The sequence below is a fragment of the Lotus japonicus genome, chromosome 2 (assembly GCF_012489685.1).
Source record: "Lotus japonicus ecotype B-129 chromosome 2, LjGifu_v1.2".
Taxonomy (NCBI): Eukaryota; Viridiplantae; Streptophyta; class Magnoliopsida; order Fabales; family Fabaceae; genus Lotus; species Lotus japonicus.
The window spans coordinates 73,327,878-73,398,654 of record NC_080042.1 but is presented as its reverse complement, the minus strand read 5'-3'; the positions used below and the strand labels follow the sequence as shown (position 1 = coordinate 73,398,654).

Below are 70,777 nucleotides of genomic sequence, written 5' to 3'. Positions count from 1 at the left end.
AACGAAAACACAATGGCAGCAAGTTCTAAGTCATGAGTCGGATAGTTCTTCTCAGGAGTCTTCAGTTGTCGTGAAGCATAAGCCACCACTTTCCGATGCTGCATCAGCACACATCCCAAACCTTGATGCGAAGCATCACAGTACACTTCATACGGTTCCTCTGGTTGCGGTAAGACGAGTACAGGTGACGTCGTCAAACGTTCCTTCATTGTCTGAAAGCTAGTTTCGCACGCTTCGGTCCATGCAAAAGGTTGATCCTTTCTCGTAAGTTGAGTCAAGGGTCCAACGATCTTGGCGAAATTCTCAATGAAACGACGATAGTACCCCGCCAAACCGACAAAACTCCTGATCTCAGTCACGGTCTTTGGCCGTTCCCATGACAACACCGTCTCTACCTTTGCTGGATCCACAGCTATACCTTCTTTAGAAATCACATGGCCCAAGAATTTTACCTCTTCGAGCCAAAATTCACACTTAGAAGGGTTGGCGTACAACTTTGTCTCTCTCAACACTTGTAAAACCTGACGCAAGTGCCCTTCATGATCTTCAGCGTTCTTTGAGTAGATCAGAATGTCGTCGATAAACACCACGACGAATCGATCCAAGAACGGATGGAATGTCCTGTTCATGTAATCCATGAAGATAGCAGGTGCGTTTGTCACCCCAAATGGCATCACTAGATACTCATAGTGTCCATAACGAGTCCGGAATGCCGTCTTCTGGATATCCTCAGTCTTTACTCTGATCTGATGGTAACCCGACTTCAGGTCTATCTTTGAGAATATCGCAGCTCCTCGTAGTTGATCCATCAAATCATCAATTCTGGGTAGCGGATACCTATTCTTGACGGTTACTTTGTTCAGTTGTCGATAGTCGACACAAAGTCTAGATTTCCCATCCTTCTTTTTCACCAATAAGACGGGTGCTCCCCAAGGTGAAACGCTTGGTCGGATGAATCCTTTCGACAAAAGATCCTCAAGTTGAGACTTCAACTCCACCAATTCCGCAGGTGCCATCCGATATGGTGCAATCGAAATCGGTCCTGTTCCCGGTACGATGTCAATAGCAAACTCAATGTCGCGTACAGGCGGCAAACCAGGTACATCGCCAGGAAAAACATCCGCGAAGTCCCTCACAACTGGAATATTACTCACTTCCGAATTTCCTTTACTCTCCAAGCTCAACAAAACTGAATACTCTTGAGATCCTTCATTCAGAGAGACATTAATATGATTGGCGGATAGATACTCGGAAAGGTCCGAGTCAGGAAATACCACTCTCTTTCGGCTACAGTCCAGAAGACAATGGTAGTGGGACAACCAGTCCATCCCTAGGATAACATCTAGGTTCTTGAGAGTTAGGCACACTAGGTTAGCATGGTAAACTTTATCCCTATAGGTTACTGGGCAATACATGCATGCAGTATTGGCAAGCAGAGTTTTGGCAGGTGTGGTAACTATAAGATCGAAACTCAAAGCAGTAACGGGAAGTTTTAATCTAGTAGCACATTCCCTAGAGATAAAAGAGTGCGTTGCTCCGGAATCAAAAAGTACAGTTAGGAGATTACCGTCAATCTCGCAATCTCCCCTGATCAGACCATCAACCCCTTCAGCTTCTTCACCATCCATGGTGTAGACTCTTGCCTTGGCAGCAGGACGCTTCCCACGAGCAGTGTTAACAGCTGGTTCTGTCTTGGGTGCTCTGCATTGAGCAGCAGTATGCCCCAACTTGTTACAGTTAAAGCATTTGGGCCTCATGTCAGTACAAGCATTGGCATAGTGCCCAGGCTGCCCACATCTGTAACAGGTCATCTCCCTGTTCACAGTCTGACCTCCAGAACCTCCAGCAGTACCCACCATGGGCCTATAAGATCCTGAAGCAATTCCTCTACCTGCAGGACGTTGATACGGCTTCCTACTCTGAAATCTCCCTCTGCCTTGAAAATTTTGAGAGCCCGACTTCATCGGCCCTCCTGTCCCAACACGGTTCAGTCTCCTGTTCTTCATTATCTCCACCTCAGTGGCTTTCTCAACCAAAGTCTGAAAACGAGTGATCCCCAACGGTTTCACCGAGTCTTCAATATCGGGCCTCAGCCCATTCACAAAGCGCTTGCACATGTAGGGTTCATCGACCCCATTGCGGAAGAATCGAAAGTGCTTGGCCAACGATTCCAGCTTGGCAGCATATTCCGGGATGGACATGCTACCCTGACGAAGTGTCAGGAATTGCGACTCACGCTCGTCCCGCGCACTATCTGGAAAATACTTTTCCAGAAAAGCAGCACGAAACGAAACCCAGTTCACTTCCAAGTTGTTTGCTTCCATCATTCCTCTGGCGCCTCTCCACCAGTACTCAGCATCACCCAACAGTAGAAAGGTTGCCATTCCCACCTTGGCCCCCTCAGCAGTCTGCAATACACCGAAGATCTTTTCAATCTCCTGGATCCAGAGATCCGCTTTGTCCGGGTCCGTACCCCCCGAGAACTTAGGTGGATCCTGTCTCCTAAAATCATTCAGGCCTCTGTTCTGATCCATTGTCACTTCCCTCTGGCGTTGGTGCTGATCACGTGCCTCCTCAGCAGCACGCCTCATAGCATTATCGTTTGCCTGTGCAGTCACAGCTTGGGCCATAGTGGCCATCATCTCAGCTAGTTGGTTAGCGTTCACCATGTTCTGCTAAATTAACAAACAGTTAGTGCTCATCATAAGATAGCATCCAATATAACTATACAATATGATTAAGCAATAACTTCAAACAATTCTAAGCGAAAAATCGCTTGGCAGACATTCAATTTTTACTCTTTACAGAGTCACACAACCTAGCACAGAAGACCTATTCCCCAAAGACTCCCGAAGGACTCGACAAGCTCTGATACCACAAATGTAACACCCCGATTTCGGTGGCGTCACTTTAGTAACCAAAAGAAAATACTTTAAGCGGAAAAACGTGAATTATTTTTTTTCGACAATATAACTAAAGACAGAAAGCAATAAAACTCCCCAACAAAAGATAAAAGGAACTACTATACAACTATATATACATGCCTCGCTAAATACTACCACGTCACGAGTAACCTCCAGTGACGGGTGACAGAAGAGAGTAACGCCCGAAGGCAATATGTACAGTCCAGGATAAAGATACTGTGTCCGCAACACTAACCTACAAAATCTGAGAGCAAGTTGGCCCAGCGGCCTAAGAAAAGACCCCCTAAATCCAACCAGCTCTCTGTGATCTCCATAGGAAACCACACAAAAGCTACCGGTAGGAAAACTACCCTGTCCCCAAAAACGGAAGCATGACGGTCAGAGCATCGACACTACTCCTACACTATCCCTACCCGAGGAGCCCACACTAGCACTCGATCCTACACGCTAGCGCGGTCGTCATCCGAATCTGCATCCAGGACGACTAGGTCGACGTACTCAACACTGCCCTCTCTGTCCACCCTAATGCGCTCCCGCACTGGACTCTCGGGCTCGGGGCCCGGAACGAGATCCGCAACGACAGCAGCAGCAGTAGACGGACTAGACTCCGTCGAAGCCCCACCTACTGGCAACTCCTCAGAAGGGTCCTCATCATCTGAAGGAGATGGTGGCGGTGGAGGTACTCCCAAGCCGGGTCCACAGTGTACTCCTGGAGGCAGGTTGAAGCTCACTATGTGCCTCCTCATTACTCCCTCCGTCAAGCGTCCAAATCGATCGACACGGTCCTCCATGATCCGACCGGTGTAGGTCGCACGGTGGCCCTCGGGATCGACCACCCATGCACCTGGGTCGTCTTGGTCAAGCATCTCGTACCTGGTCCCCCCTGATGGGCTGACCATGGTAAACCAATCCCCCATACTCATCTGACAAATGGCGTAGTCCGCCCAAACACACACAGCAGACGCGAGGGTCAACTCCAAAGAATTATATAATTAATAAAACCAGATATAATTATAGGATAATAAATACTCGCCTCTCAGGCTTATAAGTTTTGGGATAGCTTCCTAGGGTTGCATGTATCACAATAAATATAAAGAGCCATAAAAACAAGTAGCATGCCTCAAAAATAGGATAAACAGTTACCAATCACACTCAGCAACTAAGTTAGCATGTATGTTGCATGAAATGCAATGCTGGGTAACAAAATGCATTCCGGAAGAAGGATGGACATCAACGAGACGGCCCTAACACCAGCCACGGTGGGTACCTTCCTGCTCGCGTGTCTCTTACACCACACAAAAGTAGTCAGATCAGCAGTGAACCCGTAGGTCTGCCATTCCGTCTGCTACTGAGGACCACCGTAGTGTCCTAAATATGGAAATCCGGGTCTTATGACCATTTTGGAATCCACCGAGGTCCGGTATCACGCCGTGTATTAACCTCAAAATGAGTGCATGAATGCAAGTGATTAGCCAAACAACGTCTCCGACCTCACCCGACACGTCGCCACGTGTTCTAGATAACTTAAAGTCTCTAAAAGAATACCCTAAGGTAAATGTCGATTCTGCGACAAAATACAATTAATCATAAACAAAAGAGTGCAACCACTCACGACAACTCTTCGAGTCATCAATGCTCTCACGAAGTCTCACGCTTCTGTGGAGTCTCACACATTCACAAAGTCTCACGCTTCAGTGAAGTTTTATGCTTTCACAAGGTCTCACGCCTCAGTGAATTTACACACTTGCACGAAGTCTCACGCTTCAATGAAGTTTCATGCTGTTCACGAGGTCTCACGCCTCAGTGAAGATCCATGCTTTCCACAAGGTCTCACGCCTCAGTGGAGTATCACGCATTCACAAGGTCTCACACCTCCGTGAAGCTTCTCGGCTCATCCCTTGGATGGCTAAACAAACTGCTCCCAGAGCGAATGAGTATCAACATACCCAAAACTCGAAATCTTCCCAACACTTGGATCCGACGACACTTCTCGTTTTCCAAAACTAAACTTCAATCCAAAGCTTGCATCCGAGATTGTTATCTTTATTTAAAGGTTTAGAGGTTGTTTAATATCTTATGAATTTCTTTATAAAAATAGCTCTTTTTAGTCTTATCGTATTCCCTATGAGTTTCAAAGTTCCCATAAACCCAAGTAATTCCCTGAGAAGGTCTCGATCCATTGGAGCATGACAAGGTCCGAACTCCGTTCGTCCTTTTAAAACTCTCTCAAAATCTCATAAAAATTCGGCATGACCTGCCCGTAATCCTCACTTTCCAGAAACATAGGCACGAGTGGAATAGCATCATTGAAACAGCTCAACCAAAAGACATAAACAGCATATTCCAACACATCCTAAGTTAACCATGTAGCACATAGCATGTGAATCATTTAGCACACAATATCATGGCATCAAGTACTCAACAAGTTCGGCCGAAGCCTCAGAAATCATTTCAGACATTTAGCAATTAAGTGCATAACACATAAATCAAGTCGAATTTCATCGACACCTAAAGCATTATCTAGTAATTCAGAGAGTAGCCCTCACCGGTGGGTCTTCCAGCTTCCTCCTCAAAATGTTCTTCAAGCTCTTCTCCTTGATTTCTTGGAATCTCCTCAAACGAACCTTAAGCAAAAATCACAGAAATCAACACCAAGAGTCAGAAACTCAGCAATCAAAGAGTCCTAGGGTTACACAGTACACTACTACCTCCTTGGTACGACAATCTAACGCGTTAAGACAAGTTTTCGAAAAATCGGATTCTCCTCCCCCCTTGATATAGCTCTCGGCCACTTTCCTTAATTGGGAGGGTCGATTTTTCTTCGATCAAACTTGGTTCCTAGGTTAACATAAGCCGTAACTAAGACGGTTCTAGGCTCGGAAAAATTTTCGGATCGAAAACTGATATAGGGGCAGTTTGGTCATTATTTTTAGCTCAGAATTTCAAAATCGGATTTTTGAAAAACAAATTGGATGGGGACGTCCACAACGACGTTTATGACGACAAATCCTACTAGCACTAAGCCAAGTCGATAGATTAGAGCGTAAAGGTTGCGACTTTGCCGAAAAATGGGTATTTAGGGTAGAAATTGATCCCGGCGGCATTTCGTCGACATTTGACAAAATCTAATCCGCAGAACACGCTCAGGAGCATGCAGGGAAGAAGTTTAGACGCTGAAATCAACTGATTTGAACAGTTTTTCAAAAACCTCAAAATTTTGAACTCAGAAAGTCGCAGGAGAAATGGACAGAAACGACGATTCGAAGGAGAGTATAGATTACCTACCTCGAGGTCTTCGATTAGTGACGAACGGTGAAGCAAACGGGCAAGAAACGACGAAGATCCGGATCTCTCTCTCTCTCTAGGAACTCGCGGTTTTGGGGGGTGGGGAAAATGGGTTTTTGTAAAAAATCTAATTTTTCAAGCTATTTATAGGTTTTGGAAAAAACGGAAAAATGATTTTTTTGCGATTCCGATTTTTCCTGCGCGTTCCTCTGCGCATTCTAAGATAGGTTCTGGCGACAGAATTCCAGAACTCAAAATAGAATTCTTGGAATTAAACCAAAAGATCCAAAATCGGCATAAGTCGGTGTAAGTCGGTTTATCCCGAAAAACTACTTTTTGCAGTGATCGTCGGACGAGAAAACTTCCTTCTGAAGAAAGATTAGGAATGATGAGAGAAGTAGGTGAACGCGGGTGGAATCTTCATTTGAGTTTCCGGATAGAAAAAGTCTTCATCGTCTGTCGATCTTAGGTTTTTCGAACTATCAGGGATTCCGTTTCGGCAAACTTCCGAGAATTGGAATTTGACGTTCGTACTTTCCAGGATTTCGCATCGAAATGGTTGTTTAAGGACGGAAAAGAGAAGTTCTAACGTTTCTCTGAGGATTTTTGGAATTAGTTTCCATCGTGTCCTAAAGCGTAAATTAACTATTCACTAATACCTTCGACCTAGGATTAAGCGTATGTTAGTCGTGCTATAACTCTTTCGGTTTTTCGATACATTCTTGGACTTTTCCTGAACCTCTTTCGTTCCCAAATTTATCTTAATCAAATAACTCTTTTATTTTATTCACTTATCCAAAGCGTTAAAACTTGGGCCTTACATTATCGAACCTATATATCTATCCCCTTATACTTTATATGTTGTTTGTATTATATACTCTATTCTGTGAGTTGATCCTCGCGCCTTGCTTTGTGTGTATGTTTGTGTTTGGGTGATCGTACGCCTGCTGTCAGACGACGATAGGTGGCGATGTGAGCAGATGCTACTCCAAGTGGAAGAACTATAGAAGACTCAAAGAATAGAGTCGGGTGTAAGGCTAGAGCCTTTTGGGTAAAGAGCTTACCATTGTTGGTTTAAGCTTACATAATTATTTTAAAAGTATTGTTTGAGGTTTTGGGTAAGTTCCGGTGCATTGCTCTCTTGCGATTCTCCAATGTGGAAATCGTAAGGAGTATATCGGATTGATGATGTCATTGCATAATAGATTCCTTGTTAAATCTAATTCTATTTGTTAGGTTTGTAAGTTGAGTTCATTTGTTGTTACCTTCGGGTACTTGCCTTGTTTAAGGCTGGAGGTAAATTTAGATACAATTGAGAGTATGCATGACATGTTTTAGAAATAGTTTGAAAAGGAAAAAAATTCTCGCATTTATAAATCTCTTTTTGAAAATATTGCATATTTAATTTAACTGGTTATTAAAGTGACCCCCAAAAATCTGGATGTTACATTAGACCCTATCACGGTTTTTGTGTATTAGCGATGATTTTTACCGCTGCACGCTATTTATTATTTGTTTAAGTGGCGGTTTAAACCGCTACAAAATGAACCGATGATCAATTTCACCAATTTCATTAATGTTGAGGACTAAAATCTATGAAATTTTTTTAAAGGGATTAAATTCAGTTCATTCCTATTTCACAGGAACTAAAAACAAATATATAACCCTTAAACAAATCTCTCTAAATAGCCAATAAAAAAGAAACTAATAGAGTATTAAATGTTATGTGTTATGACATAATTGGTCACACCTCAGGTGAGGTGTTGTTACAAGCGGAAAAAGGAAAAATATGGATTAATATTTACTCTTTCCATTTGAATTTCTCTTAAATATATAGAAAGTTGTTATTTAATCTGGGGTTGTCTAAATGATCCATGAGAAAGTTTGGGTTAAATAACTCATCATCCAATCACATTGAAGATAAGTGTGTTTGGGGGAGGGAGGGAGGGAGAGGAGGGGGGGGGTTCAGAAGTTTGAAAAAGTTGGAGAAGTGGGAGGGGGGGGGGGGGGGGGGAAGTTAGTGTGGAAAGTGAGAATTTTTTTTTAATAGAGGCATTTTGGATAATTCGCCAATTTCGAGAGGTCTGAATAGGGTCGGAGGGTCTGAATAACAATTCCCTTCCTTCAAATGCGCGTAATTATTTTTAGTGTTTGAGAAAATGCACGTATATATGGAGGTTACAAACCTCAATACAAACACACTTAGTAGAGCTATGTTAGCAAGTTTATTTATTTTCATCAAACTATCATTCTTTTTTGTTCCTCCTTATTATTTAGGTTGAATCTAAACTTAAAGGTTTCCCCTTCTACATACGTATCATGATGAGGAAGAAGCTAACCATTTTCTCTATCTTTCTAGACTAGGGAGCGCACCCACTTCAGTATTTTTCATACTTGGGCTAATTTGATATGTTTAAACTTTAAAGTAAACCATCTTCAGCTCGTCCACTTCTTAAAATCTTTGCCAAACTATGTGGCCTTTGCAGCTATAATGTTTTATGTTTATTGCATGTATGATGTATCCGAGATTTAGTTAATAGACTTATTGCTAAAATTTCAACCTAATTGAGTAAAGAAAAAATTCTTGATAAGAAAAGAGAAAAAATGTTTGAAAAATTAAACTGTATCGGAGGCTAGGTGATTTGAAACATGTGTATATATATGTATAGGTGATTTGAGGAAGAGTAAAAAAAGCAATGTGGCTTACTGGCTTAGGCTTTAGGCCAGTTCGAAGCCAAACCTTGCTATAGAGCTCACAAGATAAGGATTAAAGGACTCTTGCTCAAATACATAGATGGTCTCAAAAACCAAAGTCCAAGTTGCTCGAACCAAGCCAAGACAAGTAGACAACAATATCTAAAAGTTGTTCGAAAATATACCCAATTCGAAATACTGATGATCAAAGACACGATGCCACGTCCAAGAACACTCACCAACGACCAAAGAACACTCACCTATGTCCAGAGCAATTATGGAACTCGAGGATACAACCAATTCAATAAGATCGAAACATTCCTGAAGGCCTCAAAGAACAAATGCCCAATTCGAGCTTCACACTGAAGGCAAATGAATGACATAGATTATGCATTCTTTCCTTGCTTTATTTAATTCTATAGGATTAGAGATTTAGAGTAGTAGTTGTCTTATAAATACTATAAATATAGAAGTTTGTAATTCTGAACAAGAGTTGAATATTTTACTACTTAACACTTTGAAACGCCTACGTATACTGTTACGACACACAACTATTAAGAGCGCTCTACAAATAAATCTCATTTTGTTTTCCTATTTCTATTTAATCAATTGCTGTTTACTTCTTCATTTTTCCTTTGCAAAGTGAACTTTAATTACTCAATGGGTACATTTATTTATTTGCAACCTTCTGCTACTCTGGTTTATCTTTGCTGACACAAGAAAAGACTTTTGATAAGGTAGCTCCACCATTTTATGTTTGCTGGATGGATGTAGTAGAGTTTATTCCAAAAATCTCACTCCATCTTTTTACTTCAACCTTTCTAATTTAACCATGCCCCACAATATTCCTTTACCATACAAGCTTTTCCTCATAAAACAAAACTTCATATAAGTTTGGCATGAGTCACTACCATGTACAAGAGTTTCAGTCAGAAAATAGCACACTCCCTCTGATATTTAAATCTTCCCAAAGTTACCTCAACACCACTTTTTCCCACCTAATAACACTGTATTTATATATATATATATACTCTCTCCCTAACACAAAGACAAGAGAGATTAACTAAAATTAACCACCACTCTCTCATAAGCCATAATGCTATCCACATAATCCTTTAAGACTTGTCCATAAACATAGGATTAGGACCCCACCTAAAATTAACTTAAAAAACTATGTCCATAGTCCCTAAACTCAAGGTCAAACACCCACCCCACATTTCTCTCTCTCCTCTCACTCTCTCTCTCTAAGCCAACACGGTTTTGACTCACAAAAGGTTTTTTCATAATTTTCTTTCTTTTTTTTTTCATAATTTTTCCTGAAATAGAAAATAATCTTTCTCTCTCTTCTCTCTCTCTCTCTTCTCTTGATCCATGGGAGAGGAACTATTCCATCGAAACCCAGAAGCAAGTTGATTCCTTTTGGCGAAAATCGGATACCCATTTGGTTGAAACCTCCAATGCGGTCTTCTAGAAGACCCGGGAAAGATTCAGATTCAAAGGGTCATCGTCATCGTTATCGTGAGTGTGGATCTGATGGTGGGGTTTCTGAAGCCATCGGCGATTGTTGTTTCAGGTGTAACTGCTAGGGTTGTTGTTATCGGCGGCAACGACCCGGTGGTGGTGCTGCAGCAGCATAGACGACGACGATGCAGCTTCACTTCTCGCCTAGCATGAGAAGCATCACGATATCGAGCAACAATGGCTTTATTGACTTGATGAAGATCAAGGTCGCAGCTTGCCACATTTCCTATCGAACCGTCTTCCACACCATTCTCATCCTCGCTTTTCTATTGCCCTTTGTCTTCATTCTCACTGCTGTTGTTACCCTTGAAGGTGTCAACAAGTGTTCTTCATTTGGTACTCTATTTTTTTCTGATCCTTTTGTTTTTGGTATGCCATGTGGATTAGCATGTGTTGTTATTCGTTATTTGTTTGTTCTAAGATAGATCTTGATTTGAATAATGAATCAAAAGTTTTTGTTCCTATTTTAGGGCCTGTTGGAATTGTTTTAATGCAATCATAAATTGTTTCTCTTGTGATTATGGAAGTTTTCTAGCTAGCATTTGCCTTTAGTTTCAGGATCTCAAGTATGATTGTGTAATTTAAGTATTCCATTTGCAATAAGTTTGATTGCACTTGATCTCAGTATTAGTGATGATGAATTGATGATGATGTTCTCCTTAAATGTATTGCTGAAAGTTGTACATGTGACATTAGAACTGGAGAAATATCTTGTATTCCGGTAAATTAATTAAATCTGGGACAATGATTGTTGTTTTCGAGTTCCCTGTCTTTACAAAGCTGGGTTCTGCTGTTCATGAAAGTTTTGATTTATCTCTTTCTATTTCGAAGTTCGATACATCAGCTGGTGTTTGTATCTTTAATCTGTTAATACCTAACCCGTATTTGGTTCTTCAAGTTCATCATTTTGTACATATCATGTCTCACATTATTTTCCATTTCTGACCTTTGATTGGTTCCTTGGATTTTTGCTCCAGATTGTTTAGGTAGGCGTTTGGGACCAAAGTTTCTTGGTAGGGTTGATGATTCACCGGTAAATAAATCTTGTGTCACTTCAAATAAATTTCCGAATAGATGACCATATTTAGTAAAGTTTTGGTTAAAACACTGTTATCTGAAACACTTCTTGTGATAATGGCTATGATGCAGCAGAGACTAGTTAGAGATTTTTACAAGATCCTTAACGAAGTGAAGACTGGAGAAGTTCCACCTGATCTAAAGCTGCCAGATTCATTTGATCAACTGGTTTCTGATATGAAGAACAATCACTATGATGCAAAAACGTTTGCATTCGTGGTAAAGGGAATGGTAAGTTGCTTGAAACGTTTATGTTAAGTAACATGTATTTCTTGGTTAATTGGTCTAAACTCTAAAGTAGGGAAAGGGTTGTCTGACATGAATTATTTTGATGTTTTCAATTCTAGTAAGTTATGTAATAAAGGGCTTAAAAATGGAAACCCATATCGGCACTTGTTGCTTCTGAAATTTGACAATTAGAAGGTTTGAGGTTGGGATAACCTAACTGATGCATTATTTATTGGCTAAGAATTTTTTTACAACAAGGATGCAATATTCTGTTGGCTGATACAATGAGCCAGATTATGCCGTTTCCTACAAGCCTATGGCTAAGTCTGGTTTATTCAATCAGATCAAACATGAATGTCACTGCAAAGGTTGATACTGTGTTTAGTAACTGACTTTGTTGCATGATGCATCAATGACCTTCTGCTTGGTTAATTAATATAATGTATTCGGTTTAACTGTTATTCTTTTCATTTGCTGCTAAGATTTATGACATTAGAAAATCTCAAGCAAAAGTTCATTTTATGTGTGGATTTGAAAGAATTTTTAAAATTATTTAGTCATTATAGTGCACCCTATTTACATGTCCAAGAAGAAAAGGTTATGCTCTGTTGCTAATTATTATGATGCAATCGCATGTGAAGTCCATTAAGAGCACTCTAAGATGTGTAGATTGCTTTTACCAAGATACATAAGACCACCTTCGTTGCAGTTATACAGATTATTATGGTTGCACTTACTTCCAGCCTTCCATTATCGGAATTTAAGGATACTAGAGACGGTTTCATACAATGTTTTAACTTTTAAAATTTGGATTGGGCATTGAACCATGTAGGTGTAATACAATTTTATGGTTTATCGGTTCAGCCATGGTTAAATTGTGGTGTAACCAGTAATAAATATATATTTTAAATAATAAGGTAACATTAAAAGTTAAAAAACCAAGTCAAATCTGATAGCTCTCGGGATAGGCATCCTATAAAAAAGGTCTATCAGAGGAGGGGGAAAAAGAGCTTGTAAGTCAGTTAGTGGTTAGTGTCAATTAGAATAACTGACTGTTGTTGGAGGGAAAAGCGGTTGTAATCAATTGTGTAAATAGGGGAAGTGTCCACTGACTTAGTCTAATTCTGGTAGTACTTGGTCATCATCACCATTTTGATTTTGGTTTAGAACCCTAATTATTGATGGCCATATTTATTTTCAGAAACTTTTGGACGTATGCAAAACTAGAGTTTAGCATAAGCATGTTCATATCCTTAGTTATTATTATCCAATAGCTTAGTCACATTTATTATAACAAATACTGCATTTGTTGTATTAAACTATTAATACCGGTGGCAAATGATAATTGTATTGATCTTTTTTACTATGTGATGCTTCTTTGGACAGATGGACAAATTTGAGAGGGAAATTAGAGAATCTAAATTTGCAGAGCTGATGAATAAACACTTTGCAGCAAGTTCTATCCCTAAAGGGATTCATTGTCTGTCTTTGCGTTTGACTGATGAATATTCGTCAAATGCCCTTGCACGCAGACAACTTCCGCCTCCGGAGTTACTACCCACGCTGTCTGACAACTCTTACCATCATTTTATACTGTCAACTGATAACATCTTAGCTGCTTCAGTAGTTGTTACTTCAACTGTGCAGTCATCTCTGAAACCTGAGAAAATAGTGTTCCATGTCATCACTGACAAAAAAACTTATGCGGGTATGCACTCATGGTTTGCACTAAATCCTGTCTCCCCTGCTATAGTTGAAGTAAGAGGCATTCACCAGTTTGACTGGTTAACTAGAGAAAATGTTCCAGTACTTGAAGCGGTAGAAAATCAAAATGGGATCAGGAATTACTACCATGGGAATCATATTTTGGGAGCCAATCTTAGTGATACCAATCCTCTTAAATTTGCATCGAAACTGCAGGCAAGAAGTCCAAAGTACATATCTTTACTCAACCATCTCCGCATATACATACCTGAGGTAAGTTGGATTCCGCGTTGATCACTCTTCCAGTATTCTTTCTCCTTTTGTCCCCCCCCCCCCCTGAGTATTATTGAAACTTTTCAAACCAAAATTCATGAAAGCTGGGAATGTTGTTTTTCATTAGGTTGTGTATAGAATCTATTTTCTGTGAATTTTATGATTGACGTTAGAAACTAGAACATGGCATCTATACTGGGTCACTCCAACGCCAAGCTGAATATCTATTTTTAAAATAAATTTCTGCATTTTAACCTTATAAATACTAATGAACTGAATTTTTGTAGTGGCAAAGTGGCTTATGGGTACTCAAATTACGATATTTGAAGTGAGCATAAAAACCTTGTGCTTAAAGATGCTATGTTATGTTGAACTATTTCAAGTTAAATGCTTGTCTACTGAACAAATAGGGTTAATATATAGATCAGAGTGGAACATAAATCATGAAATATGGAGGATGTCCCGCCACCCTTCCCATGTATTTTTGCTTTGCAAGTAGATAACTGTAACTTGTGGTGTATTTGCGTTGCTTTTGTTAGCATTTAGCACTTAGCACTTAGCACTTATTTAGCAATTTAGTGGGAGCCAGAGACATTTTACTTTGGATAAGATTTTCCTAATCTTATTTGTGCTGATTGTGTTCATTGTGTTGTTGAGCAGCTTTTCCCCAACCTTGACAAGGTGGTTTTTTTGGATGATGATGTGGTGGTTCAACGTGACTTGTCTCCCCTTTGGGAAATTGATCTGAATGGAAAAGTTAATGGAGCTGTGGAAACTTGCAGAGGTGAAGATGGGTGGGTAATGTCTAAGCATTTGAAGAACTACTTCAATTTTTCCCATCCACTCATTGCAAATCATTTGGACCCTGATGAGTGTGCTTGGGCTTATGGGATGAATGTCTTTGATCTGCGTGCTTGGAGAGCTACAAATATAAGAGAGACATATCACTCCTGGCTGAAAGAGGTATTAAGTCCATATATCCTCAAACTAATAAAATTTAATCATTCAAAACTTTTCCTTTTTTATTACTTCTCAATAATTTGAAAATAAAGCATATTCTGATTTTTAAAGTAATGCTGCTGTACTGGCTTAAACATTTTTTATATATTAATTTAGTAGGTAGTAGTGTGAGAAACGCTCAACCTTTAGGTGGAGTTTGGTAGACAAATTAGAACAAGATGGAACATTACGTATTTGTTTTGTACTATGTTTAGTGCATTTTAAGAATAGAACAGAACAAGAAAAGGGATACAAAAATGGCACATTTTGGTTTCACTAAGCAGTAGGAAACATGGGGAACAGAACCACAAGTCTATTTCATTCTGTTTTGTTCATGTAACAAATGCTACCTTAGTTTCCTGTTTGTCTTTTCAATGGAAACTGGTCCCTTTTGACTTTCATTTTTCTTTTGTTAAGAAGTTAGGCTTAATTGCAACCTTGGTCCCCGACGTTTACCAATACCACGATTTTGGTCCCCCACCTAATTTATTTACATGGATGGTCCCCGACGTTGTAGGTCGTGTGCAACGTTAGTCCTACCATTTATTTCTTAATGGAGGAGACTTACGTGGACGTCTAGTTGGAGAGAAAAAAGAGGTATGAGGAGAGAGGGAAGCACGTGAGTATCACGTGAACTCACGTGAACCTTATATGAACCCATTATACCCAAATCTGAAACCCTAGGGATCTAAATCGTGTTACCTTCTTCGTTCTAGGGAGGTCAGGGGTTTGGGTATAATGGGTTCAGATAAGGGTCACGTGATACTCACGTGCTTCCCTCTCTCCTCATACCTCATTTCTCTCTCCAATTGGACGTCTACGTAAGCCTCCTCCATTAAGAAATAAACGGTAGGACTAACGTTGCACACGGCCTACAACGTCGGGGACCATCCATGTAATTAAATTAGGTGGGGGACCAAAATCGTGGTATTGGTAAACGTCGGGGACCAAAGTTGCAATTAAGCCAAGAAGTTATAATTGACAACTTCTGTTCTATATGGCAGAATCTGCAGTCGAACCTGACGATGTGGAAGCTTGGAACCCTACCCCCTGCTTTGATAGCATTTAAAGGTCATGTTCACCCAATTGACCCGTCTTGGCACATGCTTGGCTTGGGGTATCAGAACAAAACCAACGTTGAGAACGTGAAGATGGCTGCTGTCATTCATTACAATGGCCAGTCAAAACCCTGGTTGCAAATTGGCTTTGAAAATCTTAGGCCATTTTGGACCAAGTATGTCAATTATTCAAATGATTTTGTTAGGAACTGTCATATTTTGGATTCATAGCCATGCCAATGAGAAGCACTATGGTTCGAACAACAGTGCATACTACTCTACAAAAGGGACAAGTAAATACAGGTTTCATATAAATTTTTGCGGCTTGAGATTTTCTTCAAGATGAATTTGAGAAGGCAAGTAGAAAATTGGTTGAGGGCAGAGTCATCAAGACATGGTGGGTGGATTTTCTGCCACCCCCTACATTTTTGCAGATACGGTGGCCGGCATGGCCTTGAGAATCATCTTGTGATATAGAAACGCGTCCTCTATTTTTGGTCGGCGAAAGGATACTACTATTTCGTCTTACGTGGGGCTACTGCATCAAAAGATTCCTTATTGAATATTGAAGAATAAACTGAATTCTGAAGATAAAAAGGTCACACGCCTGTGTCATCAATCTAGTTTGGTGTTGAGAACGCAAGTGCTAGGACAGGTTCCCCCACTAGTGCAGTCCATCATTTTTTTTAGTTTGTTAATTTTTGTTAGCACCAATTTTTACCTTCACCCTGTTTGATCTGATATCATGATGATGGTGAATTTTAGGAGTAGTTCATGAGATCGCTTTGTTACAGGTCCATTGAATTGGGGAACTCTGTAGTAGGATATATATATTGCTATTGTTGTGTACGATTACTAGACATTGGAAATGTGCAGATAATTCTTTTTTCCTCATCTTCATCCTTGCGATTCCTGATATTGATTGTTAACATCTTCAACCACTGAATTCAAGTATTCAACTTCAGTTTTTGTTGCAGTAGGTGGAAACTTTAGGTGCAAATTTTTGCAAGGCATGTCATTTGAGAGGAAAACAACTTATAACATCCATCGAATTTTGCATCATTTATCAAACAAGTAAACCTCTCTATGAGGGAGGATAAAATTATTTTGAAGAAAAGATATAATAAATTGTGTTGAAGAGTTTGGAGTGCAATGTCTATTATGAATTTTAAGCTAAGTTTTGATCAGGTACTTCAATTATTCATGAGTCTACTACTCCTACGTTAAGAGTGACTATTCTATGTGCTTGGCAGGCATGAATATAACACTATAAAAATCAAGATATCTAAGTGTGTTGATATTTTCACTAGCAATGCTTAAAAGAACTTCCAATGTAAATTCATATCTCACAGTGAATTGAAAAAAGAGGTGATTTTTTTTATCACTATAATGAAAATCAAACACACACTAAGATAGTCTAGAGAACTGTTAATGCACAAAATTATGGAAGCGATACAAAAATACAAAGCTGAGAGAGTCATGATTGTCTTGTATTATTCTGTGGCTTTGTTCAACATGCCTAATCAAAGTTGAGTACCACATTCTACCAAAAAATTCAAGTACCATCATCATGCATGCCAATTTTTAACTCCCCTTCCAAGCAAGAGTCAAGCATGAAGAATAGTATTGTACATTTACCTTGAAAAAAATTGCTTTGAAAGTTTGTACTTAGCTTTCTGTAGCATGTTCGACTCTGTTGGAATGTAGCATGCAGCCCTAGTGGTAGATTGAGACTGGTTGTAGGTCCTCGCATATAGTTTCACTTCCACATATATGGTTATCAATTTATCATAACTTGTTGAGAGTGGGTCATGAGTACTGACTAAGGCCAAGAGATTATGTATTCTGACAAGTTTGATACCTATATGGATTTTAGTGGTTATACAATTATTCCCTTGTACTAACCCATTTCTATTGATTGGACTTTGTGTATAGTAGTCCTGAATATTTCATACACACTTTTCACATTAATTTTTTTTCTTGCATACGCAAAGCAGATCGAAAGAAGCATAGGTACACTATACACTAACTCAATCCAGATGAAACTACTATTATCGGAACCCAACTTCTCTTTTTTTTAGCGAATAAAGAGTTAACGGTTGTGATTTATCCCGAATTTTTGTTTTTGTGAGGGATTGAAATGAAGTTGTACGTTTATTTTTTCTATTTTTTTTTATCGTTTTGGCGGCACCAACTGTGAATCATATCATACACCAATTTTTGCGGCGGTTTTTTTTTTTCTTTTATTTTTTACTCTACCTTTGAGGACCATAAGTTACAAAGTTATAAAAATGATAAACACAATTATGACGGTAAAAAACCGCCACAAATTACGTGTATATAAAAACCAGAATTGTGCTTATAACTTTTTTAAACTCCGTAACTTATGATAGTAAAAAATTGCCACAAATAAGATTGGATTGAGTGTTCCAAGAATAGGATGCTAAAATAGCGCGTTGGATATCTGAAGAGAGACCTAATTTGCAGAAAGAACGAAACTTTGAGATGAAAACACTCAACTTGAATATGGCAATTTGAGATATATCCATTCATTTTCTCTTTAATTTCGTTTTCTTATACTTTTTTTTTTTGTAAAAGAATATTTATGTCTGTTAGCTTATACTTGTGTTAAGCCAAAATTACAAGTACTACAATTCTCGACACCATGGTGCAAAAGTGGTTTCTCGACAGAAAGGGTTGGGCGAAGCCGGCAACTCAGCACACGATGTCCCTCAAAGACAAGTTAGTAAAAGCCATAACTCGACACACTCAGAAGATGAAGAAATCTCGATCATCTTAATGGAAGAGGCAGTTACCGAATAACAAGCAACTACAAGCACGTGCGTACACCCACGATGCCACGAATAGCAACGGTTGCCCACGACTCAGAACCATCCACGTGGCAATAGAGTCACGTGCGCGAAGACCATCGGCTAAACGTGGGGTATGGCGCCAAAATTCAAAACCCACGAAGCCATCGTGCATCCAAGGAAAACCGCCAAGAACATGGGCAGAAAGAACAATATAAATAGAGGAAGCAGCAGCAGAAGAGGGGGTTCCCAACAAAAAACTCCGAAAATTCACCAAAAGCTCTAAACGTCCGCATCAATGAGACTTCGAGAGCAGAACGTGATGATGGAGGAGTATGTTGCAGAACCAACGCTTTAGTTTCCCTGCATTTCAGTTTGTTGATTTCCAGTTCTTGTGTGTAACTTGTTTTGTCGAAATTTGCTTTCATGTTATTTTAGTTTGCTTGACTGTTTTGTAATCGACTCATATTCAATAAAGTCCAGTTTCGTTTGAGTTGTTTATTGTTGTCGAGAATACACTCATTCACACACTACACTTTGGCAAAGCGTTTTCTCAAAAGGACCCCGAATCTAAACTTCCTTTAGTCGAACTAAGAGGATATTTGTTTACCAAAAATCCGTGTAAACAAATTGGCACACCCAGTGGGACCGTTTTTGTGAAAACTAAGTTTTACAGAAGCATTTTGTGTGTTTGGGTTTATTGCATGCTATTTGGTATTTGCTACTTGCCTTGATTGTGATTTATATGCACCTGAGAAGTGGTAAGACTTTGAGTATGGCAAGTAGTCGAGGAAGAACCTCCCCTCAAGGATCTAACGTGGGTAATCAGAGTAGCCATGGGGGAAGTAGCGGTAACAATAATGAAGAAGTTTCTACTGGAATGGGGCATGGCACCAGTATGCCAACCCAGAACGTGGCAGTTTCTGCAGTTGCAGAAATGCCTGTATCTACATCAGTACAGGCACAAATCGTTCCAACGATTACGAGGGACATGCCTTATGGTATGCCTACATCTATGATGCAAGGCATACAAGGCACGTATTCGACGTTCCCTGAAAATGTTCCCCCATTCAGCATACCCCCTTTTGGGGCAAATGGAACAATGCTAAACTTGGGAAGTCGAGTTAGTTCCCCTATTCCTGGATCTAGTTCACAAATTTATTTATCTACAGGTATGAATACTGGTTCACTTCAAGCCATTAGGCAGCAAGTAGATGATAGTAACCATGAAATGGTTAACATGTTATCTCGACAGATAGGTGAGCTAATCAACCCTGTGCTCCAAAATAATAATGCCAATAATCAGCATTTGGCACGACAGATGGATCGTTTGGCGACAGCCTTGGGGGCACCAGTCGAAGTCCAACCGGCACCAGGGATTAACCAAATCCCGTTGCCTAACCATGTCCCTGCCCCGGTGCGCTATCAGGCGCCGCAACACCAAGAGATGAGGGCAAACCCTTTGTACGAGGCAGTGCAGCCACCATTGCAAAATGTGTATATGATAAACAGGGAAGAACACGCTGATGGTGTGCTAGAAAGAATTCGACACCAGAACGCTGGGGGGCAACAAATGTCGAAATTTGCTTTCATGTTATTTTAGTTTGCTTGACTGTTTTGTAATCGACTCATATTCAATAAAGTCCAGTTTCGTTTGAGTTGTTTATTGTTGTCGAGAATACACTCATTCACACACTACACTTTGGCAAAGCGTTTTCTCAAAAGGACCCCGAATCTAAACTTCCTTTAGTCGAACTAAGAGGATATTTGTTTACCAAAAATCCGTGTAAACAAATTGGCACACCCAGTGGGACCGTTTTTGTGAAAACTAAGTTTTACAGAAGCATTTTGTGTGTTTGGGTTTATTGCATGCTATTTGGTATTTGCTACTTGCCTTGATTGTGATTTATATGCACCTGAGAAGTGGTAAGACTTTGAGTATGGCAAGTAGTCGAGGAAGAACCTCCCCTCAAGGATCTAACGTGGGTAATCAGAGTAGCCATGGGGGAAGTAGCGGTAACAATAATGAAGAAGTTTCTACTGGAATGGGGCATGGCACCAGTATGCCAACCCAGAACGTGGCAGTTTCTGCAGTTGCAGAAATGCCTGTATCTACATCAGTACAGGCACAAATCGTTCCAACGATTACGAGGGACATGCCTTATGGTATGCCTACATCTATGATGCAAGGCATACAAGGCACGTATTCGACGTTCCCTGAAAATGTTCCCCCATTCAGCATACCCCCTTTTGGGGCAAATGGAACAATGCTAAACTTGGGAAGTCGAGTTAGTCCCCCTATTCCTGGATCTAGTTCACAAATTTATTTATCTACAGGTATGAATACTGGTTCACTTCAAGCCATTAGGCAGCAAGTAGATGATAGTAACCATGAAATGGTTAACATGTTATCTCGACAGATAGGTGAGCTAATCAACCCTGTGCTCCAAAATAATAATGCCAATAATCAGCATTTGGCACGACAGATGGATCGTTTGGCGACAGCCTTGGGGGCACCAGTCGAAGTCCAACCGGCACCAGGGATTAACCAAATCCCGTTGCCTAACCATGTCCCTGCCCCGGTGCGCTATCAGGCGCCGCAACACCAAGAGATGAGGGCAAACCCTTTGTACGAGGCAGTGCAGCCACCATTGCAAAATGTGTATATGATAAACAGGGAAGAACACGTTGATGGTGTGCTAGAAAGAATTCGACACCAGAACGCTGGGGGGCAACAAAATGTTGCTGCTGTGGTGGAGCAATTGTTGAACCAACATGGTTTCAACGTGGGTTTCGCGAATAGACCCCATTTTGTGTCAGCCTTTACAGAGGAGGTTCTCGAATCAGAACTCCCTCGAGGCTGGAAGGTCCCCAAATTCACTAAGTTCTCGGGGGATTCAGGAGAGTCCACGGTAGAACACATAGCCAGGTACCAAATCGAAGCAGGAGACTTAGCCATCAATGAAAATTTAAAAATGAAGTACTTCCCGAGTTCTTTAACCAAAAATGCATTTACCTGGTTCACCACCCTCGCTCCTAGGTCAGTCCATACATGGGCCCAGTTGGAAAGAATTTTCCATGAACAGTTCTTTAGGGGAGAGTGCAAAGTAAGTTTGAAGGATCTGGCTAGTGTTAAAAGAAAGCCAGCAGAGTCTATTGATGACTACCTAAACAGGTTTAGGATGCTTAAATCTCGATGTTTCACCCATGTCCCTGAACACGAGCTAGTTGTCTTAGCCGCTGATGGTCTAGAGTATTCTATTAGAAAGAAGATCGACACTCAGTATATTCGAGATATGTCTTTGCTCGCAGATAGAGTGAGGCACATCGAATTGCTAAAGGCCGAAAAGTCAGAGGAAAGGGCCAAGACTACTAAGTGGCCAAAGAAGGAGAAGGTAGCGTACATAGATGCGGATTCAGTAGGTCAGAGTCCATGTGTCTATCGAGAAGTCCCTGCGGACGTCGATTTGAATGACGTCAATCTGGCTGAACTTCAGCCAGGGGATCCTTATGTGTGCAAAGCATTGAAACCACGTGAAAACAAACTTGGGGAGGAAAACCCCAAGAACACGATTCCTGCTGTAAAAACTTATACTTTTGATGTGGCCAAATGCGATGCAATCTATGATATACTTGTGTCTGATGGTTTGCTTGTGGTCCCTAAAGACCAAAAACTTCCTTCTCCTGAACAAAGGAAAGGGAAGAAATATTGCAAATATCACAACTTTTTTGGTCATTGGACCTCACAATGTGTTCGTTTCAGGGACCTTGTGCAGGGGGCATTGGACTCAGGAAGACTCAAGTATGATGAAAAAGTCAAAAGTCAAATGAAGATCGACTCTGATCCACTGCAGATAGCTGAGGCCAACTATGTAGAGCCTTTCTACATTGGCATGGTCGACATTTCCGAAAAGCTGGGTCTGGGTTTGACGCTGGGAGAAGTAAGAGAAGAAAACATAGCTGTCGAAGAACCAGAGGTTGAGAAAGAAGTGAACTTGGAAGAGGTTTACCCCAAGGCTGGAGAAACCCTTGTCGAGTTTCTATCCCGCAGCAAAGATGGCGAGAAAGAGGTTATGCTGTGCCCTCGATGCAGCGCTGTTTTCGACAAATCCGCAGCCAAGGCCTATCAAGATTCAGAAATGAAAAGGAATTATCAGAGGAAGGCTCCTGTATCCAGGAGACTGAAGTACCCTCACGAGGAGTGGGTCGAGAGAGACCAGGAACTCGATGGCCATAAAGGCCAGAAAGCAAGCAATAAAGACAAAACTTACCTCCCCAATGCTGGATTGCCAAGAAACCAATGGTTCGGGCCAGCGCCCCCAAGGCCAAAATCATACCCTAAGTGGCAGAAAATCGACTTAGGCCAGGGATCCTCTTACATCAACAATTCCCGTGTGTCACGAAGCTACTCCTATGGCTCTGGGAACTACTATGCTCCTGAACAAATGACCAGGACTCAGTTCAGGCGTTTTTTGAGGAAAAGGAAAGCTGAGAGGGAAAGAGGTGGCAAGTTCCGTTCACTATGGGACATAAAGCCAGAAGACAACTCTCGCAATGAACCTAGTGTGGCGTCGATTATCAACCAGCTGGACCACGCCATCAAACAGGGAACAACCGTACCACCAAATCCAGCTAAGGAAAAAGGGAAGGATGTTGTCGAGGATGAGGATGAAGACATGCTCGAAGATTTCGACGACAGTGATGGAGAAGAGCTCAACATCATCTGCATCGTGTCCATCCTACCTGCAGAATTCGATAGAATCTCAGAGGTCACTGAAAGCGAGGAAGACTACTATGTCGACGACGAACCAGATGACAATCCTTTGTGTTATTATGTGATGCAGAGAGGATCTGTCGAAGATGAAAGAGCTATCTTCCAAAGGCCAACCGAGCAAATGAAGAGCCATTTGAAACCGTTATTTGTTTGGGCCAAAGTCGAGGAGAAGGGTGTTAACAAAGTCCTTGTCGACGGGGGAGCTGCAATCAACCTCATGCCCGGATTTATGCTCAGGAAGTTAGGTAAAACTGAAGCGGATCTAATCTCACATGACATGGTGCTTTCTGATTATGAAGGAAAGACAGGTTCTTCCCTAGGGGCAATCATGTTGAACATAACCGTAGGAACAGTAGCCCGTTCCACATTGTTCATTGTGGTCCCTTCAAAGGCCAATTACAATTTGCTGCTGGGAAGAGAATGGATTCATGGCGTGGGGGCAGTGCCTTCTGTTGTTCCTTTTTTTTATGTTGTCTGCATTTTAGCTAATGTATGTGTGTGCCAAGATGTGGGACCAGATGTTGTAACATCGTGCTGTGACATTTGTCCCTGCGGATCTGCTGTGTGTTTGGCTGATTTTTCTAGAAGCTTTGGATGGATTTCGTGATAATCAAGTTAGGGTTATTGAAGAAGCTTCTCTATGCTATCTGGAATATATTATAGTGGAATCAAATCTGTTGAAGAGGATTTGATTTGGTTTAAATTGTGAAAGTTGTTATCTTTTGTTCAAATCTTATTTGATAAGATTTGTTACTGGTTTAAAAGATTTGTTCCAGATCTGTTTTATGGACTCTATTTTCGTGCAAGCCCATTGAAGATCAAGACCAGAAGAACGACTATTTAAGGAGGCTTAACCCTAGTTGCAAAGTGTGCCTTGGGCACCCAAGGATTGGGTTTTTAGGGTTTTGTTTTGTGAGTCCTTGTTCTGTTATTTTGTACACCTCTCTACTGCCTCCATTGATAATCATATGGCTTAGAGTTGGTTTGTTTAGTTGAGTTGTAATCTCTTCAAATTGTTGTTTGATCATGAGATCTATCTTTCAATCTCTTGTAAGGGATCGGTCACTGTGGCAGTGATCATTAGGAGTTAGGGGAAGTTTCCTCATAGCTTAGAGGAGAAGGGCTAAGCTAGATTCACTTAAGTAATAGTGGTAGACATTGAAGAGGCTCTATACTAAGGGGGAGTACTTAGGTATAGGAGGGACTTTCATGTGACCTGAGAGCTATTATTTGATAGTGAATTGACTCCTGGATTGGTATCCTCCAGATGTAGGTGATGTTGCACCGAACTGGGTTAACAATTCCCTGTGTTTTTTTTCGTTGATTTAATTTATGTACTGTTGTGCAATTGTCGAACCGATTGTCCCAACATCGCGTTCGACATCTGTCCTGTGCGAGAACCAGAATTTCACCTTCGACCTTACACCAACGTATATCCATTTGGAAAGCTGATGGAGTTGTCGAAAATGTACAAGCAAATCAAAGCTACTATTTAGCAGAAACAAGCTACGTTGATAAGAGGAATTTCGAGAAGAGTTTAGCCACAATTGCTCCTTTAGACACAGTGGCTAACCAATACTTCAACCCCTACTCAGAGTACTCAGTAACGTTGGATCCCATCCGGGGCCTAAACCTCAATGAAGCATGCAAACCTGATGCCATGAGTGGATGGCACAGTGATGAAGAGAACGATGCCACTGTTGGGTGGCAAGCCAATGATAAAGATGATTAATTCGAGCATGGCTCGAATTTCGGCTTACGCAGCCGAAAACAAAATAAGAACGGCCTTGGAGGCCGAAAGGATGGCCAAGGAAATGGCTATAGATGAAGCTAGTGTCTCAATCCTGCCCGTCGAATTGACACCCCAGGAGGAGGCAACAACAAATAAGGATGACACGTGCATAGAAGAAAACGAGCAGAGTGCCGAGGAATGCGGATTCGAGGACCTTTGCAATCTGAGGCTAGATTGTATCTATGATGACGGCCCATTGGGCTTCGAGAAGCCAGTGGTCGATTTTTCCAAGAAAATGGAAGCGCAAGACCCTCTAGAAGAAGTGGACCTGGGAGATGGCTTAGAAAAGAGGCCAACGTACATCAGTGCTCTCATTGACCCGGAGCTAAAAGACAGGATGGTGAAATTACTCAAGGAATTCAGAGACTGTTTCGCTTGGGATTACGATGAGATGCCTGGCCTCAGTCGAGAAGTGGTGGAATTGAAGTTACCCATCAAAGAAGACAAGAAATCAGTCAAGCAATTGCCCAGGAGGTTCCATCCAGATGTGTTGGTGAAAATCAAGGAAGAAATCGAAAGACTCCTCAGGTGTAAATTTATCAGAACAGCTCGATATGTGGACTGGTTAGCCAACGTGGTTCCAGTAATCAAGAAGAATGGAAAGATGAGAGTTTGCATAGATTTCCGAGATCTTAACGCTGCCACTCCAAAAGACGAGTATCACATGCCTATTGCTGAGATGATGGTGGATTCAGCTGCTGGTCACGAATACTTGAGCTTGTTGGATGGTTACTCAGGCTACAACCAAATCTTCATAGCAGAAGAGGACGTGTCGAAAACAGCTTTTCGATGTCCTGGTGCCTTGGGGACATACGAGTGGGTGGTCATGCCATTTGGGTTGAAAAACGCTGGCGCGACCTACCAAAGGGTAATGAATACCATTTTTCATGATTTTATAGAAACCTTCATGCAGGTTTATATTGATGACATTGTGGTGAAATCCCCATCAAGGGATGACCATTTGTTGCATCTAAGGAAATCCTTTGAGAGGATGAGAAAATATGGCTTGAAGATGAATCCCCTTAAGTGTGCCTTTGGTGTTATTGCAGGTGATTTTTTGGGTTTTGTGGTGCATAAAAAGGGCATCGAGATCAACAAGAGCAAAGCTAAAGCCATTCTCGACACTAGTCCACCAACCAGCAAGAAACAACTGCAATCACTATTGGGAAAGATTAACTTCCTAAGGAGATTCATTGCTAACCTCAGTGAGAAGACCAAGTCATTTTCCCCACTTCTTCGACTTAAAAAGGAAGATGCGTTCCGCTGGGAAGCAGAGCATCAAAAAGCGTTCGATGAACTCAAAGTGTACTTGTCTAGCCCACCTATAATGGCACCACCTATAAGAGGAAAGCCAATGAAGCTGTACATCTCTGCCACGGATGGAACCATCGGAAGCATGTTGGCTCAAGAAGATGAAGATAGCAAAGAAAGAGCCATATTTTACTTAAGCAGGGTGTTAAATGATGCAGAAACTCGATACACCATGATCGAGAAATTGTGTTTATGCTTGTACTTCTCTTGTGTAAAGCTGAAATATTATATAAAGCCAATCGATGTAATGGTTTTTTCTCATTATGATATAATAAAGCACATGTTATCCAAACCTATCTTGCATAGTCGAATTGGTAAATGGGCTTTAGCCCTAACCGAGTATTCACTAACTTATGCCCCACTAAAGGCAGTTAAGGGACAAGCAATTGCTGACTTCCTGGCAGACCATACTTTGCCTCAAGAAATCATAACTTACGTAGGCATCCAACCTTGGAAGCTATTTTTCGACGGTTCTAGCCATAAGAATGGCACTGGGATCGGGATGTTCATAGTATCCCCAAGAGGCATCCCCACGAAATTCAAGTTTAGGATTAAGAGTAACTGCTCAAACAATGAGGCTGAGTATGAGGCATTAACATCAGGCCTCGAGATCCTGATAGCCCTTGGGGCAAAGAATGTCGTCGTAAAAGGGGACTCTGAGTTGGTAATAAAGCAACTTACCAAGGAATACAAGTGCATCAGTGAAAATCTAGCTAGGTATTACACGAAAGCTAACAATTTGTTGGCCAAATTCGACGAAGCTAGGCTAGGTCACGTTTCCAGAGTGGACAATCAAGAAGCCAATGAATTGGCACAAATCGCGTCAGGATATATGGTCGATAAATGTAAGTTAAAAGAGCTTATCGAGGTCAAAGAAAAACTAAACCCCTCTAACCTCGACATCCTGGTCATTGACAATATGGCACCTAATGATTGGAGAAAGCCAATTGTCGATTACTTGCAAAATCCTGTGGGTACTACAGATAGAAAGACAAAATACAGGGCAATGAGCTATGTCATCATGGGAAACGAGCTGTTCAAGAAAAACGTCGACGGAACACTACTGAAGTGTTTAAGTGAAGACGACGCGTTCATAGCGATCTCGGCCGTTCACGACGGGCTATGTGGTGCCCACCAGGCAGGAATCAAGATGAAATGGATCCTATTTCGACAAGGGATGTATTGGCCTTCTATTATGAAAGATTGTATGGAGTATGCCAAGAGGTGCCAAGATTGTCAGAGACACGCGGGGATACAACATGTGCCAGCAAGTGAATTACACTCGATCATTAAGCCTTGGCCATTCAGGGGTTGGGCTTTAGACCTAATTGGCGAAATTAATCCATGTTCTTCTAGGCAGCATAAGTACATCATAGTGGCTATAGATTACTTTACCAAGTGGGTAGAGGCAATTCCTCTACAAAATGTAACCCAGGACACGGTGATCGAGTTCATTCAGAATCACATAGTGTACCGCTTTGGGCTACCTGAGTCACTTACTACAGACCAAGGCACAGTGTTTGTAGGCCAAAAGGTGGCATCATTCGCAGAATCTTGGGGTATAAAACTCCTAACCTCGACCCCCTATTATGCTCAAGCGAATGGTCAAGTCGAAGCGGCCAACAAAACGTTGATCTCCTTGATTAAAAAACATGTTGGTCGAAAACCTAAAAACTGGCATCAAACGTTAGGCCAAGTGCTTTGGGCTTACAGGAATTCACCTAAGGAATCTACCGGAGCAACGCCTTTTCGACTAGCATATGGTCAAGAAGCAGTATTACCAGTAGAAGTATATTTACAGTCGTGCAGAATTCAAAGGCAAGAGGAAATTCCAAGTGAAGATTATTGGAGTATGATGCTTGACGAATTAGTCAATCTCGACGAAGAAAGACTATTGGTGTTGGATACCTTAACCAGGCAAAAGGATCGCATTGCTAAAGCTTATAACAAAAAGGTTAGAGCTAAGTCTTTTATGCTTGGTGATTACGTATGGAAGGTCGTCTTACCAATTGATAAAAAAGATAAACGTTATGGAAAGTGGGCCCCAAACTGGGAAGGCCCTTTTACAGTCGAGAAAGTACTTTTAAACAACGCTTATTCGATTAAGGAATTAGGAGGTAATCGACAAATGACGATAAATGGCAAATATTTAAAAACGTATAAGCCAACATTGCATGAGATAAACATCGAATAAGGAAGTAAAAGAAAATAAATTGCCAAACGCGAATGTTTTATTGAGTAGAATAGAGCATTACAACTATGGCAAAGAAATTTTAAAAGGGAGGGTTGGCCCTACAACTATTGTATCTGGCCCTAAGAGGCTCTATGCGCCTCAAGACATCCTCTTGTTGGGATTCCAGTCGCGATTTCTCCTGTCGAATATCCAGCTCTTCACGGGCAGTAGAAGAAAGCTTGTCCACCAAGGTTTTCAGAGCTCCCACACTCCCCTCGGGGTCCGCCTGGCTAAGAGCAGCTTTAAACTCTTCAAATTCCTCCATCTTCTCGTCAATCTGGTGTTCAGCAAAGAACACTCGAGCAGTAAGCTCCCGGTGTTCTTCATATAGAGGTACAGCTTCATGCAGGAGGCTCAAGAACTCCTGAAGAGGAATTCTTACCGAGGCAATAATATTCCTCGAAAGAAGTTGGTCAATGAGCCCCGTAAGCTCTTCAGCCAAAGGAAGGAAAGAGTGCAACTCCCAGAATAAGTCTTGATCAAAAGCCAAGTTCCGGATCTGGTTGAGAACACGACGGCTAGCCATGGCTGAAGGGATTTATGAAAGCAGGAAAAGAAACAAGGGAGAGTTTGGAGAAGTTACTGAAAAGAAGTAACCAAAAACGCTCTATTTATAGGGTAACAACCAAGGAATGCATTAATGGCAATCAGTTGCCAACTCTTCATCTTATGGTTATAGGCCATGCAGATTACCACCACCATCGTGAATAGCTTTGGCTTTTAATGAGCAAAGACTTGCATTGAATCAAGAAAACGTGGTATAAGATTGCAATAAATTGGTTCATTCCCCAGAAACAAAGCGACGACTATGTGAGGGGGTGCAAGGAAGTTGGAACGATGCAACAGTAAATGAATAGCCGTCAAAATAAATGCGTAGTGGAAACTGAAAAGACTTGGAAAATTAAACGTCAAATTATATGGCTTAGGTACCAAAACCATTGTCGAAATATTACACGCAATTGGCATCGAAAGCCATGGTTAGAATAGTGCCATCATTACATATTAATAAAAAAAAAAGAGTCCTACAGCAGGGTTTTAAAAGAGTTCAAACAATCAGCAAAGGTGGCAATCTTGGCATCGAGACCCTTCTTCACAGCCTGATCAATCTCCAATTCCTTGATAACCTCTTTTGTCGAGATGATCAGAGCCTTGGAGTCTTTAGTAAGCACATCCAACTGATCCTTCACAGCAGGGCCTTCCTCGACCAAATCAGCTCGCTTTTTCTCCAGTTTGGTAATCTCTCGATGCAGCTCTTCAAGTTTGATGTCGACTTCAGAGATTTCATCTGCGATCAAAACCTTCCTAGCAGTGAACTTCTTGAAGTCCTCTTTCATTGCTGCAACTTGAGCCTTACCAGCAGAGACTTTTGCTTCCTTAAAGCTGACAGCTTGACCAACGTCCTTGACTTGATGAAAGGTGGCTGAAGCATCCACTAAAAAAGATTGAAGGTTAGCCAAAGCAGCAGCCTGTTGAGAATCGAGTTTTTGGCCAAGAAGGAAGACAAGCAATTCCTTAGCAGCATAGCTCGCTTGAGGATCAGCTTGGATCTGGTCGAGAAACCCATTGGCGAAGACAATAGCCTTCAGCCGACCCATACTCTCCTCGATCTGCTGAGAATTGGCTACCCCACTAGATTGAGCAGTCTCAGTAGTGGCATCAGCCTGACGGGGTGGAGAGTCCCATTCCAAGGTGCCATCGAGGAAGCTATCCAAAGCTGCCAGCGGGTCCTCCTCAAATAAAGTGTCGAGCTTTTCACTAGACACATGAGATGAAGAGCCACCCTTGGTTTGAGGCGAAACAGTGGCAGTCGATTTTGGAGGAGGCATAGGGTTGTCATCCTTGCCTGGAAGAGGCTCTGTTTCGCGGATGGGAGAAGTTGCACCCTGAGTTTCCTGCAAGAAAAACCTCTTTAATGCCCTTTCGATAAAGTAAAACGCATATTAGAGGAGTCAACAAAACATGAAAAGTATAAAGATACCTGGCAAGCAGAGTCCTTAGAAGGGCTCGAGTTGGTGGAGCTTCTGGAACGGCGAGGAGACTTATGATGAGATTTGCTCCTGACCTTCCTCTTTCCCTCAGATGTGGAGGTCTTTTTAGCTGAGGATGCGGCCTTGGGAGGTTTCTCGACACCTTCAGTTTTGGATTTTGCAGGAATGGGAGCTGGGGAATTCTCACGGGATGGAGGATTGGAAGTAGAGTGCTCATGAACATCAGTCTAAAGGAAACAAAACAAACAAGAGATGACTCAGATTAGGAAACCACGGGTTAAAAATGTCACAAGGTACCCTCGAGAATGGAGAACATACCTGAATGGCGGCGCCGCCACCATCCTCTTTGTCATCGACTTCTGTTTGAGCATCAGATGCCAACTTAGAAGCCCTACTAGGGGTGGAAACACCAACCCCCTTGGCCCTCTTCTGACTGGCCGAAGCAACAGGCTTAGGTTTCCGTTTTCGACTCTGTCGAAAAATACGTCAGCCCATAATCCAAGGAAATCGAAAAGGAAAAGGTAAAAGCATGAGGAAAGTACCTTGAGCTTGTCAGCAAGACTGACATTATCATCCTCATCATCATCATCATCATCCTCAATCACGACTGGCTTGTCCTTGGAGGAATGAGCCACTGGGGAAATAACTTGAGGAGCTGGTCGAATAATGACTTCAGCTGCAAACAAAAGAAAAATTAAGAAGTAAAACAGGAAAACCAAGGCCAAGTCGAAGTATTACCTTGACCAATACGCATGTTCAGCGATATGTGGTTGAAGATTTCGACGGGCACATGATACGGAAAGTTCCATAGGTGGTACTTAGTCCAAGTCACTCGCTTTCGAGGAGGTAGAGCTTGATTGGCCAACACATTTATGTTTACATGGTCAACCCATTTAGGCAAGACCGGTGGAAAAGCCAATGCAAACTTACTCGTAGGCAAAGACGGGAACCTAAAGCCAGTTTTTCGAATAACAAAAGATAGACCTTCCTCACCAGGAGGAACCACTAACTTGGATTTCTTGGCTTTAAGTTCCCATTTTTGCCTTAATACTTGGGCTGCTTTCGCAACTGTATCTCGAAGGCGAAGAGTTGGGTAATATACCACACCAAAGAACTCTTGAAAAGATCGAATTTCTGCCAGGTGCATACCTTTGGTCTTCTTCGGATCCTGCTTCTGCAAAAGAAAAGCATCTGTCATGCATTGCAGACAATCGACGAGGGGCTTCGAAATTTGAGCCCAATACTCAGACCACCAGGCTTTGAAAGCATTAGTGGCATAATATGAAGGAGCGTAAGTGAAGGGGCTCAGGTTGAGGAGTCTCTTGTTATAAAACTGAACAGTCGTGTCGAAAACAGAAGCCCTCTTAATAGTTCCGGGGTACAGGACTAGACTCTTGTCAAATAAAGTGTTGGGTAGAACTTGGCTAAGCCCAAACTGTCGAGAAACCAATTGAGGGTTGTAGCCACATAGAGTGTAGTCACTGCTAGCAAAGCCCACAGTTAAAACCCTAGGAGATAAGAGGGTCCTACAAAGTATGATGTGGTGCTCCTTGGGCAACGCAGAATCAGAGGCATTAGGATAAGAATTCCTCAGCCAGAAAGGGCCACGAATAGCCTTGCTGTAAGGAGAGAAACTGGAACGGTAGTGCTTCAGCTCGAGAAACATGGTAAAGTACTTCCTGAAATCAGCTTCGAAACTCGACGCATCATAAGCAGGGGTCAGGGTCTCGAGCCTATGGGCATCGATCCTAGTGTTAGAAACAGTTAGAGAATTATCTTGTACCGACAGAAGAGATTCGAAGACTGCATTCAACCAAAGTTGAAACAGCCAAAGTGGTCCAGCCGCATTCAGAGAGACGGTCTTAGTATTCCGGATATCCTCGACAGCTTCATTCAGCATTTGATACAGGTTGCCAAGGACGAGCCTAGCCATAGCAAGTTGTCGACCCTCGTGAAGCAGATTGGCTAAAGGCAAAAGCTTGGCAGGTATGCGCAAAGATTTGGTGCAAAAGACATAAGCAGACAGCCAATACAGCAAGAAAGCGACATGTTCAGCATCAGACACCTCACCACTCTCGACATAATGGTCCTTAATGAATCGACTAAAAGAAACGTTGTCAGTAGGGATCGAGATGGGTTTAACAGGAGCAGGTGCAGAGTGATAATCATCACCAATGGGCCACAACCCGGTGATAGCAGCAACATCCAAGAGGGTGGGGGTGATCATACCAAAGGGAACATGAAGGCAATTAGTGGACCTCTCCCAGAAATAAAGTGCACTCAGCAGCATAGCAGGGTTATACGAGATTGGAGATCTCGACAGCTGAATCAAGTCGAGAATCCCTACATCCTTCCAGTGTTGTCTCTTATCTCCCTCAACCCTATCTAACCATTTCAGGTAGGCCTTGTCGTTAGCAGAAGGGTTAGGAAGGGCTGAACGAAAGGCTCGTTTTGGGTCAGAAAGAAATGGCATACGGTAAGAGGGTTGAAATGCCAAAATGAGCTCCTCTCCCCTAACGCTAGGGTGAAATGATTCATGTTCTTCAGGGAGACTATTGGGCCTATCATGCTTCACTACTTTCAAAGGGCCCAAAATGGCGCGTAAAGTACCATTAACAGAGAAAGGAATGAGTACCTGGGATTTCCAGATAGCTCTCTTCTCTGCTTCGTTGGGAGGCTCTGGGATTGGCACGCGCTTGGACTCATCCAGCTTAAGCTCAGTGGCCAACGGAATGGTTTGCTCAGGATTGGAAGCCATTGAAAGACGCAATAAGTATTTCAGAGAAGACGGAAGAAGATGAAGTGATGAAGTCTGGAAGAAGAAGTTGCAGGTTGGAGGAAAGAGTAAAGCTTGAACAAGGAATACCAAGAGGGTATTTATAAACGGAAGGGAAAACGGAACCCAAGCCGCATTGAGCAGCAATTTATAAAAATTTGGGGTCCAAGCGATTATTTTATTAGTTAATTCATGTCACCTCTCAGCTTTTTGGCATAGGTGAAATCATGGCCCTAAAAAGGCTATAACTGTCAGCTAGTGGAGAAGTCATCAGACGTTATGGCTGCCGATTGGACTTGAAGATCGAATGGTCGAGAGCACAAAGCATTTGAATCGTTGGAATCGAACGGCTGCGATAAAAAAAAAATGCTTGGTGTCTTTGAGCTAAAGCAGTCGACAACCAACATTTTTGGGGGGCAACTGTTAAGCCAAAATTACAAGTACTACAATTCTCGACACCATGGTGCAAAAGTGGTTTCTCGACAGAAAGGGTTGGGCGAAGCCGGCAACTCAGCACACGATGTCCCTCAAAGACAAGTTAGTAAAAGCCATAACTCGACACACTCAGAAGATGAAGAAATCTCGATCATCTTAATGGAAGAGGCAGTTACCGAATAACAAGCAACTACAAGCACGTGCGTACACCCACGATGCCACGAATAGCAATGGTTGCCCACGACTCAGAACCATCCACGTGGCAATAGAGTCACGTGCGCGAAGACCATCGGCTAAACGTGGGGTATGGCGCCAAAATTCAAAACCCACGAAGCCATCGTGCATCCAAGGAAAACCGCCAAGAACATGGGCAGAAAGAACAATATAAATAGAGGAAGCAGCAGCAGAAGAGGGGGTTCCCAACAAAAAACTCCGAAAATTCACCAAAAGCTCTAAACGTCCGCATCAATGAGACTTCGAGAGCAGAACGTGATGATGGAGGAGTATGTTGCAGAACCAACGCTTTAGTTTCCCTGCATTTCAGTTTGTTGATTTCCAGTTCTTGTGTGTAACTTGTTTTGTCGAAATTTGCTTTCATGTTATTTTAGTTTGCTTGACTGTTTTGTAATCGACTCATATTCAATAAAGTCCAGTTTCGTTTGAGTTGTTTATTGTTGTCGAGAATACACTCATTCACACACTACACTTTGGCAAAGCGTTTTCTCAAAAGGACCCCGAATCTAAACTTCCTTTAGTCGAACTAAGAGGATATTTGTTTACCAAAAATCCGTGTAAACAACTTGATACTTGTGTTAGGTAATTTATTTGACCACATATTTTTGAAAAGTAAATTGATAACATGATTCATTGTGAAAGATTTTGAAGCGATAGATCGAGTTATTCCTTTCCCCTTGCTCACTCTAAAACGTCAAAAAGTGCGTTATTGTCTATTGATATATAATATTCATATTTGGCAAAACAGCCACATATATCGTTTATAAATTTAGCACGAAGTGGTTGATTTAAGTATAACATGTTCCATTTCATAAAAAAAGTGTTATATGTTTAATTTTTCTTAAGCAATGTTTTATGTTCAAAATTTGTGGATATAAAAACAATCATTACAGTCGGCATCCCTAGTCAATATGGTAATTGTAACATAACAATACCTTGATGACCGGGTTCAAATGCTGAAAAGAACAAGAGGAAAAAAAAAACAATCATCAGGAGAACTGGTCTTATCAGGATTTGATTGGAAGTTTCTACTTAATTAAAATGGTCTCCCATGAATAATACACGTATTTAAAAAAATAGTGAGTGATTTTAACATTTTTTTCTAAAGGGATTTTATCAATCTTTAACGTACATATTGTACAGAAAAATAAATTATAAAATATAGAAAAGTAGAACCTCAAGAATGAATTTGCAAAGTTAGTTGGTTTTTTTTTTTGATAGACATGCAAAGTTAGTTGGTAATGACACGAATTCCATTTACAACTATTCCACCTTAATGATCATTTCAAAGTGCATGGAGGATCTTATTCTCTAAAGACGTTTAAAATCAAGGTATGACCCACCATTTGATTTTTACCCTTTTTTACACATTTTCTTTGTTGATCATTCAGTAGATGACAAGTAATTTGATTCTATTGTGATTAAACTTTAATATGTGTCACATTGTTATGCAGTAAAATAGGCTCAGGAGTTTCTTTTTCTTTTTCTTTCTGCTGATTTAAAAGTAACCCTTGGAACTATATATTTATGTTTGGAGATTTTCAAACAAATAAGTCATCAGGAACCGACAAATATGTTGAAGAGTTGAATCTTCTAAATATTATGTAAAAGAATCTCCGAATCCTCACTCCACAAGAATGGTTAAACTAGCAAAACCTATAAATAAGAATCCTAAAAAATTAATAGTATTTGACTGTGAATAATGAAATGTTCAATGATTATTATACACACTTAGATAACTTGTACAACCATTATCTTATTCTTTTAAATTCAATTTAAATTTAAATTGATTATTGCTAAGGAAATGACAAATATTATTTTTTTACTTTTACTATTTAAAATTTAACTCTTATTTAATCCATATATATTGTACAATTTTAAATATTATTTTCGTGTAACTTTAAATATTACTATATTTTATCTATATTTCCTTCAATTCAATGATACATTGATACATCGATATAAAAATGAGAATTATATGTTGCAAGATTTAACTCTTGTATTGCATTGACCTGGTTACAGTTGAAACAGTAGGATGGTAATGTCGGAGATGTTAAGAATGTGGGTGGTGGTGGGGGTGACATACACATGCACTTGCAAAAGTTGACCCTTTTGGGCTGTGATGAGATGAGAAGAACATGTTCTATTCCTCTTCTATTTCATTACATGTAAAACATGGAATCATTCACCATAGATTTTGTGAGTCTTTGAAAACTCTGAAACACTCTGCTAGTGCTACCTACCCCCTTTCATTGACCTTGATGTTATTGGAAAAAGAATACACCACTCACTTCCTTTTCTGATTGACACAATTGGCACCCGGATCAGTGATTGAACCAGCTCAAAGAAGCAGTCAAGAAGGTGTGTCATTTTTTCTAATTTCTAAACTCTTGCTGGCTTTGAAGGTCACCCAGTTGGGAATTCAAGATGAACTTGTGATTTAATGCATGCTCATTTGAATATTGGATTGGTTTTGGTTGTAGCTGTGTAAGATTCCTTTGTCAGTGTGTTGAATTTGTCATGGATCATGATGTTTCCTTTTGTGAATTACTTGCTTGTTGTTGGATTTCAAACATTTTATTCTGTTTATTTATTTGGATACACCCAGCTTTTTCTATTCTCAATATCCCTATATATTTTCTTATGCCAGGTTTTCTAATCAAAACATTTCATCTCTTTTCGTAGTTTCCTTTGTTTGGGACTTTACTATTTCAGATTTTGTATGTTATTTTGTTTGGGCATAGAGTGATTCGGCGAGTATGGCGGAGAGCCAAGATCAACTAGAGATCAAGTTTCGATTGAGTGACGGGTCAGATATTGGCCCCAAAAGTTTTGCTGCTGCTACTAGAATTACAGCACTGAAAGAAAGTATTCTTGCGCAATGGCCAAAAGGTTAGCTTTTGTTGTCTTTCTTTAATTTTTTGTATATCTTTTTTGCTCTTCCTATGAATACTAAGAATCTAAGATATCTCAATGTGAGAAAATGTTATATCTTCCTGTTTGTCATGACTCATGAATGTTGTGCTGCAAATCATGAAAGATTGGTGGTTGGGTGGAGTGAATAACATGGAGGTAAAGGATCATTATGTGGATGTATTGACATATAGAAGGGATATATTGAGATAGAAGAAGTCATGATTGACTTGATTCGAGTATATGGTTATTATTTTTTAAGTTTGGGTGCAGATCATGCTTGTGATGATGCACTAGGGATGTAGTTCATTCTTGTGATCAGAATTGAGAGCAATGAATGAACAGTATGCTGGCTATATCAAAGACAGACATAAATTTTCATTTAATGTAATTTTATGACTTTTAAGCGTGTCAGAGATATAAATAATGTCCTGCAGATTCTAGTGCAGAAGTATGTTGAGCACATCTTTGTGTTGTACTTTAGTTTAGTTAGCTCCCTTCTTTCATTGAGAAATTGAGTAGGTTTTGCATTAATAGAAAGACATTTTCACAAATTGTATAAAAGGTCTAAGCTGACAAGATCTGGAATGTAGCAAGTGAAGCAAAGTAGAGAAGATGTGTTTGTGTTAAAATTATAGGATCTGATTGAATTGATTTTGTCATCTTTTGAACCAATGGTGTTGTTGGTTCAAGTGGTACATACTTGATTCCCCTTAAGCAAGGTGTCGGGTTCAAGTCTTGTATATGAAAAAAACTCTGCTTAGAGAGCCTCACAAGGATGTGGATGTTCATGGCTCAAACATAATTGACTCCCGTGGAGAATACATGTGTTAGATCAGATATCTCCCCCAATAAGTAGTTGTTAAACATATATTTCTTCTCTTTTATACCATGCTGTCTGCCTGTTCCTCCTTGAGAGGTTCAAGATTGATGCCTTCTAAGTTTGGTGCACTTACCACATGATATTACTTTCTCAAATCCATAAATGAATTTTGAAAAATTAAGGTAGTTTCCATGTCATATGCCTTTCATGGACCTTATCATATGTGTTCACATACTAGTATATTTACAGTCATACATTTAAATGTTTGTGTAATTTGGTTCAATATATTATGAGGTCTCACTCTAAACATTTTGCCATACATTTTAGCAATATATGAGATGTAAGATTGTGTTTCTGTTTTGAAGACAAGGAGTATGGCCCAAAAACTGTAAAAGATGTGAAGTTAATTAATGCGGGAAAAATATTGGAGAACAACAGAACAGTGGGGGAATGCCAGAGTCCATTGTGTAATCCCCCTGGTGGAGTAACAACTATGCTTGTGGTTGTGCAACCACCAACTGTGGAGAAAGGTCTAGTAATTATTTCTTAAACATGCCAAAAGCTACTATTATTGTTGGTTGCTGTGATGCTGTCTATTTTACTTCTATGAACAGATTCAAGAAAAAACATTATTCTTTTAAAGTTTGACTGGAGCAAGTTTCAAGTTATTGGAACAATTTTCAAAATGTATTTCTGATTTCATTTGGTTTTGGTGTTTTATCTGATCCTCATTGAAATTTTGGTCTTTTGCTCTTGAAACAGAGAAGAATGTAGCAAGTGAAGCAAAGCAGAGCAAATGTGTCTGTGTCATATTATAGGATCTGGATTGAATTGAACTGATAATATCATCTATTGAGGTGGCTAAAATCTGCACCTATATTCATTTTTAACACAATTTTTGGCTTTCAATGATTTCCTCATTCATAAATTCTTTGGTCGCACACCTCATAATTTCTACAGGTGAAGAGTTCTTGAGTTGGTGAAGATTGTGAAGCCAATTGTTTCTTGATTGAAATGAACTCTCTTAGTCTAGTTTGCCATGATGTCTGTGATTCAAAATGCTTCCAGAGTTGAACTGAACCAGCATGCTTTAGTTTGCTTAATGTTTGTTTATGTGGTGTTCTTATACACCAATTGAGGCAAAAGTGGCTTAGCTACCATGTACCTACACATCTCTCAACTCTCATGAAATGGTGGTAATGGCAGTGAGACTGCAGTTTGAACGCCCCCACCTCACCCTCCCTTTGAGACTGTAGTTTGATCATTTTAATATTGTGAAATACCTTTGTTATGACATACTTTGTAGCTCAAGATCGTGATTTTGAAGACCAAGTGGAATTCAATATTGTAATTTGAAAACTAAATGTAGTCCAAGGTTGAGGTTTTAATGACTAGTTGAATTTGTGAGCTATTCATGGAAAATATTTGATATTTTTATTTGAGTTTTGAAATGTTTGTTAAGGTATGATATATTATTGAAGTTTTAAGCTTGGCTATAAACTATTATCGTGTTTTTAGTCCCAAATTTTTGCTTTGAACATCTATAATGGGCTCTATATTAGAATATTTTTGTCCCACCAAATAGAGAATGTGAATATGAATGTGTAGTCATAAAAGAGTTGTTTAGGCTGGCTCATATTAGAAAAAAATATTCGCTTTAGGCTAGGGCTGGGCTGAAACTGAATTCGTGCTACTAATTTACTAGCCCAACTGGCCCTCTATAGGCTATGGGCTAAACTGGCCAACGGGCCTTTTTTTATAAAATAACTTTAAACACGTTTCAAAATAATCATTTTCCTACTATATGAAAATAGAAAAGAGTAATAAATATTTTATTATTGTTGTTTTTATTTCTTTTTATTCATAAATATAGATTGAATAAATAAGAAAAGAGGAGTTGTGTAGAGTGAATAAGGGTTTGCATCTAATTATTCATATTCATTCATCTTTTGATTATCAACAAATCTTTTTGTTCTCTAAAAAAAGTCATCTATAAGTAGGAGTTTCATAGACTGAATAAGGGTTCGCATCTAATTACTCGAAAACTTCTACAAAGCTATATGTTCGCACATTAGAGAAACACGACGGCTCGCGGAGGAACTAAGAGCATGATCCCATGTGAAACCCTTTTAACACTCCTTTGTAATCTATATTTCATTTGCAATTTCCTTAAATGTAACAAATCTACTTTTCATCTTCGATTCTCTCTCACACCGCGGTGAGCCACCGCCCCTGACATCTGTTCGAATTTTATCCCAATATTATGTAAATTTTTCCTATGGCCCCTGTAATAAATCATAAATAAAATGTAAGGTAACACATAACACAAGTTACAAGATAGCTCAGTGATTTGGAATTCATTGCTTCTCTTCTTTGGCCCGTGTTCGAGTCCCACTTCCCGAGTGACTTCATAGATTTCCATGGGACAACTTACCATTATGCTTGATATAATGAAATATGATAAAAAGAAAGATAAAAGATTGAATTTGTGTATAAAAATCATACTTTAAAAGTTTAAAAAATGAATATTGTTCGGATTATCACAGGAAGCATCATGAACTAAAATTATGATATAAACAACTTCGTTTTACTTTTGTACACTATAATTTTTTTAGAGTATTTTCAAATATACACATATAAATGCTTTGTTTGGTCTAATTGGCCGCCCCGATTTTAAAATCTTGACTCCGCCCGTGATCCTTGAAAAACTTCTTTAAATTTTTAACAGAAGCTTTTTTTTCAATCAAATTAACTTTTTTTTTTCTTATGTATAATTAATTCTAAACAGACGACCATCTAAGATTTAATCATCAAGTATTATCATCAGCCCGCTTGTTTTTGAGATAAATGTAAATCTCATGTAAGTACTTATTCAGTTTGTCGACTTTCTGTGCTTGGATTCCGGGCCTCACCCGCTCACCCTAAATTTTTCTTACCAAAACAAAAATCTAAATTTTGATACAAGTTTCCTTATTATCAAATCAAATACTCCCAATTATTCAATGGATATCGGATAAATAATAGTAATATTTAGTGATTTTTCTTTGGTCTGCAATCAAATGTTGGCTTCCCCATCTACATATCTCAAAGAACTGTGCTACGCTCGCTAACCACGTCTGCACTGTGAACCATTGAACCTGGTTAAGCCGGCTTCAGAGTTGGTCGGAGTTTCCCAGTCTCCGGCGATGGCCTTGACGACGTCGTTTTCAGGCCTTCACCTTCCCCACTCTGTTCCAATTTTCCGCCATGGAAGCGATGCTCGAGGTGCTCAGTTTCAGCTCTCCTTTAGCTCTCCGGCAAAACCCACTTCCCTGAAGACCTTAACTTCGCTCCCGTTGAAGAAAAGAGAAGCTTTATCAAATGGGTCTCTGAGAATTCAAAGAAACTCCAAACAGTTCTCTGTTCGCTGCACAGCTTCAAGTGGAAAGGTAACATGTATTGGATAGGATAGGAATATATAACTTGTGCAGGCATTGCAACCAGTTATTGTATATCAATATCATGATCTTTCTGGTTGCTGTTACATAACATTAAGTTCAAATTTGGCTACCAGTGTTTGAGCTTTTACATGTTTGAATGATAATATAAATAAATATGAAATGTTGAAAATTATGTTAAAATATATAGGTGTTTGTTTGAGGCTTAAATTTTTTTAAATGTCAAAAATTGATTTATCAGTGCTAATTTTTAATTTTGCTAAATGTTGATGGAAATTTTAAGTAAAAATTAAAAATTAATGAAGGTCAAAATCTTCTTTGATTTCATTACTAAACATTGAGGAAGAGAGAATATTGATTTGATATAGAAGTTTGTTAGACATGTGCCACAACAATGAGGAAGAGATAATTCAAGTTCATTTGTAATTATGGTGATCTGAGTTGTTTGTAATATTGGGTCGACGCATTGGAGCTTCAGAGGTGTAGTGGTATGTGGTTGATATTGGATTTTGTTGCAATGGCAGATTACGCAGCAGGAGTTCACGGAAATGGCATGGCAAGCAATTGTCGCATCACCAGAAGTGGCAAAGGAGAACAAGCATCAGATTGTGGAGACAGAGCACTTGATGAAAGCTTTGTTAGAGCAAAAGAATGGGCTTGCTCGCCGGATCTTTTCCAAGGTTGGGGTAGATAACACTCGGCTTCTAGAGGCTACTGATAAGCATATTCAGCGGCAACCCAAGGTGATTACCCAAGTCAAATAATTCGAATTCCTTCAAATATGCTTTGGTTCTTCTAGTTATGTGAATGTCTTTAGCTTGTTATAGTTGTCTTACTTCCTTTTTAATAGCGTTCATTTTAAGTGTGTTATTTTATTGGTTTTTCCCATATTTTTGCAACCTTTTTTAAGCTTGTTATAGTTGGAAGGAAATAATGGGGGAAGTAATATCAATAGAATTTTGTTTTTGGAATGACTTAAATTGCGATGAAACTGGTATAGCAACATTACATAATGATTTACAGCTGTTGGCTGTAGATTAGATCCAGTATTTACTGGACTCTGGATCCTTGAGATGGTTCTGCTATAATAGTTGCCCCTGATAATTTGATTTTGAATTCCTAAGAACACTGAACACTATTAGATGTCATTATATGGCTTTGAGCAGATGCCAAATGCAAATTATATGGAGCAAACAGATGGACAGTCATTGTTTCTTTTGCGATGCTTATAAATTATTGTACTTTATTAGCTGGTTGAGTAAACTACCACCCAAGAAACTGATTAATTATTGAACTCTTGTCAAATTATGTTAGGTTCTAGGGGAAACAGCTGGTGCAATGTTGGGGCGTGATTTGGAGGCATTGGTTCAGAGAGCCAGGGACTTCAAGAAAGAATATGGGGATTCATTTGTGTCTGTTGAGCACTTGGTTCTTGGTTTTGCCCAGGATAAACGATTTGGGAAGATATTGTTTAGAGATTTTCAAATATCTCAGCAAGCTCTAAAATCTGCCATAGAGTCCATAAGGGGACGCCAGTCAGTTATTGACCAAGGTCATTTACTATTTATCTGCTTTTGTAATTATAATCTATAATATATAATGGACAATAATGTGTGCTTTTCCTGTTCCGGGGAGTTGTTAATTGTCTGCCATTGGATAGTGCTGTTAACCTGTGGATTCAGATTGTCCTTTTCTTTTTCATGACCTTTTAGAGATATACATTATATTTTCATTCTAAGCATCTTGTTGTGCTTACGTGCTTAAGCTCAATTTTGACTTGCTATAGATCCTGAAGGAAAGTATGAAGCCTTGGAGAAATATGGGAAAGATTTGACAGCGATGGCCAAAGCAGGAAAGCTTGATCCAGTCATAGGAAGAGATGATGAAATACGCAGGTGCATTCAAATTCTCTCCAGGAGAACAAAGAACAACCCTGTGCTAATTGGTGAGCCTGGTGTTGGAAAGACTGCAATTTCTGAAGGGTAAGTTTTTCTTCCTTATAACTGTAGCCTATGTTTGTATTCCTGTTTAGGATTTATAGAGTTCGTATGTTTTTTGAATTAAAGTCTACAGGCCACAAGTATTTGTTACCTGAATTTCATGTGATAACATGCTTCATAAATAGAAGAATGACACCCGCAATGTAGGCGAGTGTATTTGTGTGATGGTACAATTCTTTCTATATTTCAAAACAAGATAGGGTTCATTGTAGAAAAGATGCAACTCTCCTCTTTAGGTGGGTTGGGCATGTGTGGGGAGACTAGTAGAAGCACTAGTAAAAGGGTAGCTAGTCCAAGAGGTAGAGGTGGAGGAGACCAAGAAAAATATTACGTCAAGTCATTAAGAGAGATTCAGATTTAAATGGTCTAAACAATAAACATGATTCAAGGTAGGACATTGTGACATTCTTTGATCCATGAAGAAGCTCATCTAGTGGAAAAATGTTTTGCCTGTTGTTGTTGTATACTACTCCCTCTGTTCCTAAATATAAGACCTAGTTTCAAAATTTTGAAGTTCCTAAATATAAGACCTAGTTACAATAATCTAACAAAAGGTTTTGTACTCTTCCATTTTTACCCTCCACATTAATTATATATTTTCAATTCCCAAGTTTTGATGACCACTTACCATTAATTAGTGAGAGAAAATGACAAAGGGTAAATATGGAGGAATGTATGCATTTTTAAAAAACCAATACACTAATTGAACACATTTAATGTTTTCTTAATAAGCGCAATTTTTTGTATTAGGTCTTATATTTAGGAACGGAGGGAGTAGTATTTTAAGTAACAAAAGGTAATAGATGGGAAGTGGTTTTGGTTGTTGTTGTGCTGTGTAAATATAATATTTACAAAGAGAAGTTCCTTAAAAGTAGGAAGTGCTGTAGGTGCTCCTTTTTTTTGAAATAATAACAATAGCCGCATCATGTTAGATGATGTGGTTCATAATTAGAAACCTTGCAGTACGCATGGAGATTGATGCCACTGATATTTTTATAAACCAAAGGTCCAGTTCTTTTCATAAATTTTTTGTAGGACGAGCAGATCTAATACACGTGTTAGAAACCTTAAGCTTTTGGGATAGTTGGTTCATGACATAGTATCAGAGCCTCAATGACCAACTGGTCTAGAGTTTGGTCCTTCTTGCCCCCATTATTCAAATAAAAAGTTGATTTTCAGCGTATGGTAGGTGGGCCTGTGCATTGTTCACGCTTCAAGCCTAATGTGCTCTTGCGTGAGGGGGCATGTTTGAAAGATGCTTTTGGGATAGTTGGTTCATGACAACTTGCTTGTGTGTGCCTTATGTGGGTTTTTTTTTCTTTCATTAATATGTTCTGCATATTGATCTAACTCTTCCTTTGAAACAGACTTGCTCAGAGAATTGTTCAAGGAGATGTTCCTCAAGCTTTGATGAATAGAAGGGTATATGATTTATCCTATTAGGCTACTGTAATATTCTTGATATCACTGAATAGAAGAAAAGGGGCAAGAAGGGGACCGTGGGATTACAATGACTTGCTTTTTAATTTTTTTATAGGAACTGCATATATTGAATGTAGAAAAACACAAGGTTGCTGAGTAATTGGAGAGACTCAGCCACTCTTCCGAAGTCCCAAACCCCAAATGATCCGAAAGATAACAATATTCACCCTAAACTCTGTATTTATAGGCAACATGCCTCACTCACTAACCCCCCACTAATTAATAAACTCTCACTAATTGAGCATGTCTAACAATTTTCCTCACATTTTCGCTGTATTGGTCTTTATTATACCCTCTACAACTCCTGCTCTTATATCCTTTAATGTGTTCTATAAGAATGTAATATTTATCTTGTTTTATTCTCCTTTTTGAATTGTGACTTGGCCAGGAGTTGTAAACTTGATCTGATTATTCTTGTCATTTTTTCAGCTTATATCACTTGATATGGGAGCACTTATTGCTGGAGCAAAATATCGGGGAGAATTTGAGGATAGGCTGAAAGCTGTTCTCAAAGAAGTAACAGAATCTGATGGTCAGACTGTTCTTTTCATCGATGAGATTCATACGGTTGTTGGGGCAGGTAATGGGATTTAAAGTTTTCCATTTAAAGGCAGCTGATGTTTTTGGTATTTAAAATCTGTTTGAAGGGTCTAGACAATTGTTCTCTATTTCTTTTGACTTCTGTTTTTGTAACGCCCCGATTTCTCGAGTGTTACACAGTAACTAATTAACCAATTTTCGTAAAGAGTTTTCGTCGATTCACTTATTAATCTTGAATTAATGATAAAAGTTCAATTTTACAAAATTCTCGAAACTTAACCATTTCAAACTTGCGGAAATAAACATCAACCTAAACCTCAAACTTTATTAATCATTGAAAAGAGTATGAAATAAATATCCGGAAGAAAACTTCAAAGTAAATTACATCAAGTTAAACTATCTCAACTAAAATAAAGTAATGGTTCAATACTTCCAAAACTCGGTACTCTCAACCCAAAAGAAAAATGGATGTCTCACAACCCAACCATATCCTTGGCCCCTTCCTCTTTATCTTCTTCCTCTTCATCAGAAGTGTAGTCGTCCTCCGGTATTGGCACGTCACATAGCATCAACTCCCAAGAATGAGTCATCGCCATTATCTTCACGACCATCTACCCCCCCAAATAAACACATAGCAAACAAGCAGGGTCAGGTCCAACAAAAAGAATGATAATGACAAAATCAACAACAACATATATAATATAAGTACATTATATGTCTTTTATGGGAAAGAGTCAGTTACTAACGGAATCTCACTTCACACAACCCACCAAAACTTCCATGGCCATCTTCGTGCTTCCGCAGAGGCACGGTTATCACGGTGACCGCAGTCAACCAAATCACGTGGAGCCGCAATGATCCACAAAAGTTCACGGTGACCGCAGTCAACCAAATCACGTGAAGCCACACCGGCCCACAAGGTTCACGGGAGACCGCAGTCAACCCAAATAACTCCCTCGCGTGCAAGGTACCATCGTTCTCATGGACCATAGTCTACCTGACCTATGTCCAAATTATTCACATTTACTTGCAAGCGAGTTTATTACACTTTTCTCTTTGTTAAGTCTCTAAAGTCAATCCTAGAGTCTTATCATACTCTTTATACAACAACCTTCACAACACAACATTCACGGGTTACAAGGGAATTACGGCTAGGTGAGCGACCCTTGAACCATTAACTGAGAAAATAAATATAATCCACGTAAAGGAACGCAAGAACATTCACTCATGCATAATATATCATCGCAACTTCAACATATTGACAGCAGAAACAACTTTCACAAAAATAGAGCCACAGAATGCATCTTTCAACCAAAAATCACGTATGATACCTTTCTAGAAAGCTATTTTAAATATCTACAACTCTCTAGTTACACACTTGTTCATTTGAGTCCTATAATTAGGTGATATTAGGCCTTAAAGCTAACTGTCCGGAACAGGAAAAACAGCAGGTGTGACAGTTACTAAACACGACCCCCAGATCACATTACTAAACCAAAAATTATGTTCTTTATATGCATAGAAAGCCAATTCGAAAATCTACAATTTTCCAGTTTATCCCTTTTTCATTTGAGACCCCGAATTAGGTGTAATTAAGCTCCAAAACTCGCTGTCCAGTACAGGAAACTGGCAGAGATACTTTTGCCTTCAAATTAATTTTTCAACCATTCAAGTCCCAAAGTTTTAAACCATATTCCAGCAGCAAGAACCACATATCATATATCATATATCATGCTTAAATTTCCAGAACCAAGATAACCATCAATTCTAGCACAAAAGGCAGATCTAAGCATATAAATCTTCAATCATTTTAATCAAGCAAAGTCATAGAAGAAACGGTAGTTGTAGTGATGATTAATGGAGAATCATGGCATCAACATTTCATCTCAAATCAGAAGCAAAACATCAAGATCTCAAGGCAGAAAAAAAACAGCAAGCATCATGAACATAAAACTCTTGCAAAAGCAATCATGTTCATGGCTTTTCTCATAGTAAAACATGGCAAATACCCTAGGCAATCTACCCAATCCTAGGACCAGCCCTTACCTTTGTCCTTAGGCTTGAAGAAAAGATGAAATTGAAGAGCAACGTTCTGGTTTCTCTCCTCTTCTCCCACGCGTGACCTTCCTCTCTCCCTCTCGCTCGCGAACTCCTTCTCCCTCTTGTGCGAACACGTCGACGGTGGTGGGGCTTGGGACGGTGACGGCTAGGGTGCAAGGGGAAAGTTTCTCTCACTCTTTCTCCTCTGTTTTACGTGTTTCAGAAGTGCACCAGGTTTCTTTCTTCAGAATAGTGTGAAAAGAAACCCCTTTTCCCCCCAAACCCCTACATAGCCCGCGTCCCCTCTCTCCCTCTCTTGGGCTAGGGTTTGTTTTCCTTCAAGCCCGACCCAAGTCAAAACCCTTGACCCCATCACTTAAGAACTTACTCAGGTCTGAAACTAATCAAAACCCTCAGCCCTTTTTAGTAATATCACGATCACACTCGGAATTGAAAGGAAACAAAACAATTAAATTCGCTGGTACTGTACAGCCAGGACCATCGTCACTAAACCGATGATATCTCGAGCTACAGAGGTCGGAATGACCTGATTCCACTTCGAGAATTTTCTAGACTTAAAGGGCTACAACTCTCATGAAGGAAGTTTTCCCAAATGAAGTCGTTAAGACCCTCTAAAAATTCACCCAAGTTGACAGTTCAAATCTGCCAGTTATCAAACATAGCCAAAAACTTCAATTTTATTCAAACTTCCATAAAATTTGTTCCAAGTTGAACTTAGGGCCTTACAGTTTTTCTCTCTCTCTAGCACATGATTGGCATATGAAAACTCTTTAGATCAATGAATGTTCACAATTCACATCATAGAATACGATACGTTTCAATTCATTTATTTTCGTAACATGTTGCATATAGTTTTAGTTGAGGCCTGCAAATGGTGACTTGAAATTGATGTTGAATTTTAATTTGATTGCTATTATAATCTATCATATGCTAGGTGCTACAAATGGTGCTATGGATGCTGGTAATCTCTTAAAGCCTATGCTGGGTCGTGGAGAGCTGCGATGTATTGGTGCGACAACATTAGACGAGTATCGGAAGTATATTGAGAAGGACCCAGCATTGGAGCGTCGTTTCCAGCAAGTTTTTGTTGACCAACCTTCAGTTGAAAATACCATTTCAATATTAAGAGGACTGCGGGAAAGATACGAGCTACATCATGGAGTTCGCATTTCTGATAGTGCACTTGTGGAAGCTGCAATTCTCTCAGACCGATACATAAGTGGGAGGTTTTTGCCTGACAAAGGTAGTAACTACTAGAAACAAACTCTAGTAAATAGTTACTGTTTTAATATCATGAAACCTTATAAGTTTTGTAAGAATGAGGTTTGGATTCTTGATTTGAACATTTTCACTTATTTAAGCGTGCAGTATGAAAATATGTGACTTCAATAGAGGGATTATGTGAAATTTACATATGTCTGTTAAAGGACAAGTCATTGCTGTTGCTCGTGAAGCTGTGGGAACACCAATGCTAAGGGAATATAATATCATCATGTTTAAAGAATAAATTTTGTCAAGTGTTAATTGAAATTGTTTTGTCAAGATCTTGAAAGCTAAATAGCACTTCCAAACTGGTGGGAATATGCACATAACATGAGTCTATATCATTTTCAAAAGATTGCATTTGAATTATCAATATATAGCTGAGTTTGATTATTTTTTTAAATCTAACTTGTTGAAATTGTTATTGGAAGTATATCATAATATCATTGTTGAATATTAGAATATCTGAAAGTATCTTGGATGGTCTCTTATGAGTGGTTTCCATATTTCATTATATCCTCATTTTATTAGGATTAGGAGTCTAGTACTGGTATAAGTAAGGGTTAATACTTAATATATTTTCTTTTGTATTATCAAATCAATATCAATTTCAGAATATTCATAAGCTTACTCTATCTTTTACTTACCCTCTATCTTAATCCTTGTAATTTTAACAATTAATGTTAAATTGTTGCATTTTCTTAGTAGACTGGCATCAATGAGCACTAATTGCTAGCTACTTCTAAATTACAGCTATTGATCTGGTTGATGAAGCAGCTGCTAAACTGAAGATGGAAATTACTTCTAAACCTACTGCACTTGATGAGATTAATCGGTCAGTCTTGAAACTAGAGATGGAGAGACTCTCTCTCATGAATGATACAGACAAGGCATCTAAAGATAGGTTAAATCGTCTTGAGACAGAACTCTCTCTCTTAAAAGAGAAACAGGATGAACTGACAGAACAGTGGGAGCATGAAAAGTCTGTGATGACTCGTCTTCAATCAATTAAAGAAGAGGTGACTTTTATAAATGTTGCTACAGGCGGTCTTCCCTCTTTATTAATATAAGTGCACTTTTAAAGGATTAGCAGTGTGAATGTAGCTTTTTGCTTGGTTTCCTTACATTGAACAATTAGTGCAGGTGTACATGTTTATTTAGTAATTATGCATAGCAGCATAGGGATGAATAATTTGTATAAAATATGATTTTTATGAATTGGAAGATGAAAACCTGATTCTGATAATTTCCATATTTGCTAATGCAGATAGATAGAGTAAATCTTGAGGTTCAACAGGCTGAACGGGAGTATGATCTTAATCGTGCTGCTGAATTGAAGTATGGCAGTATAAACTCCTTGCAACGACAACTGGAAAGTGCAGAGAAGGAGTTACATGAATATATGAACTCTGGCAAGTCTATGTTGAGAGAGGAAGTTACAGGCAGTGATATTGCTGAAATTGTAAGCAAGTGGACTGGTATCCCCATTTCAAAACTTCAACAATCAGAGAGAGAGAAGCTGTTGTTTTTAGAGGATGAGCTCCATAAACGTGTTGTAGGTCAAGATCCTGCTGTCAAGGCTATAGCTGAGGCAATTCAACGGTCAAGAGCAGGTCTTTCAGATCCCCATCGCCCAATCGCCAGTTTCATGTTCATGGGACCCACGGGTGTAGGAAAGACAGAGCTAGCCAAGACCCTTGCTTCCTTCATGTTCAATACAGAAGAAGCACTTGTACGAATTGATATGAGTGAGTACATGGAAAAACATACAGTTTCGAGATTGATTGGGGCTCCACCTGGATATGTTGGGTATGAAGAGGGAGGGCAGCTAACAGAGACAGTTCGCCGCAGACCATATGCGGTAATTTTGTTTGATGAGATTGAGAAGGCACACTCAGATGTTTTCAATGTATTCCTTCAAATTTTGGATGATGGAAGAGTAACCGATTCACAGGGTCGCACCATAAGTTTTACCAACACTGTTATCATCATGACCTCAAATGTTGGATCTCAGTACATTCTCAACACAGATGATGACACTGTGCCCAGTGAGTCCAAATATGAAACCATGAAGCTGCGGGTAATGGATGCTGCAAGATCTATCTTTCGCCCTGAGTTCATGAACAGAATTGATGAGTATATTGTCTTCCGGCCTCTAGACCGTGACCAAATAAGTAGCATTGTCAGGTTACAGGTAATTCCACCCCCACTGATCCATTCATGATCAGACTCCCCCCCTTATATCCTGTGAAATGACTTAAGTCTATGTTGATAATGAAAGCCACATAAAATGCTGGTTAGAATTATTTTTATAAATTTAGGATGCATGGGTCAACTTGCATTTTCTTTAAACTAGTCTGAGATTAAGTTGATGCACTGCCAAACTTTGTGAAGCTTGATCTTAAAATATTAACACCCAAGTTCCTACTGAAATAAGATGCATTGTTTGCACTTTTTTTGTACGATTTCTACCGTATATTGGGCTGTTATAACTTTTTTTGTACATTCTATATAGAACGCTAAAAGCTTTTAAGCACACATTCTTTCATTGCTAAGTTTCCCTAGATCTTATTTCTCATATATTGGGCTGTTAGAGAGTAGTGTTCATGTTAACTGTCACGTGTCTGGTGTCTTTGTTGTACTGATGTATTAAGTTACTAGGTGAAGAAATAGGAAATCTGTCAACTTCATTAACTCTTCTTCATTCGAATGTTTACTAGTAACTGTGTTGCATGGTATTTTGCATCCCAAAACTCACTTTTAAAGTACATTACAGTTGGAGCGCGTGCAGAAGAGAATCGCAGATCGCAAGATGAAAATCCAAGTAACAGAAGCTGCTATCAAACTTCTTGGAAATTTGGGGTATGATCCAAATTATGGTGCCAGGCCAGTGAAACGAGTGATTCAGCAAAATGTGGAGAATGAACTTGCCAAGGGTATTCTTAGAGGAGAGTTTAAGGATGAGGACACAATTTTGGTAGACACAGAAGTTACAGCATTTGCCAATGGTCAACTTCCCCAGCAAAAGCTAGTGTTTAGGAGGGTTGAGACCGACTCTAAATCCACTGCTAAATACAGCCAGGAACCACAAATTCTGTGAATGCATTTTACTGTACCTTTTTATCACATGCTTAGTTTCACACAAATTTTGAGTATATAGATCCTTTTCTTATACCAATGAGAACTCTGATCATGTGTATAATAGCTTGCATAATATTTAAAGTTCTTGATTTGATAATTTTTATTGGTCCAGTCTGTCGTAAACTTCCTTTTTCGCCTTTCATATGTCATGTTTTGTCCTTTCTGAATGTGGCGCCTTGCCAACTTCAGCCCAACGCCTGGGGCTTAATCCGTTGCTTCGAAATCCTATGTGATTATCTGAGCTTCACGCCCACCTACCCTTTGTCTTTTCTTTTCTATAAATCTGTTACTAAGAAACCTACTTCAGCCCAACGCCTGGGGCTTAATCCGTTGCTTCGAAATCCTATGTGATTATCTGAGCTTCACGCCCACCTACCCTTTGTCTTTTCTTTTCTATAAATCTGTTACTAAGAAACCTACTTCCGTGAAGTGGGTACCTCTTCTAGCCCGCAAGAAAATGAGCCGGTTTAAAAGTTAGCTCCTTGTCAAGAACATTTTGAAAGTGTTGTTCTCTAATTGTGTGTCTCATCATTCTCATGATCAATAATAAGAAAGTGTTTTAAGAAAGTCTCATCCACCTCCATCATCTTTGTATCCTTCACCATCTCCTACTCTTCTTTTTCTTCTTCAATCTCCACCATTGTCACCACCATCCATCCTCTTCCTTTTCTTCATCAATCATAACATTCCCTCACCACCATCCTCTTCACACATTAAACCTATCTCACCTACAATTATCTTGTTCATCTTACCCATCATCATTGACTCTTCCAATTTTCACCATCAAGGTTGGGCTCACAATTACTCCTCTTTTCCTGAGTGTTTTTCAACATTTTTACTAGGTACATCGTCTTTTTTCCGCACTCGTAGTAGTGCGAAACACATTTTTTTTCCTTATATGATATATTCTCACTTTTAAGTGTGAAAATCAACTTAATTCGCTGTTAATCACGAATGTAACATAAAATTCTCAGTTATAAGTGAGAAAATTACCATGATCCTTTACTTATAAATGCAAAAATCACCATGATTCCCCACTTATAAGTGCGAATTTTTATTTTAACAAAAAATATTTTAAATTTGTGAAAAAAGATGAATGACATTAAAATTAAGAGGAGGATGACATAAAAACCAATGCCCTATATTGAGATAAGGAAAAACGACGGCAGTAAAACGTGTAGGTGAAATTGAAAACTACCAACGATTAGTTGGTTCAAGTGGTACATGCTTGAACAAAATTGACTCCAAATGAGAACATATGTCTCAAAAAAAAAATTGAAAACCAGAAAGGCCACAAAACAAGGTAAACGACAGCAACCTGCATTAAAACGACACTCTCGCACAAATTTTCCAGTTGCCACCACCACCATTAACGTTTTCTTCCTCAGCTTCTGGTTTTCTACATTCTTCCTTTTGCAGTTTGCAGTGTCGCAACACACTCACACATGTTTTTCCTCTTCATTCTGCGCAATCATAGTGTTAAAAATTCAAACCTTTTGTGTTTCCATTTGCTTTCCCATCTCTTTCTCACTTACCCATTTTCTGTTTTCTACTTTTTTGTGTAAATTTTTGTTTTTTGGCAGAGGAAGGAGAAGGAGAACAAGAGAAGGTGGAGGAGATGATGATGGAAGGTGTAGCATCAATAGCATTGCTACCAAGTGGATCTGTCTCAGGACACTTCATACAACTTCCCCATTCTACCTGCTATGGCCTTCATGGCACTGGTATTATATGTACAATGTTTGCTTTCTATAACCAATATCTATTTTCTGTATTTTTTTTCCCTAGGTTACTTTCAGCTCAATTTTTGATGTTTTGAAACTGCCCTAAGTGGATAGTTGAAGTGTTTTTTTTTTTTTTGTATGATGCTGGTTTTTTAGTAAAGATAGATAATGAGTTTTTGATTTCTACTGGGACTTAAGGGAGTAGAACTAGTAAACATGAGAAGATAAGAAATTTATAAGTTTTCTATAGACTATAGAGCATGTGATTGAGTTGTCTGTATGTCTGAGTTGGTGGCCTGCATCATTTCAGGAAATAAAGCTTGGTTTGAAAGAGTTTCATTTTTTATTTTATTGCATTGTCATTAAAATAGGTTCTAAGTATTGCTTTCTTCTCAATTGTTGTCTTTCATTGGGGTAGTCACTATATTTTTGTCATGCTCTCATAGAATGGAAGGTTATCATACAGGAATTATTCCTTTGAAATGGAGTTCAGGAATAACGTGAAGCTGATTCAGCGGCGTGATTTTTTCTTTTTGGTGGCTTTATAGCCAGTGTAACCAAAGTGGGTCTTAGGTTTTTTCTGAGTTAAATTATAAGTGCTCAGTACTCCTCCATGTTCCTGATTTGTTTAAGAAATTAAAATCGAAGCATATGCCTCTACGTTTCCCCTAGTATTTAAGTTCTAATAATTTCATATACAAATTTGGCTTTCAGTTAGAGATTTTAGTTGTGACTACCGGCTTGCAAGGGTATTCAATAACTTTTAGTGCACCACTAAACCTTGTTGATTTTCTGTATGTTGGTTTCTTGCTTGTGATCCAACGTGAGTCTGTGCCTTGTATGATTTTTGATACTCTGTCATCTCTATTTAACAATTACTTATACATGTTTTTATTTTCCATCTATTTTCATGGTGAAAGAATTGGCATGTGAAAGGGAATGCAGTAGGGGTGAGGATTATCGCCTCATCAAACTCACGATCACAGATTTCAATGTAGTAACTGCAACATCTATATGTTGTTTATCTTTTCCTATCCATCATACACTTTAATGCCTATTTGTTTTTTTGATAAAACAGTCACAGAAAGAACGAGCAACTGTTGTGGAGTGCAAAGGTCATGATGCTGCTCGGTTCAACAGCATTGATCATGCTCATGGGTTAGTGATATAAATATGATATTCCTGTATAATATGGCTTTTAATGGAAGTTCTTTGTGCATCACTCATCTGGGTTTATGATTTTGTTTATTTGATTCTAAATCTGTATAACTTTCATGGTGAATAATAATGTTATTAAGGTGAAACTGAATTTCTATTACCAAGCAACTTCTTAGATATAAATTGTAGAGTATACTCCTGGCAGGCAAGAATGTCAACCCTTGTCATTGACCTCTACTACTACTAGTATTTAACTATAATGATTCAACTAGACAAAATAGAGATTGTTGCTTTCAAGCATACCAACGGAATGGGTCAGCTAAAGAAAAGCATATAATTAGATAATCCACCACAAGTCATTATCTATCTTCATATTCTCTCTTAATCTCTTTGCATGCTCAAGGTTTTTTTTCTTTCTGTATGAGGGCATTTGAATGGTTCACTTTTGGTAAAATAGTTTAGGTTGAACCATTGGTCCCCTTAGTTTCATGTGGTTTGGAATTTGCTCCCTGTAGTTAATAGTTATTTTACTTATATCAGTCCTATATTCCCACTCATTTGAATTTCAGTTAGTCCCTTCAGTTAAGGTATTGTTCCTTATATTTTCTACACATTTGGGTTTTAGTTCCTATATATAGTTTCTGCTTGTTAAGATATTACCAATTCCTATTTTGTCTAAAGAATCGATCCTTATAATTTACAATTATAAAGGTATTGATCCTTGAGAGCAAAGTCCAAATGAATTAAATTATAGGGACTAATATCCAAAGAAATAAATTATTGGAGTCAAAATCTAAATGTGGCAAAACTGTAGAGACTAAAATTGTCTATTTTACATAAGTAATCCTCAGTTATTCTCTGTTTCAGGTCAAATTTTCTCGAATTATTTGTCTCCAGTCAGCTGGTTTTTTTCCAATTGATTTCTCTTTCAGAATTTCCTTTCTCCTCACAAATTGAAGTTCTCATTCATTTACATTTTTCATCATTTTAATGACCATCACATGTATATGACATGTGCAATCATTGCTTACATAGTTACATTCCCCTTTGAACAGGTGGGATAAGGATATCACAGCTTTGATTGAACAAAAGGATGGGAAGAAAAGAATCTTGGTTTCATTTGAGTGTGAGACTCTGAAAGCTGATAAAGCAGCTGAAGACCACATCAGGCAGTTCATGCCAAAATTAGCTGGGCTGGATGCTATTGGTATGTGAACGCTCCTGCTTTACGTTAATTTAGATGGAGAAATTCGGTTATATTGTGCCAAGTTTCCAATATATCTGTAATCTTTCAATCTTATCATCTAAAATGTTCCTTTTGATTTAATCTTTAATCTTTTATAAGTCATACCTCTTGGAAGATACTGTATTACTATTTTTACTCTACCCAATTGTGAGAGTTTTGGTCATGTATGTTGCATTTCTTTGCTATTTATTTGTTGGGGCTTAGGGCCTATTTGATTTTGCTACGCAAAATGCACCTAACCCTTCAGCAAAGTTTTCTTCTTGGAATTACTTTTCTTAAGAAAAACCAACGCTTTACTTTATACGTTTGACTATTGGTTGATTGAAGCTGAACACGTGATGCCTGAGGCAGGTTCTAGATGCTTCCATGTACTTGCTTCCAAAACCCTTCTATTCCATTGCATGACAGAATCTTGCATTCTTTCAGAACATTAACCGTTTCGATATTGAGAGAAGTGCTTTTCTGAAACTTTCTTCACTGCTTCACTCTTATGTTGGAAACCTTGTTGTCTACATTCATTAGTAACAGAAGCAAAATGATGGTGTTATGCTTAGAGTAAAAGATATAATAAAGTATCTGTTTCCTTTTTGCATACTTGGATAATGGAGTTTTTATGAATGCATGACCTTTAGCATAGAGATTATAAACAGTTTGATCTGTTTAGCACTCTTATGTATTTTTGGATCATTGTTTCTTACCCTGCATCCAGTCTCTTTTGTTAGCTTACTGATTTGTTGATCTTCCACTTCCTGGTTCTGTTTTGTTAAATGGTTCTTTTTCTCTGAACTCTTATACTTTACTTGGTGGCTTTAATTGTGCAGTTAACATTGGAAGGATGACAATTTCTGGTTTGGACTTTGGGGCGGCGGAAGCAGAGACTGAGTGCAAAATTTGATATTGTATCTACTAGCCAGTATCCATAAGGCTACTGAGAGGAAGATTCAAATGCATGATTTGACCAAATCCTGCAGAAAACTATTTTGTAGATAAAATATAATTTGCTCAAATTTTTTTTCTCAAAGAAGCAAAGAGTTTGAATAGTGTAGTTTATTGTCTGGGCATTAACTCCACTCATTCATAAAAGGAAAGAGTAATTACACTTAAATTCATCTTATGATTTTTTTACAGGAGAAAAATCCATGAGACGAGTTATGCAGTTCTTAAACAAAACCAAAGAATATCAAAATGTGTGGTTGATAAGTGGTATGTGTTTTATTAGCAGTGTTTCGGCTTTGAATCTTAAATATGAAAATACAAACAAATAATGCTGTTTTCCAAACATAGAAAGTTTCTTGCTCTCCAAATCCACCAAGTAGTTGCCATTGCTCATTGAAGTCTAAGCTCAAGACATCAAACCTTCTTTGCCAAATTCTTCTTGCGAAAAAGCAGTCGCGCAATGCATGGGACACAGTTTCGCATTGCCCATTGTAGCGTGGGCAATAATTAAAACTAACAACATTTCGATGGTTATTGGTTAGAGAATAAAATTGTTGTATGAAAATAATTGCTGAATTATATTTTTTTTATGAGTCCAAACGATGCGAAAGAAACTAGGAAGCCCTAAGACTACTAAAGAATGTAGTCTCAATAAAGTCCTGATCTAGAAGGCTCTCGAAATCCCTTAGAGGGTAATCAGCAACATGAACACCAAACTCAAAGCAATGTGCATTCCGGGCCAAAAAATCTGCCGCTCTATTAAACTCGCGGGGGACAATGTGGAACTTGATCTCTACATGAGACAAGTTGAGACTCCGGGTAGTATATCTACCATTTCCTTATAAGGCTCGACTAATGCTACTTCAGAGCAAAGCACATATCAATAGCAATATGAATATCCCAAAGTTTTGCAAGAGAGGGTAAGAGGTTCCCAAGCTGTGACAGAACCCCATAACCCACTGCTTGTCACTTTCGCAAAGGACACCACCACGGCGTATAATTAGAATACATCAATTTGTCATGTCATAATTAAATTTGAATTAAAAAAATATTTAAAATGGAAAATGAAGAAATATGGTTGAATGGAATGCAAGTGTAACATTTTTTACACATTCAGGGCATATAAATTAAATCTGTAAAAATAAATAAGAGTTTAACGAAACTTTATATTCCCTCCATCCCAATTTATTTGTCACATTTACCTAATTCTCTAAAATTAAGAAAAGTAGCTAGAAGCAATGAATTTGTAAAAAAAATTATTGACTTTCCTAGATTACCCCTTAATTTCCCTCTCCAACTAAAGGGCCTGTTTGATAGTAGTTTTAGTTTTCAGTTTTTAAAATAGTTTTCAGAAACAATTCTAAAAACAGTTTTCAGAAAAAGAAAACAATTTGAATGACATGTTTTCGAACATTTAGAAAACTGATATCTGAAAACTAAAAACTGAAACTGAAAACATCTTTTACCTGTTTTGGTTTTTTAGTTTTAAAAACTGAAAATGAGAACTGTTTTTGAAAACAGGTCTTACCAAACAAGTTTTCAGTTTTTAAAAACTGAAAACTGTTTTGGAAACAGTTATCAAACAGGCCATTAATTTTTTTTAAGTGTGCTATCTCTTTCATGTTAAATATGAGGGTAAACTTGGAAAAAAGTAATTATTAATGTTAATGTTTCATATATATTTGAGAGTGACTTATATTTTGGAATAATGTTTTTTTGAGAAAACATGACTTATAATATGGAATAGAGAGAGTTTTTTTTTTTGAAAACTAAATATATATATTATTGAAAGCAATAATACATGAGAACAAACCCTCTCTCATGAATATGCATTTCCAATCCAAATCCTAACAAATAGCCATGACAAAACTATATGAACCCAATTTCTTAGGAATAAGTCTCATTAAAACCTTCATAGGAAAAACCTAGTGAGAAAAACCTAGGTAAGGAAAAAGAGTACTCAAACCTAAGAAAGAATACCCAATGCAAACGAACCAGAAAAAACCTATTCCTACGCCTTCTTCAAACATCACTCTTTAAGTAACAAACAACTTGAAAACTAGCAACAAATGCTTGCGAAAAACCTATTCATACACCTTCATGAAGTAGTGATCATTGCACAGGGCAACTTCCAATTGCAATGCCCTTTGTAGTAGGACAACGAGCCAAGGGGCACCCATCTACATTACTATTTCCCTACCAGCTAAGTCTAATGCCATTAGTTCCCAGAATAAGAAACAGAAAAATTGTCATAAAGGCAGTTCCAGCATCAAGACCACCAGACATAACATAATTGTAGCGCGTCCACCATTGTTGTTTGTACCTAAAAATCACATACCCTGAGAGAAACGCAACAAACAACCAACTAGTGTAGTTATCTGAAGTGGCAGGGGACATCATTGATGTAGCACCAAGCATGATAGGCATGTGAATTAGGCGTATCCATTCTTTATCTGGGAAGGCCTTGTGAGCAAGCCAAACTAGAAGAGGAGCAATGGCTCCACCAAGCAAGAAGAAATCCATTTTGCCATATACACCTTCGTCTCCAAATAGCCTTCGTGGTCCAAGACGACCCCAGATAACAGATGCATCATAGAAGACATTTTCCATTGGGCATTGCCAGGTGCTATCAGGTGAAAATTTGGAAGGGTCACAAAGGAAAGGGATTGTCCCCATCAACCACCATGCAGTTATTGTGGACACAACTACTGATATGATTGTTCCTACCACCTGTGCCATGAACATTGTTCTTGGTGGAATCTTCATATAATGACCGAGTTTGAAGTCTGCCAAAAATGTTAGTGCTTGAGCCATGCTAATGTAACCATAAACCTTAAAGCACATGTTAGCCACAGGGCGCTCTGGATACATGTAGCCAATGATGTGTTCTGCTATAATGTTTAAACCTGGTGCCTGATTTGTAGTGGCTGCTATAATACCGATTGGAAGAGTGAAGGAAATGGAAATTGCACAAGTTAGCAAAACACCCCACCAAGGTAACTGAAGTGATTCGTTGTAGTACTCACAGATAAAAACAATCAGAGCAATGTTCGACACTAGAATGATGTGAAACCACCACTGGGGGACTGATTTGTACCTCCTCATAAGTCTTGTGTGTATGTCAATTTTTGTACTATCTTCAAATGCCCTTTTACTCTGCATCCATATTTCCCTTCCATGAAAGAGCAGAACATGCACTATCGTAGCAGAAAGCGCCACGAATCCAAGGCCATAAGTCATTGCAAAGAATGCGCTCCCGCTCTTTGGTGTCATCACATACATGACCATAAAAAATCCAACAGCAATGTTTGCAGTGGCGAACCATGGACTAGCTAGTGGACTACCAAGGTACGAAGAAATCGCAGACCAATCAAATCCAAGTGCATCAATGCCAACAAGACCCTTCATGCCAGAACCAAGTTGTTGGACTAGGATAGACTTGGGAGCAAGCCAAAATACCCAAGAGAAAGATGTCATCACCATTTGAAACAATTTGTCTGTCTCGTGTAGAGCCCTGAATAATGAGACCTGCACTAGATTAGAAGGCCACCACATCTCCCCTGGCTCAACCAGAAATTTCCTAAACAGTCCTGCCCAGCCAAATCCCAACAGCTTAGTGGCGAGCATGAGCAATATAGCTGGAAGTAAATCGAGTTTTCTTCTGTATATGAGCTTCACTGCAGTCAAAATATGCGTAGGAAAGACACTTCTAGCACCACAGTTATGAGAACATGCTCCTTGATATTAAATGGCCCTCCATTCAGCGAGAATTCGAAACGCGAGCCCTGGAAAAACACGCGAGTAGGCAATGTCCTGGCCATAAAATGGCCAATTGGAACCACAGCAATCTGGACAGAAATTGAGGACAGTACTGACAAAGGCTCAGTTCTGTTCCAAAAGAACTGGTTCACAAAGGAAAGCAACGCACAAGAAACAACCCCCAGAAACCACATTCTGAATGTAAGAATGTCCAAAGTGGGATCATCGGTTTTCGGCACTGTGAGTTCCACTTGCTTCACAGGGCTCTCTTCTTCTTCTACTACTTCATGCTCTCTATTCACCTCCTTTGTTGTCTTGCTTCCTTCCAGCTCAACTCTAGAAGCCATGCTCGCTGCTCACAAATGCTAATAAGAATTCACGAGAGCTTTCTGGAGGGTCCTCAAAGGTGTTTCTGAAGCTTATGTGATATAGAAAAAGCAGCAGATTATATTTTGTATTTTAGACTGCAAAGCATGATATCTTTTATTGAAAAACAACTTGAATTATACATCAGAAAGATAACAAGTAAACCTAAACTTTAGCATAAGTCTAGGAACTGAACATAAAACAGAAAAGATACTAGATTCTTATTTGACTTTTTATTCAAATTAAAAAACCAAACTACTCTAAGCATCATCCAAAGCACGTGATTAATTTCTCAACAGTTTCATACTTTCATTGCTGGTTTTTTTTGGTTCTTCATGCTGAATGAAGGGGCATCATTCAATTCATAGAGTAATGCTTGCCAAATCCAAGGGTTTTTAAGAACATCTACATCCATCATACTCACTAAAATATCTACACTTCATTTTTTACAATTCCTCATAATGTCACATCATCTACAACACTTTACTAACTTTTTACTCTAACCCAACAATTCTTAAAAGTTTCTATAGTGGATCCCACCATCAACATCAAATTTATATATTTTATTATTTATCTCCATTTATTAATTATCACCATCTAATTATATTAATTGTAAGTGCTTGTAATAAATACAAGCTCATTTTTCAAGTCTAGTGTAGAGTATCTATTCCCACATACTCATCTTTGCCATGTTGTAATTGAGTATGTACTCCAATAATAATAGATACTCATATGAGTATGTATTTAACATTAAATATTACCATTAGAGATGCTCTAAAGAGTTAACATTGAGTGAATGTGATTCTGTGGTGGCCATTGGTTTGCCATAGGATGACACGTAGAAGATTCACCCTCGTTTCCTTTGGAGGCATATTTTTAGGGAAGTCAACTCAATGGAATAGAGAGAGTATTATATTGTATCCATGATAAATTAAAAATAAATAAATTTCAACATAAATACTTAAGTGATATACTCTTTACTTCATCTTCCATTTGTAAATGGTAATTTTTAGCAATAAAATTAATTTTGTAAATCATATCTATTAATTTATATCTTTATATTTTAGAAGTGCCATATTTCACTTGTTGCTCATCATATTAACCAGTCAAAGTGAGATCTTTGATCAGATCCCAAAGAATAGGGGGACAATGAGACATTAACTTCTCAAGCCTTCAATTTAGGCATATAAAATTATAAATAGACTACATCCAAACAGATTCACCAATCTCTCTCTTAACCTCCGCACCTAAATGGCTGCAAGCTATAACAGCTTAACAAAGATCACATCAATAAACGGGAAAAAAGGATTCAATCCAACCCCATTCTAAACAATAAAATATGATGATAAAAAATACAATAAAATATCAATTTTTAAATTATTCAATGAAAATATTGATAGTTTATTTCTGATAAAATAAGTTTTAAAATAACTATTTTTTTAGGCATATCTTTCTTTTGTTTTACTTCATCTCGTTCGTTCGTTCATAACAGAGTTGGAAATGTCACTCTGGAAGTTGATGAAGCAAGTTGTGCCTCTTTCAAACCCTAACTCTCTTCTTCTGTTTCTTCCATCAACCTCTTGTCACCATTCCCACTCTCTTCCTCCTTCAATTCGCATATGCTGCCACAACATGTTTGAACATAACTGAGCTAGCATAAATAAGTTTCTTCCTACTATCCCATTATCCCAAGTAACCTGTTGGAAAACAACTTCATTTCTTAAACATCATATGCTCCATAATACAACAACGAAGAGACACTTCTAATTCGAGGAACGGCCGACTTCATCACTCCGGTGAGGTTGAGAAGCAAGTGGTTGCTAGTAGCAACCAGTCATACAAATCAGCAGAAAAGAAGCTAGTTTGCCTAGGTTATCATTAAATTATATACATCGACAATGTAAAAAAAAGTTCACTAATCATATTTTGAAGTGGCAGGTGAGGTGATCTTTTTACTTAATTGAATTATAATATTTATAAATTTAAAAGATGATGATGTGGCAGAACATTATAGGATAGTTTAGCAGAATATTTTGTAGTGTTGTCATTAAAGGACAGTTTAATTGTTTTTAATAGATATAAAATTGTGATTTTGTGTGAATGACTTAAGGCATTTTCAGTTTATCCATGGCAACTTAGAAGAGAAATCATATGATTCATTATGTGTTTTGGCTATCTTGATAATGGCCTATTACAACCCAAAAAGTTTGGCATGTGAAACAATGAAGTAAGCCACTGATTGCAACCAAGCGCAGACGAGTGTTTCAATCTTTTACTCTCTACTCAAGTGTGGATATAGGAGAGTTGAGTGCATAGTGCTCTTCAAATGAATCTAAGAACCTGCAACTAAATCAAAATGGTTCTTAACAAGTATGAATTAATGTTCATATATATTGGACAGTTGCTTACATTTTGGGATAATGTTTTTTTTAGAAAACATGACTAAAAATATTTTTTTTTTTGTTACAACGGAAAATACATGACTAATAATATGGAATAGAGAGAGTTTTTTTTCGAAAACTAAATATATATATATATATAAATAATATATATATATATATATATATTATTGAAAGGAATAATACATGAGAACAAACCTTCTCATGGATAGGCATTTCCAATCCAAAAATCCTAACAAATAGTCATGACAAAACTATATGAACTCAATTTCTTAAGAATAAGTCTCATTAAAACCTTCCTTAGAAAAACCCTAGGTAAGGAAAAAGAGTACTCAAACCTAAAAAAGAATACCCAAATTAAAGCAAACAAACTAGAAAAAAACCTATTCATACACCTTCTTCAAACATCACTCTTTAAGTCACAAACAACTTGAAAACTAGCAACAAATGCTTGCGAATGATCCCGTTGCAGCTGAAGCTTTGATTAAAAGACCACCATGTTATTCCCCTTTGCAGTAGGACAACGAGGCAAGGGGAACCCGTCTACATTATTATTTCCCTACGACCCTACCAGCTAAGACTAATGCCATTAGTTCCCAGAGTAAGAAACAGAAAAACTGTCATAAAGGCAGTTCCAGCATTAAGACCACCACCGGAAATAACAAAATTGTAGCGCTTCAACCAGTACTAGAGTCAAAAAATGCGTAGGGTAGACAATTCTAGCACCAGAATTTGCAAAGACGGTTATTAGAAAATGCTCCTTGATATTAAATGGCCCTCTATTGAGCGAGAATTCTAAGCGCGAGCCCTGGAAAAACACGCGAGTGGGCAATGTCCTGGCCATGAAATGACCAATTGGAACCACAGCAATCTGGACAGAAATTGAGAGTACTGACAAAGGCTCAGTTAAGGAAAGCAACACACAAGAAACAAACCCCAGAAACCACATTCTGAATGTAAGAGTGTCGAAACTAGAGTCATCAGTTTTCGGCACTGTGTGTTCCACTTGCTTCACAGGGCTCTCTTCTTCTTCTACTTCATGCTCTCTATTCACCTCCTCTGTAGTCTTACTTCCTTTCATCTTAACTCTAGAAGCCATGCTCACTGCTCACAAATGCTAATAAGAATTCACGAGCGTTCCTAGAAGCAATAACACAGCTTTGTAGAGGGGTCCTCAGAGGTGTTTCATTGCTGGTTTTTTTGGTTCTTCAAGCTAAATGATGGGGCATCATTCATAGAGTAATGCTTGCCAAATCCAAGGGCTTTTATAGAGTTAACATTGAATGAAGGGTTTGCCAAAGGATGTCACATACAAGATTCACCCTTGTATCCTTTGGAGGCATATTTGTAGGGAAGTCAACTCAATGGAATAGAGAGTATTATATTGTATCCATGATAAATAAAAAATAAATAAATTTCAACATAAATACTTAAGTGTGATATACTCTTTACTTCATCTTCCATTTGTAAACAAAAAAAAGTACTGTTTATTTCATTTATTTGTATTACCATTATGGTAATTTTTATCAATAAAATTAAGTTTGTAAATAATATCTATTAATTTATATCTTTATATTTTAGAAGTGTCATATTCACTTGTCGCTCATCATATTAACTAGTCAAAGTGATCAGATCCCAAAGAATAGGGGGGCTGAAAGAATGCTTCTCAAGCCTTCAATTTAGGCATATAACAGCGTAACAAAGATCACATCAATAAACGGAAAAAATGGATTCAAATCCTCCTCCTCCTTCTTCTCCTTCTCCTTCTCCTTCACTTTTACTCTCTACTCAAGTGTGTGTATATAGGAGAGTTGAGTGCATAGTGCTCTTCAAATGAATCTAAGAACCTACAACTAAATCAAAATGGTTCTTAACAAGTATGAATTATTGTACGACCAAATCTGTCACCCAGGTACACATCCAGACATCAATATAAATGGTTACATGGTATAACAAAGTTTACAGTTACAATCTCTATCAGATTCATTAAGAAAAAATGTTGTAAAATATTGTCCTAGGTAAAAAATGCTGTCATGGGTTGAGACATCAATATCAAGCATAATGGTTTAGATTTCAGCTGCTGCTAAGCACAAATTTTTACCCATGCGCATGCTAGCAATGTGTTCAACTAAACTTCATGTGAAGACTGAATGCCAATCTGTCCAAGGAAATGTCACATTGTCACAATTTCAAATGATAAAGTAGGTTATAGAATTGTGGTCAAATAATATAAGCAATCATAAAAAAAGGCCAACAGCTACTACAACAAGAGGGGAAAAAGCATGCTACTTCCTATTCTCCTAGCTAATTGGGAATTTTCTTCACCAGTACATGTGAAATTCCTCTCAAAATATTAAGTGTCTATCTTTTGTGCACCTACTCGTCATGCTTACTTAAAATGTTCATATCTTTCAATTAAAACAATGCAAAAATGAAAGTTTAACTGCTACAACGACAGCACATAGTTCAAATCTAAGATTGCGAGCTATCCAAAGCTCTCATCTTTAGCACAATCCAAATGGCTTTGGAATCACAAAGATGTGAACAAGTATACTTGGCCACCAGTTAGAGCATATTAATCTTTTAAAGATGTTTGATCTTGTATCCAAATTCTTAATCCAGTTAGAGCATATTAATCTTTTGCAAGCATAGTTGACAGATTTTAATCAACTAAGGAACCTAAAAAAAAGGATAAGCTGTTGGGTATTAACATAACTGAAAAAATGGCTCCAGTTTGGAATGAAAACCAGTAGCCACAATTACCACAAAGCACAATTCCATCCTTAGTCTTCACTTTATATAGAAATAATTACAAAAAAAAATAGGAAACAAAAACAGAAGTGTTATTATTTTCAAGATACAAGAAAATACCTGGAAATTATGAATATCTTACTCCTTCTCAGACGCCTCTTCTGAATCAGACAGTGGTAACAGGGTGCAGATCCCAAGCATGTGACCATTAAGGCACACGTAATATTCAACACATTCTTCATATGAACCCAACCTGCAACTAGCACTTTTTGGGATCATATTGGCCAGTAGCATGCTCCATAACTTGGCTTTACAATAAGGGCAAACTTCTGTTGGATGAAGCTGGGCACCTTTGTTAATAAGCATCCTCCTAACATTCGATGTTGCGAATGACTTGAAAATCCCACGGAAGAATCCTAAATCTCCTTCTTCGCCTTGGTCAAGATGCTCACAAGGATCAGACACATATAGAATATCATTCGTGCATTGTGGCAAAAGAAAGCTCTTTCCTGATGTTTTAGAAAATCGGGTCCGATGAACAAAATGACCAGGGACCTGAACATTGTTGAATAAGCCACCTTTCTTGCATCCAGAACAATATATCAGCAGCTTCCCTAGGGCCCTCCAGCTCCCATCAACACTGTGACTCCTACTAGAATGCAGATCAAGCATCATCTTAGGAGCCCTGGTTAGACAAAACTCTTTCCAAAGAACTCGCTTGGCAAGGTCATCAAACCATTTGCACACACATGACAGAGCAGCTATAAGCTTGGGGTTCCAATTCAAATGGTGAAACACCAGGAATATCACATCTTCACTTAAATGCCCCTTAGTGCAGTGGCAGCTAGCTGAGTGTACGCATCTGTACTGCTTTGTAAGAATCATTTTCTTTCACCTGGCAGAACACAGAAAATTATCAGTTTATAATCACTTTTCTATTGAATAATTTAAGACATTTTACATATGAGTATGACAACCTAAAAGCCAAATTTCTTAACTAGATACTTCAATGTAATCAGTAAAAGTCAAGACAACCAATGAAACCAATACAAAACTGATGAAATTATTGGATAGTCTTTAAGGCATAGAAAGTGAAAAAAGGAATATCGAGAACAAAACTGTATTGATATGGTGTCATCGTAAAAAAGACAAAGCATCTGCCTTTATTTATACTAAAGTAGACAGTCAACAAGGGAAAACAATCAGCAACAGTACACCTAAAAACAAAATAGGGCTGAAAGCCTGAAACAATAGCAGCAAAACAAAGACACTGAAATAGAGAGATAAATCAGCTAGGTGCAAAACAAAATGATGATATAGAGAAGACAAAGTACCCAATATGACCCTAAAAGCACTTCAATTAGGACTAACCACGCGATCGAAACTAGCAACAAGTCCAAACAAGCTGTCAACCGAGAATAGGAGTCACCAGCAACTGCCTATGTTCCGCAACAAGCAGGGGACGCCGACCAAGATATCACGACCAACATATCCCATAGTCAAAATAGGGAAAGACAGAATTTGGAGGAGTCGTTGACCACAACAAAAGAAGCGGGGACAGCGTGTGCACCTCAAGCGACAGCAAAAGCTTGTACTAGAGGTTGTGCGTGAGGCTGTGTGGCGGTGCCACTTGGGGGATTTGCTGATCAGTGGTTTTTGATATGGATGAGGATGAGGATGTCACCTTCAACACTAGCAAAAAGTTGGCCAACCCTCATAGCAGCTGAAACCCTAAAAACAAAGGATAGAAGCGACATCACATTGAGGGTCAACCAAGTGAACAAACCAGTAGCCTCTGAGACAACTTAGAATGTCAGATTCCACTCCTAACAACTGTACAGATTGGACCAGTGCTGATAGCAGATGAAGTCCTTAAAAACCAGATAAAGAAAAAAGGTATCGATACTCAGAACGACAACGTTAGGTAAGTCAGTGCTGATAGTACCTGGAACCCCGAAAATAGGAATAAAAACAAAAACATGGTACTTCAAAAAATCAGGATGACAAGGGACCATGGTCGACCAAAATGCTTGTTGGGGAGAGGGAGAGAATAACATTAATATAACAGAGTTCCAAATTTTGAGGAAACAGCAAAATAGTGATAGGACATGTCACGAAGGATGGTACCGCACTGATACCATGATGAAATTATAGGTAGCAAAAAAAAGGAATTCAGAGAGTAAATACGGTATTTTATAATTTATGGATACATTAGATAATCTGAGCTACATTTTATAATTTTTTGAATTTCATACACATTCAAAAGAAAATACGGTATTTTATTAACTATTACTAATTTTTCTAACATCGATTCTCTCTTAGTTACATACTTGTGCCTTTATGTTAATTATATACTGACTTCATATGTTGTTACCAAACCTGTCCTGTGTCCTTGTATATCTTATCCATGTAATCTTTGTACATGTCTCTCATGTCATATTTCAGCTTCCTAGATCCTAACCAGTAACCAGTGGGATGAACAAAAAATTTATGACACAATAATAAAAAAGATTGACGCAAGAGATACCGGTAATGGTGCTTACAAAGAAACTCAAACCGTCAAACGCAGGAGATGCACTCCATAGTGGGAAGGATGTTCAATTCAATGCATTTCAGTTCAAGCAATAGTCTGCAACCAACATAAGACTAAATCTCTTCAAAATTCAAGCATCTACAAGCTTAAAAAAGTAACTTGCCCAAGTTCGACATACAGAAATAAAATAAGTAAATGTGGCTTAAAAAACTCAGCATTCAAAGCTACAAGAAATTCACATTCTTCACCTCCCAACAACAATAACACACATAATCTACTATCAGCCACATCACACACAACAAAGCTCAACAGCATGAGTTAACATGAATTCCTAGCTATAACATACCAAAATGACCCATTAATAGATCTCACAGAATCCCAACTCAAAATTGGAAATTTAAGAAAACCCTTCACTCAAAACAAGAAAAACCAATCAAACCTCACCAACCCCCAAATAAAAATTAAGAATTTGTCATGTTAACTTGATATTAAACCAAACCCAGATTTTGCCTAACCCCAAAATAACCTACTTTGAGCATAACCCCCCAAACCCTACAAATTGAAGGAAAAAATGAAAAGGGTAGCTGAGAAAACAGCAAAATCAACAACATACAAGGAGAAAGCAACCAACTTTCTTGCAAAATTTACAAAAAAAAAACAGTAATTTTTACCTCTGAGGAGGGGCAATTCGGTCCAAAAACAACACTGAACAGCTCACACACTCGATGAAGAAGAAGGAAATGGAAGAAAGACAGAAACTTGGAAGAGAGAAATGATGATATTTGAGCTGAGAGTAAGAAGCAAACAAACAGGGTCTGGTGAAAATGAAGGATTTGACACGTGTCACATGATGTCAACTTGGTCAAGCTGGTTATGTTGAATTCTTGCGTCCCATTTGGGCAATGGAAGGGTCATTTTCGTCATATGGCGCCAAATGTTCTTACTGTTCCTTAAAAATATCAAAACCTTCTTCAATTTTCTGAACAAGATGATTCTTTCAGCTCCACCAATCCTCACACTACCACGTGTCAGGGATCTTGATTTTTGGGCCTTTCATTTTCATGGTGTGTATGTTTATTTTGAGATATTTCACTGTATAATTTTTTCCGTGTACAAGGTATCCCACAGCGGGTAGTTATGTGATTGATCTTTTGACACTATGAGATTACATTAAGTAAGTAGATTGCTCTGGGATCAAACATTGAATTAAATGTTTAAATAATTCAACTATTTAGCGAGTAAATGTGTTGGACTTTGTTGGGATATAATTTGTTATTTTTATCATCATACTATTTTGGTTATATTTGAATCCAGGGGCTCTAGCTGCAAGTTGCTGCTTTTATTTTTCTTTTCTGTTTTTTAGCTGAACCAAAACCAACTTGCTGCTTTTTATTGTTGGTTCTTTCTGACTTACTCAACCTGTCTAATTTTTTATTTTTTGGGGGGTTTTAATCAATTTGCCATTTTGCATTTGTAAATTTGAAAGAATAGGGGGGACCAATGACCATGACTCATTTCAATTATTTGTCCTCTACCTTCAAATTTGCACTTCTTTACTTGTTCTAACATACTGTATTTCTCAATATGTAATATACTCCTATTGTGGATGCTTTTCCTTTTGAGTGACATTGGCTTATGGGATTTGTAAACGGTTATGGCTCGTTGGAAATTGAATTTATTAGTCATCACTTTACTTGGAGTTGGAATAATTCGGATGGGAATATTCGTTAGAGAAGTATGTAGTGACAGTTTTATAGATAGAATTTAGATTCTCTTAATTAAATACTAGTGTTTTTTACCCGCGCGTTGCACGGGGAATACGTTTATTGTATTTTGATACATCAATCAATACTTTGATTATTAAAAATATAATAAACAACAAATGAAATAGAAGAGTCTGAAATGATGAGCAAATTGGGTAAAAAGTCTTAAATTGAAATTTTTGTTGCATAAATTGAAATTTGTATCCCCGTATGATAGCTCAAGTGGTAGGAGTTATGGGGTATATGGGTTGGGTAGGGGGAGGTCTAGGGATCAATTCCTAACGGGTGCAATTTATATTTCCGATGTATAACAAAAATAGATTGAAATTTGTACAATTGAAAAACTAATAAAAAAATTGCTTAAAC

General features: G+C 38.6%; 5 protein-coding genes and 1 pseudogene across 17 annotated transcripts; 4 read left to right on the top strand and 2 right to left on the bottom strand.

Moving 5' to 3' along the window:
• Positions 1-10,113: 10,113 nt before the first annotated feature.
• On the top strand, positions 10,114-16,657 carry LOC130739423 (probable galacturonosyltransferase 13). 4 transcript variants are annotated; one of them, XM_057591709.1, is made up of 6 exons: positions 10,114-10,736; positions 11,402-11,457; positions 11,577-11,732; positions 13,116-13,706; positions 14,367-14,669; positions 15,710-16,657. In XM_057591709.1, exons 1-6 carry the CDS (start codon positions 10,550-10,552, stop codon positions 15,992-15,994), a joined length of 1,578 nt encoding a protein of 525 aa, XP_057447692.1. In that variant the 5' UTR covers positions 10,114-10,549; the 3' UTR covers positions 15,995-16,657. The 4 variants fall into 4 exon arrangements, with proteins under 4 accessions (XP_057447692.1, XP_057447691.1, XP_057447690.1 ...); XM_057591708.1 differs by having other exon boundaries at positions 11,574-11,732; XM_057591707.1 differs by having other exon boundaries at positions 10,115-10,760.
• Positions 16,658-36,124: 19,467 nt separating this feature from the next.
• Positions 36,125-39,263, top strand: LOC130739422 (membrane-anchored ubiquitin-fold protein 2-like). Of its 2 annotated transcripts, none has more exons than XM_057591705.1 (5): positions 36,125-36,477; positions 36,861-37,008; positions 38,218-38,382; positions 38,615-38,709; positions 38,813-39,263. In XM_057591705.1, exons 2-4 carry the CDS (start codon positions 36,876-36,878, stop codon positions 38,668-38,670), a joined length of 354 nt encoding a protein of 117 aa, XP_057447688.1. In that variant the 5' UTR covers positions 36,125-36,477; positions 36,861-36,875; the 3' UTR covers positions 38,671-38,709; positions 38,813-39,263. The 2 variants fall into 2 exon arrangements, with proteins under 2 accessions (XP_057447688.1, XP_057447687.1); XM_057591704.1 differs by having other exon boundaries at positions 36,126-36,477; positions 36,802-37,008.
• A 1,589-nt stretch (positions 39,264-40,852) lies between these two features.
• LOC130739421 (chaperone protein ClpB3, chloroplastic-like) lies at positions 40,853-51,887 on the top strand. The gene is made up of 10 exons (XM_057591703.1): positions 40,853-41,280; positions 41,814-42,032; positions 42,604-42,841; positions 43,076-43,271; positions 44,657-44,711; positions 45,201-45,351; positions 48,307-48,615; positions 49,389-49,654; positions 49,903-50,829; positions 51,412-51,887. Exons 1-10 carry the CDS (start codon positions 41,038-41,040, stop codon positions 51,733-51,735), a joined length of 2,928 nt encoding a protein of 975 aa, XP_057447686.1. The 5' UTR covers positions 40,853-41,037; the 3' UTR covers positions 51,736-51,887.
• Positions 51,888-52,904: 1,017 nt separating this feature from the next.
• On the top strand, positions 52,905-57,009 carry LOC130739420 (uncharacterized). 6 transcript variants are annotated; one of them, XM_057591702.1, is made up of 7 exons: positions 53,115-53,254; positions 53,360-53,500; positions 54,421-54,494; positions 54,579-54,658; positions 55,526-55,562; positions 55,714-55,865; positions 56,726-57,009. In XM_057591702.1, exons 2-7 carry the CDS (start codon positions 53,483-53,485, stop codon positions 56,797-56,799), a joined length of 435 nt encoding a protein of 144 aa, XP_057447685.1. In that variant the 5' UTR covers positions 53,115-53,254; positions 53,360-53,482; the 3' UTR covers positions 56,800-57,009. The 6 variants fall into 6 exon arrangements, with proteins under 6 accessions (XP_057447682.1, XP_057447680.1, XP_057447681.1 ...); XM_057591698.1 differs by lacking the exon at positions 54,421-54,494 and having other exon boundaries at positions 52,957-53,254; XM_057591700.1 differs by lacking the exon at positions 55,526-55,562 and having other exon boundaries at positions 53,088-53,224; positions 53,359-53,500.
• Positions 57,010-58,863: 1,854 nt separating this feature from the next.
• LOC130735659 (oligopeptide transporter 6-like) lies at positions 58,864-62,538 on the bottom strand (annotated as a pseudogene).
• A 2,690-nt stretch (positions 62,539-65,228) lies between these two features.
• Positions 65,229-69,501, bottom strand: LOC130739419 (EID1-like F-box protein 2). Of its 4 annotated transcripts, none has more exons than XM_057591694.1 (5): positions 69,320-69,501; positions 68,659-68,744; positions 67,450-67,846; positions 66,236-67,010; positions 65,229-65,522 (listed from the first exon to the last, which is right to left on the bottom strand). In XM_057591694.1, exon 4 carries the CDS (start codon positions 66,998-67,000, stop codon positions 66,254-66,256), a length of 747 nt encoding a protein of 248 aa, XP_057447677.1. In that variant the 5' UTR covers positions 67,001-67,010; positions 67,450-67,846; positions 68,659-68,744; positions 69,320-69,501; the 3' UTR covers positions 65,229-65,522; positions 66,236-66,253. The 4 variants fall into 4 exon arrangements, with proteins under 4 accessions (XP_057447677.1, XP_057447678.1, XP_057447676.1 ...); XM_057591695.1 differs by having other exon boundaries at positions 67,487-67,846; XM_057591693.1 differs by lacking the exon at positions 67,450-67,846 and having other exon boundaries at positions 69,320-69,498.
• Positions 69,502-70,777: the final 1,276 nt, after the last annotated feature.

Coding starts and splice junctions, on each gene's coding strand:
- LOC130739423 (XM_057591706.1), top strand. CDS start 10,550: ATGCAGCTTCACTTCTCGCCTAGCATGAGAAGCATCACGATATCGAGC. Junction 11,458..11,573: donor GTAGGGTTGATGATTCACCG/GTAAATAAATCT, acceptor GCTATGATGCAG/CAGAGACTAGTTAGAGATTT. Junction 14,670..15,709: donor ATCACTCCTGGCTGAAAGAG/GTATTAAGTCCA, acceptor TCTATATGGCAG/AATCTGCAGTCGAACCTGAC.
- LOC130739422 (XM_057591705.1), top strand. CDS start 36,876: ATGGCGGAGAGCCAAGATCAACTAGAGATCAAGTTTCGATTGAGTGAC. Junction 37,009..38,217: donor TCTTGCGCAATGGCCAAAAG/GTTAGCTTTTGT, acceptor TCTGTTTTGAAG/ACAAGGAGTATGGCCCAAAA. Junction 38,383..38,614: donor ACCACCAACTGTGGAGAAAG/GTCTAGTAATTA, acceptor CTCTTGAAACAG/AGAAGAATGTAGCAAGTGAA.
- LOC130739421 (XM_057591703.1), top strand. CDS start 41,038: ATGGCCTTGACGACGTCGTTTTCAGGCCTTCACCTTCCCCACTCTGTT. Junction 48,616..49,388: donor GAGGTTTTTGCCTGACAAAG/GTAGTAACTACT, acceptor TCTAAATTACAG/CTATTGATCTGGTTGATGAA. Junction 50,830..51,411: donor GTAGCATTGTCAGGTTACAG/GTAATTCCACCC, acceptor AGTACATTACAG/TTGGAGCGCGTGCAGAAGAG.
- LOC130739420 (XM_057591697.1), top strand. CDS start 53,025: ATGAGAACATATGTCTCAAAAAAAAAATTGAAAACCAGAAAGGCCACA. Junction 53,501..54,578: donor CTATGGCCTTCATGGCACTG/GTATTATATGTA, acceptor TTGATAAAACAG/TCACAGAAAGAACGAGCAAC. Junction 55,563..55,713: donor TATTTGTCTCCAGTCAGCTG/GTTTTTTTCCAA, acceptor CCCTTTGAACAG/GTGGGATAAGGATATCACAG.
- LOC130739419 (XM_057591694.1), bottom strand. CDS start 67,000: ATGATTCTTACAAAGCAGTACAGATGCGTACACTCAGCTAGCTGCCAC.